The sequence below is a fragment of the Saccostrea cucullata genome, unplaced genomic scaffold (assembly GCF_032062105.1).
Source record: "Saccostrea cucullata isolate Sc308-1 unplaced genomic scaffold, CSIRO_AGI_Scuc_v1 ctg2595, whole genome shotgun sequence".
NCBI lineage: Eukaryota > Metazoa > Mollusca > Bivalvia > Ostreida > Ostreidae > Saccostrea > Saccostrea cuccullata.
In genome coordinates, this window is record NW_026940031.1 from 1 (window position 1) to 72089 (window position 72089).

The window sequence follows — 72089 nt, forward strand, 5'->3', positions numbered from 1 at the left end:
CTTACAGGCCAGGTTACCTCCGCCTGTTACTGCAATCTCTCCCGGGTTTATTCCATCAGGGTATTTATTTAGACACTCTTGTTGAATGGAGTCCCCTCCTGCTTTGGAAATAGAGGCTGAGACAGCTCCATAGTTCAGTCTTAAATCTTTTGAAGCCGTATTGACAATGACATCCATCTGCAATGATTAATCAATTAATTATATCTTAATTCTCCAACAAAATAACCCTACTTTTCCTTATTAGCTTGAATATATTTACCTAAGTAGACCTTTGAGCTTGAATGATATGCTGGCATACAGCCTATGAAAGAGAAGCTTGCATAGGCATTTGATGGTAGCAATGTATCTTAGATGGATATTTACCACTTTGCACGCAAAGTCATGCAAAATGAAAAATAATAATAAATAAATAATTAAAATATATAACTTTCTTTGAATCCAAGTCTGGTATTAAAAATCTTTCTTGTTTCTTAACTGAATGCAGCTTACTTTTAAAACAAAATTGATAAAATTAAAACTGTTTTTAAAAATCATTTTTATAAAGCATGTTATGAAGAGCAGACTCACCTTTGACTTGGCTATTTGGCCTTTCACCAATTTGACTGAAATATGTCCTGCTGTAAACTCTGTATTTTGTGCTGGTGTATGCCCTGACAAAATCAAACCATAAACACATAAACGTCTTAAAAAGTATATCCTTTTTTTTGTAAATATGAACAAGCTGATCTTGATATCAGAAATAGGTAGCAGGATAATTATGTCAAGTTAATTACCCTGTGCCTCTGTCTGTAAACTTCTAGGTGACCCACTTTCAGCTGTATTTTTGAAGACTGTCACTTTCCCTTTGTACTCTTGCTTCAAAGCCTCTGTGAAACATTTAACAGTCTCTGTCTTAACATCACACAAGATTACCTCCTTGATGCTGGTCTCTTTTTTATCTTTTAAATAGGATTTCACAGCTTTCACAATGACAGATGTGGCTTTATCCACAGGATATCCAAATATACCTGTACACAATGCAGGTATTGCAATAGACCTGTAACTTCCTGCCTCTGTTTCCTCTAGTGCAGACTCTACACAGTTTTTCAGGCGACCATTTTCTTGATTCATTCCACCTTTCCAAGTGGGTCCACAAGCATGAACAATCATTTTACATGGAAGCTTCCCTGCACCTGAACAGAATGTGTCTCCTTCAGAAAGCTTCCCATTTCTTCCTACATGATCTGAACATTCTCTCTGGATTTCATTTCCACCTAAAAATAATCAAAGAAAAATTCATTACTAAATGAATCCCTTTAGTTTTATAGACTTTATTTAGTGCATGTGTGAAACATCTCTACACTACAGCACATAAGGTACTGTACATTGATTTTCTTGCTTGAGCCTCAAAATATCCCAATATATTACATACATGAGGAAATAAAACTTTATGATACAATTCATTATAGCTGGATTTCCTAGATATAAATGAATCTCACCTTTTTTGGCAATGACCCCTGCTAGTCCCCCATGATGCTTTAGGTCAGGGTTAGCAGCATTCACAATGACATCTACAGGGAGAGTGGTCAGGTCACCAGAATGGACCTTTATAGAAACTCCTCCCTTAGTTCTGTGTTCAGCAATGTCACCATTCGAGGATTGTTTTCCTTTGAGACCTGAAGCTGTTGTCCAAGAACTAGAAAAATCTGTGGGTTCTTGGTCACCTATTTGTATGTAACATTTGTGAAACTTTTGGGCCTTAGAAATCTTGCTTTTGCCAATATCGCTTTGTAGGTGTTTGGCAATGCCTGGTCTTTTAAGTGTGTGTTTTTTGGAATGAATCTTTTTCAACATTTCCTCAATTCTTCCTTTGGCTTGTTCCAAACCCATCTTAGTGCCCTTGATTGTGATTCTGTTCTTATTTTTAGTTATCTGAACTTGCTGCTCTTTCAAACCTGTACAAATTTGATCAAATTTGTCTTTATGATGGAGGTCCAAAAATTTGAAATAACTTGGAGGAACCTCCATCGAATCACTCATGATTGTATTGTCTCTGAGAAAGTCCTCGACGAATTCTCTAGCCAGGCCAACATATTCATTCATCGTTACTATTATAACTTTCTTTTGATCAGCTAGGGTGATCAATTGAAGAAGTCCCTCAAAATTTTCCATGGATGCTATCTCTCTGACTTTCTTATCCCAGGCATCAGAGTTTAGGAGGAAAGCTGAGTCTGGCTGTACATCAATTGGGGACTCCACAATGCTGTCTTTTATCAGATGTGCTGCCTCAACAGCTTTGTCATCTGAGAAAGCATACAACATCACCTCTTCCCTCTGAAAATCAAAACAACTCATGTTTTCTTTGTCTTTCAGCAGCTTTGCAATACGAGATTTTACATCCTTTCTGTTCAAAAAATCTCGCCTGTTTTTGGAGAACTTTCCTGCAGAGGCTTGGTACATCTGCTGACATTTTTCAAACAGGGCTATTTTTGCTTGACTGACTTCTAAGTATTGACCTTCAAAGGTGAAACTTTTGTCCTTCATGCATGTTTTGACTTGCATATCTGGGAATTTTTTCTCTGTTTCTTCCTTGAAATGATCAAAAGTAAGGAGAAGAAATTGATGATGCTTTAGCTGAATGGTTTCTGTAACCTGTTGTTTCTTTCTCTGGATCTCATCAACCACTGTACTTATTATCTTCTCAACTTCCTGTTTGACTCCTTCCACCATATTTCCATACCCTACAATGACTATGGTGTAATTGCCTTTCTCTAGAATAATGCCTACTTTCTGGGGATCTGGTACATTCACTTGTTTTATTCCCTCCAAAAATTTCTCCCAGGCCTCTTGTAAAACACTAACAGGTTCAACATGCAAAACCCCAAGCAACTTCTTAATGCCGTCTGCCACTTGTTTCTCCCATTTTTGAGCCAATTTTCGACAGTCTTTTACATCCTTTGTCAGAGTGCACTCTACCGTTAGCTCTGTTGCTGCTTTCTTTGGCCATTTTATCCTTCCATGAGTTAGTTCTGCTTGCTTGTTGAAAGCTTGTTTGAACTCATCAGAAGTGTACACAAACTTCATTTTCCTTAGGTCAAGATCCCTGACAATAACTGGTTCCAGGGGTTTGAACTTTGGACCTTCATCAGGGTTAAATGGCTGTCCTAGACATTCATGGTAAGTGTGTACAGTCAGCTTTTTGTTGTCAACCCTATGGCTTTTTTGGCAAACCCTGTCACAGACTGATGAGAAAAAGAAGTGAAAAAATACAGTGAAATTTGTTTATGAAGAACTTGCTTATAGGGAAATCTTGGTTATAAGGAAACTTTTGTGAATCTGAGGTTTACTGAACCTTTGTTAATAGAGATAACCTTCCTTATGAAAAATGACCCATACAGTGTATTCCTTCTTAAAATTTCAATTTTATTCAAAGTTATAATGAACTCGTGTGCATTTTAATCGTTCAGAAAAAAATAGCAAGCAAAAGGATGAGCTAGGTGACATAACTGCTATATGGGACCCCTTTTTTCCACGATGAATTATATTTTATCTACCACGGTATGGTAGTTTTCAAAATGAGTGAATAAATACGATGCCTTTTGAATAGTTTCAATAGTTCAGATACATTTTAATTATAAAGAATACGGATTATCTTTGATTTTTTAAACCCTTTCACAGCTAAATTCGGCCAGGTTTGTGCGAATATTTTCTTTTATGTTCTATAAAGGTGCACATATCAGTAATTAGTTACATACAAAAATTTGAGTAAAATTTAGACATATAATTTTTTGTCAATATACGGGGGGCTGCAAGTCACCTCATCCTTTACACGAGTGAGCTGAAGAACGATGAATCTTTAGGAATACTTTCTCACCTGCAGGATCTTCAAAGTACACAAGACATGTTCCATCTTCAGAGTTGATCTTGGCCTCCTTGACACCACCCCCTCCACTCCGCTTCTCGTTGTCAAAGTAGAATTCTAGTGTGTCCACTGATGTGCTCTCTCCAAATCCAGACACAATAACACAGTTAGAGATAGGGACTCTTCTCACTGCTAGGTAGCATTTTTCTAAGGGTTTCTTTTGGCATGCTGCCTCAAGTTTTTCAAAATCTGTAAATGATCATGATGATTAAAAGCATTTTACTTTAAAATTAAGTGAATTTATTCATCAAGATTTAATTATAATTTTTTGGGGGGTTATGGCTCTAATATATTAACCAGCAAAGATGCCTATTTATATTTTTCAGCCTTGTAAAGGTATATATGTTTGAAAAAAGTTGAAAAACTTCTTATCCATCGATCCTTTAGTGTATTATGCTCTTAATAATGCACAAAAAAAGAGTGCAATTTCTAAAAACACTGGTATGCCCATGTGTATTATTTATAATTACTGTTATAGTTGAAAACCCGTAAAGAAGAAGTACTTTGGAAAAGGATTATGGAGAAGCAGGATTAGGTCTTTACCTTTCAATTCCTCAAAAATAACCATAGCTGTTCCCTCTTCTTGACCATAAACCACATCCTTGACATCTTCCCCAGATTTGGCCTCCAAGAAGTTGATAATCCCATCTTTTGAAGTTTCTGGATTGAAACCTTTAATCAGTACTCTGTCTTGGTACATCGGTACAGGTTTAGGTGGCTGGTAAAGTTTCACTTGTAAAGTGGCTCCATCTACCCTATGCTCTCGCTGGAGAACTCTGTCAACAGCTTTGAAATAAAAGTGGAAATATTAATTATTTTTGTAGCATAGCAAAATGTGTTCATGAAAGACGAAAGACCCCATATGTCAGCTTTTTTTCAAAAGTAGGTTAACATTATGGGTTCCAACTTTTGATAACCAAAGTAAGATCTTGTCACAAGGTAAAAACGTATGAAATGAGAAAGTCTTAGCATCAACCATTCAAAATTTACAACCAATAGTGTAAACTTTACAAGCAGGTAATAAAAAAAATTTGAAAGCAGACACCTCTGAGCATTGAAAATATGATTCAGAAGTTCCTTTTTATATGTTAACACTTACTTTCCTCATCTTCAAATGTGACATAAAGGACTCCATCTTCCACTTCACCTTTGACCTCATCCACACCTCCACCTCCTGACTTCCTCTTGTTGTCAAAGTACAGTTCTACACTATCTATGGATGTTGTTTCTTTCATACCTCTAACCTCGATGGTACACAAAGGGCCAGTGTTCTCCTCAGCTTCTTTTTCCACTTTCTTCCCATCCATTCTTACTTGTTCCACACCAATTTGTTTTTTATTGAAAAGAAGTGGAGCTTTTTGAAGAACACTTGAAACAACTAGGAACAAAAAAGATCAATGTACCACAACAAACCATGATTAAATAAATGAATGAAAAATTTTCAGTCAAATTTTGGAAACCGATACATACCATCAGCATCTTTGAACCACACAACAGCACAATTTGAATCTTCATCATACTCCACTTTTTCCACTTCTCCTCCTCCACTCTTCCTATGATTTTCAAAGAAGAGACTTATTTGTTCCTCTGAGGTCCCTGGAGGGAGCCTAGTGACCTTTATTGCCCCTCCCTCCTGGACCTCCTCCTCTGAGCTGATATCATTGTCATTCTGAGGGGGACGATATTCCTCCACCCCTATCTGCTGCTTGTTTATAATCAGTGGTGAGCTCTGATGTTTTTGTAGAACACTTGCTACAACTGCAAAAACAATAATTTTATCAATCAATCTAAATGTAAATTGGCTTTCAAAAGAAAAGGTGTGTGAATCTGGTTTGTATAGGTATGTGAAAGTATGACTCCTCATTACAGACACACAGATGACTAATAGTTGTCTACTTTACTGTTGCTCTTCAATGTGAAGATGATGAATCTCTAAACCTTATAAGATTTCTGGGACATGGCTGACATTCAAATAAGTTTTTGTTGACAAGGCACACCAAATGATGGCAAGATGTGCCAATACAAACATACATGTTTAAAGCTTTTCTTAAATATGTGTCCTTAAAAGTCTATAATAGATACATGATGTAGTTTTCATGATGTATTCAAATGTCCTCAGTCAAAATCTTTGGTCTGGGGATTATTTTAGCTCACCTGAGCCAAAGGCCAAATTCTCAGGAACAAAATTTTACTGTAGAGAATTTGCAAACCATGGTTAATACTGACAACCTTATGAAACCTACTCTCAGGATCTTTAAACCATACAACAGCACTGTTGGAATCCTTATCAAACTCCACTTTTTCCACCTCTCCACCTCCACTTTTCCTAGGATTCTCAAAGAACAATTCTATCTGTTCTTCAGTTGCTTTTGGGGGTAGATTCATGACCTTGACTGCAGTGACCTCTTCCTCCTCAAGGTCAGATTCAGCCTCACTTTCACTGTCTGCTGGTGGATGATATTCTTCAACTTCTATCTCTTGTTTGTTTATCAGTAGCGCTGAACTTTCCTGCTTTTGCAAGACACTTTTCACCACTAAAAAGAATTTGAAGGAATTTTTTATATAAAAACCTATTTCCTTTGTTTTTATAAAGAGTATATTGTAAAACATCTAACAGTAGCATAGAAACACAGATAAAAACGAAATATGGCTGAAATTTGACTTTCATTTCTTGAGAGTTTCTGCATGTTGCAGTGGTTAGAGAGTCTGCTCTAGAGTTGCAATGTAAGGAGTAAATGATCTTAAGTCGTGGGTTCAAATCTCTCTGTGGGACTTGGAGATCGGTTCTTCAAATGAGACCATAAAAACCGAAGTCCTGTGTCACAGTAGATGCTGGCACAAAAAAGATCCTTCACTGCTAAATGGCCTTGAGTGCCGAGTATATGACAAGATTTGCAGCTCTCCACCAGCAAGTGATGGCATCTCCATATGAGTGAAAAATTTTCAAGAGGGACTTGAAACAACATACAATCAATCAATCATTTCTTGAGAAGAATTTTGACATTTGAAAACTCATACAGGGAAATTTTAGCCTCTGCTTTATTTTTGCTCTTTTTGCCCTTGTCACAAGCTAATTAATTCAAATGAGGCAAAAATACATTAAAAGTCGAATCATTAACCTGCAAGTGATTATTTAAGCTGCAAGAACTTGTATCCAAGATGGTTATGGTTATATTCATTATACAGTGAAAAAGATTCAAAACAAAAATGTAGATGTGCTCTTAGAACATACATCGGGGAAAAAATTGCTTACTGCATTTCAAGGAAAAAACAAACAGAGGGTCTTCAAAGTGCTTGATATGTTTTACTATGGTTAATCACCACCGCTTTTAGCAATAACTAGAGTCACAATCTTTGTTTTGGTACTCAAGCATTAAATATTTATGCTATTTTTTCCTACCTAGCTGCTAAGCCAGAAGATCATGCATGTAGTTCTATTGCAGATTTAATTTTGCTGCCAAAAGTTGAACACATATCTGAGAGGAAGACAATGCCAGTCCCCCCTTTTTTTTTCTTAACTTACAATCAGCATCTTTAAACCATACAACAGCACTGTTGGAATCCTCATCAAACTCCACTTTTTCCACCTCTCCACCTCCACTTTTCCTGGAATTCTCGAAGAACAGTTCTATCTGATCCTCACTTGTTTTTGGTGGAAGATTTGTGACCTTGACTGCTCTGACCTCAAGGTCATCTGATTCACCTTTAACCTCACTGTCCGCTGGCAGATGATACTCTTCAATTTCTATTGGCTGTTTGTTCATTACTAGTGCTGAACTTTCCTGCCTTTTCAGGACACTTTTCACCACTGAATAGAAACAAAATTTAATGAACAGGTCAGCAATGTAAAAAAAAAATCAATTTAACTTTCATTTTTTATTGATATAGTAATCCAGAACTTCATAAATTCAGTGATACAAATCCCTTAATTTAGTTATACAGCATTTTTTTACTTGTTGCTTGATTTAGGAGTGGGTGCGGTGCCTGATTTGTGATTACTGTTTCAACAAATAATCTTGAATTATAATTTTGTTTTTAAAAAAAATAGCACAGCACCCTATATGTATATAGAATAGGCCTACTTTTTCTATAGTCTTCAGTTCTTTAATAAATATACAGGTACAATTCCTGGCATATTACCCCTGGTACTTACAGGAATTTATCATAAACATATAATTCTTTCTGAAAGAGGTTAATTTAAGACATTTTATAACATTACAGAAGAAATTTACCATTAGGATCCTCAAAGGTGATGATAGCTGTATTATTCTTTTTATCATAGTCAACTTTAGCCACATATCCTCCGCTACTTCTTTTCTCGTTTTCAAAGAAATCGGAAATGAATTCATCAGTTATATCCCTTGGTAGTTTTAATACTTTGATACTGTCACAGACAGGAGGTGTTGTTTCTGCAAAATTAATAAAAATGAATTTTAAAAATTATTTTGTAGGATAAATTACTTCAGAGCAGTATATATATCTTGCAACATCCATGTACATGTAGTTATACAAGTATATTGTAAATTTTATAGCAAATTCAACCTCTATTTACCGTAATTCTATTTTGATCCATATTATTAATTTCTCTTTTTATAGTATGTTACTCCTTATTTTCTTAGTCTACAATTTAGAGTGCTTTTCATAAGATAAAAGCTGAATATGATTCATAAAAGGAAGTTATTTTTGTCTGCCATATTTTTCTACTACTGCATGGTGGTACTCCTCCAACTTCAAATCATAGAGGGAAATTGTAGCCCCCATTTTATTTTTGCCCTTTTCCATCTACTCGAGTACCAAGGGGAAATGGCAAATTTAAATGCCATTGGGACATTAAAAAAAACAAAAAAAATTCTTAAAAGAGAATTGTGACTGTTTTAATTTTAAATGGGAAAAAAAATTTTGTTTGCAAGCTGTGAAGGGGTGAAAATAACATGGTGTGAAAATAACCCTGTACATAGTATTTACCGGTACAACACAAATACAGAAACCAACAAATTGTCATCTGAAAAAGGCCAAACATTGTACTATGCCAATTTGAATGTTTTGAAATGATTTATGATAAGTATGAAGTGTTAAAATAATTCATTGACATGTCGTTTTACTATATTGATCATACCTTGTACAGATGCCCTCTCAGGCTCTATATCTGATCCCCGGAGAATACTTGATTGTTCCTCTTTGCTGTACCCTCCTTGGATAGGATGAGAAGATTTCATGGTTGACGGCTTGGGTGGCAATTTAGGAGGGAAATTATGGCTCTCGTAAGAGGGTGGGGCCATAGCTCCTGGCTCAGGCATGGGCATGCTGGGGTAATTCTGATACACGGTAGGAACCATAGATGACTTAGAAGACTTGGGGTCAGAGGTTATAACCTGTGGCTCACTTCCGGGGGGAATTTTGTGTGGCAAGCCACCACCAGGGCTTGTTATCGTTGGACCCCCAGATGGATACTGAAATGGTGGACTGGATACAGGCATGTGCTGGTTGTACGGATTGGAATGCATCTGGTCGCTCTGTGGAATTGAAGGCATGGATACTGGCGGACCGTGACTGGGATATCCCTGGTAACCTGGATATCCAGGGAAACTTGAAGGATATCCTGGCATCTGGCCTGTAGCTGATCCATGTTGATCAGCCTACAAAAATCATTATAGCAATATTCTAAGATCGTGAAAGTCTTGGATTTGTATATAACAAGAGAGAAAGACTGCTTTTATACATGTACATGTAAAACTTAAACATAGCTGAAATGTTTGTTTTGTGATTGAGGACAATTACTCCTCTGACAAGATCAGGCCAACAATAAAAAATGCTTTGTTTGATGTACACCGACCGACCAATCAAAATTGCCTCTACCCAATCATTTTTTTCAGCACTTTTAATATTTACTTAATTTAATTTTTATTTAATTTTTTTTTTCAGTTTCCATAGTATAGAGATCATATACATGTAGTACATAGCCAGAGATTCTGGAGAAGAAGTTAAATTTTGTAAAAAATTTACAAGAACAATGATGACATTAATATCAATGGACAAATGGACAAATTTTGATCATAGAAACTCACTTGAGCCTTTTACTTTGGTGCTCCAAAACGAATATACGTACATTTTAATCTAAAAAATGCAAATTCTTTTGCAAAATATGTAGGGTATAAGCAAAATTTTGTTTGCGACTACGTGAACATAGACATGACAACCTTAAAAAAAAAAACTTGATACTGTTTAAAGTCAACAAAATATTCAGGCATTCTTTTTCACCTGTAATATTTCATACTAATGTTTGCATACCCAACAAAATTATCAGTTGATTTAAAAAAATCTTTCAAAGATATTATGAGGAAGTTTAAACACTATCTAAACACTATCTGATATTATATACATGTAGGTGAACAAAGAGTAGAATAGGTACAAGGTATACAATTATTTACCTCTTTTAAAGTATTAACAAGAAAAAGAAACTGAAACCAACAGTACCTGTACCTGATAAGCTTAAAGAGCAAGAATCTCTCTCTCTCTCTCTCTCTCTCTCTCTCTCTCTCTCTCTCTTCTTGTGTATATATACAGACAAGTCAGACATTGTATATTGAGGAAAAAAATCAATATGAGTAAGTTATCAAAACTACTTTAAAGTGCATGCATAATCTGCCTAAGTATATGTCCTTTTATTTGAAAAATACCACACTCTTTAATATATTTTAGTTTTATAAGGATCTGCACTACACTGGATAATAGCCAATAATAATCTAAATACCAGTATATTTCCATCTTTTTTAAGATTCTTTACAAATTGGAATGCCATTCATTTTAAGTTCTCATAATTATTTAGCTCTTCACAATGACATACGAGGGTCGTTAGAAAAGTTCGCGTACACATTGAATTACGGAAAATCTGTTGTGTACTGTGAAGTATGACCTATGTCTGAATAAATTCCTACATTTTGTTTATTGGTATGCAAAAAATCAAGTCCATATTATAAAATCTTGAAAATTTACAACGATTTTTACTATGAGGTCATGGGATTCACAGAGCAATCACTTGACGTAAGGCGACGTGACAACCAGATTTCAACCCTTTGAGTTTTGTCGCAGTTTAAATCTTTCATTTCTTCAGATATTTCTTATCTTTTTTCTACTTTAAAATTAAATGTCTATATCAAGACATGTTACTTTTCTTCTAGAATGTCTTTTGTACTGATTCGGATATTATTGAGATCTTAAAAAAAAGTCTATGCAGTTAATTGCTCAGGTATGGAAACTATGCAAAACCATATAGGCGCAACACAACGTCCATGCGATACGGGGGTATTGAAGTATCGATGGAGTTAATCATTCAAAATGTTAATCCTTCCATTCTTTTGAAGCTACAACCGTTTGAAAACTTGTCCTTTGTAGGTATAGGAAATTCCCGGCAGCATCTTGAACATTTTATTCTCTTTTTAGACATTTTCCAGTCTGCATACACAATTTTTACGTAGTGCAGTGCTCCATGACGCTCAATGAAGTTCCAATTTTTAACTGTGTTTTTACGCGTTGATCATTTATGAACGGCTATAAAACAGTCATATACCCTCCAATTAAGTTCAAAATTTCTCCCAGTGACTTTTCATGAATACTTTAGCGGCAGGTAAAATATCATAAATCTCTTTGCGCTACAATTGTGCAATTTTTAATTTTAATAAAGAGTCTTTGTGATGTAAACTTGCCAAAATGTAGCATGCTCCGTGAAGCAATTCTTACCAAAATAAAAAAGCTGTATATTTTTCAATAATCACCTGAGAGTACCAAATTCATGTATATTTATTGGAAAAATGGTAAATATTTTATCTGGAAAATTTGACCGGTTTCGTTGAAATAGCGCGCTCACAATAGAACTTGTCCGCGAACTTTTCTAACACCCCTCGTACACCATTACATCGAAAACATAATTAAAGCCGCTTCATCCGAAACAGGCACATATTATCTTAAACAATAAAAGTATGTCATTACATAGATAATATATAAAAATTAATTATAAGATTGATTTAAGAGTTTATTACAACAATCCTTACATGGAAAACATAGACCAAAAACCTTGTTGACAAGCAGCAGTTCCTGACGGGAAGTTAAGATTTGTTTTGAAGTAACCTTTGAAAAAAATACTTTTATCGGTTATATCTAATTATGAAGAGAATTCAAACCTGAGTATTTTTTTTCCATTAATAGAATCCTAAGTCATGATATATCTTTTAAAAATTAAGAAATTAACTGAATATAATCCATAGTAATTTTTATATTAATATGCATATTTACAGAATAAAGGAAAATCAGATATTTTTATAGATTTTTTAATAAGGGAGTTCGTGTACACTTTGTTGTGGAAAAAATGCTCGGGTTTGTTCTTCATGAGTTATACATGTAAGCGATAAATTTAATTTACGAAGGTGATTTCACGCAACGTAAACAAAGGATTATTTTTTGTGTGACCTAACAAAAATTATTTTTTTAACTTTTGAATTTTGATATCTTTAAAAAGAAAAAGACTTTGGGGATGTAATTTGACAAAAGTTGAAATAATTTATGGACAATTATTTTTCAAGAAGAAAAACGAATATATTTTTTTAGCGATTAGAATCGGACCAAACGGCTTTAACCCAGCTTTTACTTGAGATAAAAATAAATGTATTTTAGCTCAAAATTATACACGTATGACAGTTAAATACATTTATTGAATAAAGTAAATATTCAGTAAAGGGATTTAATAATTAGGTGTGTCTACCCCATTTTTTGACTAATCTTACCTGAAGCCAAGCATCAGGAATGTTAGAACCCGAGGAAGGAGTTATGTGTAAAGTCAGGTTTGCAACTCTATAATTGCTGCAATTTGTAACCCACTGGTTTGCGACTAAAATTAAAAAAAGAAATAAAACTTTTGAGACAAGAAAAGCACACACAGTATTTATATTAATTGTCCTTCAAAATCAATTCAATTAATTCACTTTCTGGTAAGATTACACTTAAATACATATCTATGTGAAGTAATATGGAAATTTTGAACTGTATACATCTATTAATTTTAAAAAATAGGAGAAAATGTATGGCTGGACTGTATGGCTTAACAAATATATCGATCTGCAACATCCTCCAACCTTTTTCTGAAAACGATTTTTATCTATTTTTCACATCTGAATGAAAAGCATAAGCAATTAGGTCACAAATACAATCTGTTTTAATGCCACAGACCACAGGTGCTTGAGGACAGGAAACCCCCCCCCTCCTTTGATATACATGTATACTGTAGAAGCACAAATTTTTGTGGGGATAAAATTTCGTTGTTTTATCATCTAGAATACTTTCATGGGGATTTAATTTCGTTGTTTTGAAAGTAACCCTATTCAATATATAGTCATATAAAATTTCGTGTGGGATTTAATTTCGTTGATAATTGTAAACAACGAAATTAACGAAATTTAAACCCCCACGAATATTTGTGCTTTTACAGTATATACCCCTGGACCTTGTCGACTTTTTTCTCATATATTATCTTTGAATGACATATTTGCAATAAAATCTATACCAACAATTAGAAAAAATTACCTAAAACAAAATTTATGTATTTTAAAATCTACCCTATATTCTATATATAATTTATATAAATGAGAGATAGAGAGAGAGAGGAGGGGGTAGAATTTTCATAAAATGTTTGTTTAACATATTTTCTGAATTGAATGACTAAATTATATAATATCTATGGCACGCCAAATTCACAAAAATGAGCAAAACATAGTTTCACAGTCGATAAACTAAGTTTATCAGTTGTAAACTACAGTTAACGTACTATAAACTGACAACGTTAATCTATATTTCACATCTGTAAACCATAGTTAACGCGATACCATCTATGTTTCACAACCGTAGAACTATACTTAACACTGAAAACAATCATTTGCGATTACAAAACATAGATTACCTGATAAATACAGTTTCACGATTTGTAAACTATAGTTTATAAACCGTTAACTATAGTTAACGATCTGATTAATATAGTTTCACGATTTGTGAAACAATGATTAACAACTCTTACCTATAGTTTACAAACGTGAATCTATGTTTAATATCAACAAAATCTATTGTTAACGCTTATTACAGACAGATAAACTTAGATTAGCATCCGTAAACTATAGTTAACAACCGTAAAATATAGTTTTACAGATGAACACTATACTTAACGAATCGTTAACTATAGTTTACAGTTTGTAAACTATAATTTACAGTCGATAAACCGAGTTTATCAATTGTGAAACTAGGTCTAGCTCATTTTTGTGAATTTGGCGTGCCATAGTTCACGGTTTGTAAACTATAATTTACAGTCGATAAACCTGGTTTATCAATTGTGAAACTAGGTTTAGCTCATTTTTGTGAATTTGGCGTGCCATAGTTCACGGTTTGTAAACTATAATTTACAGTCAATAAACCTAGTTTATCAATTGTAAAGCTCATTTTTGTGAATTTGGCGTGCCATAGATATCACATCAAAAATGTGTTTGCAAAAAGTCAAAAAGGCCCGGGGGAGGGGGATTCTGTCCTCAAGCACCCGTGGTTATACTGTTATAAGCATTTATAATTCATTACATACATGATACATTTTGAAGTAACAGGGAATGAAAGTCATTTTGTTGTAAGCGTCAATGTGTTTTGTTAGGCCAAAATAAAAAATATATACTCTTGTTTCCTGTCACCCGACCTACCCTACATTTTACCCTTTGACCCTAAAAGTTTTTATTACATTTTCATTTTTTGGGTAATTATTTTTCTAAAATACTGAAGTCGACCAACGATATTTACAGAATATTAATACATCACAAGTGTACAGGATACCGGCCTTTACTTTATAAATCTTGTGTGACAGATTAGGTTTATTTACGTTTTCATAATTATTACATTTCGATCCCGATGTAAATTGTCCACGTTTTATTTGGAAACGCCCACTTTTATCTTTCGGCCAATAAGGTTTTTGACAGTTTCTTTTGTTCCTTTTTCATATATAAAGCTATGCAACTATTAGATCGGGGAGGGAGACAGCTGGCTTCGCTAGCTAAACTCTTCATATACTGGAATCGTCCCTTGTTCGTCTGTCTTAATTTAATTTTATTACTACTTAGGTTAGACTATATTTGGGTTAAGTTAGGCCATATTTGGGTTTGGGAATTAAGGTCTTCATATTGTGTACTATTATAACGTACTGTAAGATTGGTAATAAATTGTAAAGTCTTGTTAATCTTATTTTCTTTTATAGTTCATTACAATTTACAAATATGTCCAAGGTATAATCTAATGTAGAGGTCTTATATTCAGAAAGTCGTCTCAAAACAAAAAATAAACACAACGCGAAGTACAGGCTATATATGAACACCAGACCTGCTACACTTGATTAACAAACTTGCTTTGTAAACTGTTAACATATCATTTTCTTGTTATTACATGCTATATGTTCTGCATTCATTGAGTTTTGAAAATAAAATTTTTTCTCAAAATAAATTTTTTTCCCTACCTACCGAACCTAATTTTTTTGGTCAGGGGACAGGAAACAAGAGTATGTATTTTCTTTTGGCCTTACTTTAAGTGTAAAGAAAAACGTAAGCCAGTATATTGGTAACTTACTTTGTGAATCCTGAAACAGTACAAGCCATGCTGGTCCCCCGCCTGCTTGCTCAGCCCGTAGACAATGAAATAAACCACAGACATTCTCGGGTAGTGTCGCTGGAGGGAAGCCCAACACAATCACACAGCGGGAGCTCAGCTCCTCCCGGAGCTGGTTCATGATGTACCCTCCACTCATAATAACGATAACCCACTTATATCTACTATCATTTTTATCAGGAAAAACCCGAATTCACACTATTAAATATTAGGATACTAAGATTCGTCGAAAAGGGCTGATTCTACTTTCGTTTTAGTTTTCCGAATTTCTATTTTAAGAAATCACGTGAATGAAGGTTGTCACATGATTCAAAGTAAGTAAAAAATATATTTATGATGAAAAAATGAAAGAAATTATTTTAAACCGGATGTTTTATAAGGCATGTGGAGATTATACAGATAAAGTCACGTTCGTTTAGACGCCCGGGTGTCAGGCTTTTGGTCACGACACTCTGGAAAACACCGAATCTAAAAATACCTGTAAATTTTAGCACGGTGTAAACACTTGAACTTGAGAACTCACGGGTACATTTCAAGAAAACACCTAAATGTATTGGTTGTTTATTTCTTCCATTTTGACATAAAAAAAATACTTATTCTAATTCAGCTTACATATTGCAGCTTCCAGTAGTTTCTAAACGGACTGACTTTCGGTTTCATACCTATGTGTAAAGGTAAGTTCCTGAAATCATAATTATTTGAAAGCTTTTTTGCCCCCCAAAAATGATGTCTCGATTCGATTACGGGGGTGTATAGTTTTTGACCTGTCCGTCTAACTGCCTGCACCTCTTGTCTCAGTGACGTAGCATCGTTTTTGAAAGTGAATGGGGGGGGGGCGGCAGAGATTTTACCTTTCAATGAACATTTTCAATAGTAATGTTGGGAAAAAGGGGGGCAGTAGGGCTGTGTATTGAGCCAAAATTTTCAATACGATACGATACAATATTTTTTAAAGCGATATGCGATATATTGGATTCTAAAAAAAGTCTATTAGAAAAGGCTTCTAAATCATTTTAATGCATACATTTCATAACAATTAACTGTTTTATTACCCAAAAATTGTTTCTTGCTCAGTGGCGGATCCAGAAGTTCATGTGGGGGGGTTTTGAGGCCCAAAGGGCCGAAGGGGGAGGGCATGGGAGGGGGTGTCCCCCTCCCATAGGTGGGGGAAAATTTTGTTTTGAATGGTTCTAAATGGTGCATTTTCCAGAATTTTTTGGTACGTTTTGTAGCATTTTTTAAGACCAATCATCACAAATTTTTAAGAATCCAGAAAAAAAATGTTTCAATTTGATTTAACTTTAACACAAGACTTTAGACCTTGTTTAAAAAAATGGATTGAGGGGGCTCCCCCCCCCCCGAAAAAAATTGTTTTAAATAGTTCTAAAATGGTGCATTTTCCAGCATTTCTTGTACTTTTTGTAGCTTTTTTAAGGACCAATCATCACAAATATTTAAGAATTTAGATAAATAAAATGTTTCAAATTACATGTAATTTAACTTTAACACAAGACTTTAGACTTTGCTTTAAAAAATTGTTACATCTGACAATTTTAGGAACACAAGCAGTTGACTTCAAGTTGCCTTTTAAATGCATTTTCAATTAATTTAGTCAAGCTGACTTCTAAGATACAACTGATGTGCAATTTTAAACACTTTCAAAAAATCAAACATTGGATTCTTTTCAGAATTCCTAATTAGTGCTTTTCAATTTACTTGAGTATACTGTCAATATGATGTAAAAAATGTATTCTTTTAATTTTTAAAATGGTAAATAAAAAACCCTATATAATAGTTTATTCAAATAGTTAATAAAAAAACATGCATTTTATCAGCAAAGGAATATTACTGAGCAGCACCGTAACTATGCAGTTTTCTGTTGTTGATACTTGACTACATTGTACTGCACGATGATCTTGTGACTTCACTAGATTCACGGATTACCCCTCTCTCTGTTGATTACCTGTGTATTGTGTGCGTTCAAGTGGAAAGTGATTTCCTGTTACGTGCCTGAAGTATATTTCACAGTTGTACAGAACAATGGATTCGTGTATATTAGAGTCTTATCAATGCAACAAAATGATAAAATGACACTTGTAAAAAAAAAAAAAAAATTCAATGAGCGGGGGGGTTTTCCCGAACCCCCCCAAACCCCCCTGAATCCGCCCTTGTTGCTTATGTCTGACGTCGAACTTGTGTGATGGGTCGGAGAACTCTTACCTTGCCCTATTAACTTTAACCTTACCTACACTGTATATTGACTTTTAACTGAGTGGTACTATGACTTTCATATTTCATAGGTACCGGTATATTCCTTGTGGCAAGAACTTTCTTTGGGTACCACCAAATTTGACCTTTTGACCTTGACCTTGTAGTTTGACACACTTTTCCAAATTTTAATTTACTTTAGCCATAACTTTTGAACGGTTGGTGCCAGGATTTTCATACTTCACATTATGTATACTTTGTGAAAAGACCTTCCACTTGATACCAGAAACTTTGACTTTGGCCTTAGAGATTGACCCACTTCAAAAAAAATTGAACCTTTGCCATAACTTTCAAACGGTAAGAGCTAAGGCTTTCATACTTTTACATATTTAATCCGTGACGGTGTGACAAGATCTTTCATGGGATGCCAACAACTTTGACCCTTTCACCTTGTAGTTTGACTTACTCTTTATAAATATAAAACTTCAATTGGCAATAACTTTGGAATGGTTTTGGGGACGTTTTTATTGAGGGGGCACACACTACTGAATTGATTATCCGCTCTTATTCCAAAAAATCCAATATGTTGTCCCCCTGTCAGTCCCTGACATTTTCCTGCCACTCCCTGACTTTCTCCTATTATTCCCTGCCGTTGTTCCTGACTACCCTGTCCACTCCCTGCATGTCGTCCCTTCTCGTTGTCCCTGTTTGCACTGATTTCCCCCTGCATGTCGTACCCTGACCTCCTCGTCGTTGTCCCTGTGTATCCTGTCTACTCCCTGTTGTCCCCTGACATTTTCTGACCTACCTGTCCAGTCCCTGTCGCCCTATGTCTATTCTGACTTTCCCCTGTCATTCCCTGACATTTCTTTTAACCAAGAAAGGGGATATATTCTTTAGCTTGTGAGAGAGAAAAGTCTATCGGCAAAGAAATGCATTGATTCGGAAGAAAAAATACACTCTACAGCTCTTTGAAATAACATTTTTCTAAGAATCGGCAAAATATTAGGGGACATGGCCCTCGTGCCCCCCCCCCCTCCCCCCGCCGGTTCCTACCGCCATGGGCAATATGCTGAAGTATCGATCATTCCTAAACATGACTTTCCATACATAACTTTTTGCTATTGAAAATGTTCATTGAAATGCTGTTCTGTCCCCCCCCCCCCCCACAATGATGCAATTTGATCCAGAGACGACAGTACACAATAATCATTTGCAAAATTGTAATTGCACCAGTCAGTTTCAAGTTACTAACTAAATACATTAACATTGGAATGATAGTAAGAATAGATGCATCGGGGAGGGCGGGGGTGGGGGGGGGGTCAAACACCTTTTTAAATGACCATTTTCAGTCCCACTCTCTCCGGATAGTATTTGCCTCGCCCTCTTTTGTTTAGTTCAGTTTTTTTTTCAGACATAAATTTCAATGTTTGAGATCTCCAAATTTCTTGTTAACTACATTTAAGAAAAACCAAACGTTAGAATATTTTTACAAGCGTATTTCTTAAGTTTACTTCAACTTTTTAAGCTACATGTATATCAATTTCAAACTTTTTCTTCCAGATGTCTGCTTCCAAAAATGCTCTTTACGTTGTGGCCATAGACTTTGGAACAACATACTCTGGATACGCCTTTTCCACGCGTTCAGAATTCTTCAAAGACAATGAAAAGGATATAGAAAAAATATATACTGTTCACTGGAATTCCGGATCATTGATGTCAGAGAAAACACCCACCACCCTGCTACTCGACAAAGACCAAAACTTTGTCAGCTTTGGATACGATGCTGAAACCTTGTATAGCAGATTGCCGGAAGAGGAAAAGAAAAAATATTTTTATTTTCGTCGATTTAAAATGATGTTGTATGACAAAGAAGGACAACTGGTAAATTTATGAATAGAGTCCCCAAGGCTATCTGCAATCCATAATTAGATCTTTTCCACATGTATTACATGATTATTCTTTTTTAAGTCAATGTATTTTATTATGGAAAGCCGTAGGATATATTCTCACAATTTTTATTTTTTTTCCAATATAATTTTTGATTATCTAAAAAATAATTAATTTTATCCAAAAAATATAAATGAGACTTTTTTTTTTTACAATATTACATCTTTTCTGCAAAATTAATGTTTCATGATGTGTACATGTATAATTGTTTTTAAAATTGGTTATTAATCCAATCAGAAAATTACCAGAAATACCAAACTAAAGGATATGACAGACAAGGAGATTTCGGCCATAGATGTTTTTACACACTCCATAAAGTATCTAAGAGGCCACTTTTTGGATAGTTTTGAAAAGCGGGATTTAAACAAGGCTATTTCTGAGGAGGGGGATATAATTTGGGTCATAACTGTCCCTGCCATTTGGGACGAACCTGCCAAACAGTTCATGGAAGAAGCAGCTGAAAAGGTAATTAAATTGGTTGTACTTCCTTTTACTGATTTCTATTTGAAATTTAAAGTAAATACATGACTAATATGTTGACAGTGCAACTATTAGTGAGAATTAAGATTGGTCTCGTCAAACCGCACGTCTAGACCCTGACGTCACATGACATCGTATGTCAATCTCACCAGAGGGTACGCTCTGCAAGCTCCACTTGCACTTAACCAATCGGCAATCCACGGCTGACTCCGCTACGCTCCATTTAAACCTCGGATATGATAGGTGGAGTAATACGCATCAAGTCAATACATTTCTCCGCCGGAAACTGCCTTGTCACTCATTTCATATTTCGCTCTGCCTAAAGTTCTTTGAAAAGGTTTCTTTATTTGTGTAATTCCTCATGTTAATTACAACCATATGTTACTAGTCTTTGAACGCAAGAACACAGCGTTGGGCGTGCAACAAAGTAACTCGGAATTCAAAAGTACACTGTATAACATTTGAATGAAATTCATATAATATCACATGACTGAATCAGCAAGATGGTAGATCACCGTTGACGTCCGAGGTTAGTGTGCGAGGTACGAGCCATCCGAGATCTTCCGCCGTAAATTGCACAATTTTTGTATACATCTATAAACCACCCCCTTTATTTAAAATTTATATAAATTTGTTCTGCACTTCATTATATTTTAGGCTGGTATTTCAAAAGCTTCCCTGATGATCTGCTTGGAACCAGAGGCTGCAGCCATGTATTGTAAATGTTTACCTATAGAAAAAGGCGAAGACTGTCTGAGCGCAATGCAGCCTGGTCGAAGGTTCATTGTTTTGGACGCTGGAGGTATGTACACATGTACATCTGTCTTTTAATCTGATAAATGAATACCGGGTACTTTTATTTTAAGTACACCTCGACAAAGACTTAGTTATGTAAAACTGTACCTTCGGTGATTTCGTCCCAGGTTAAAGTTTATGGTACAGAATTCTTTTTAGGTATTTTAATGACTTGAACCTAGCTGCCAAGCTGCATGCATGAATGTACGAGTAGTATGTTTTATTTTTAACATAATGATTTAGGTTTCAGATGCTACATTTTATTGTATTTTCAGCCTATTTTTCATAAGGTATTGACGGAGTTAATGTTTTGGTACAGGTTAAAGTTTTCGAAGCAGATCTCTCCCCAAGCGAGTAACTTGCATGGGTGATTATAGCTGCAGAACTGTAACTTTTCACAAAACAAACTAGACAGTCCGGAGATTTTTAGTACCACTCATTGAAAACCGTGTGCTCAAAATCTCAAAATATTACTAGCCATGTGTTAATAACATTTTATTGAACTATTTCACACAACAATAAAACATATGGAGATAACGAAGAGTATTCAAGATCAAAAGTCCAAAAACTATACAAAACAGGAGCAGAAACACAAGACCTCCAAAACATAAGAGGTGGGATCAGGTACCATGGAGGAGTGAGCATCCCCTGCCAACCGGTCACATCCGCCGTATGCTCCTTGCCTTGGTCGGGAAATGACGGGAAAATCCGTCGTGAATTCAGTGTATAAATAATGGACTTACAATTAGTATTAAAAACGTCAGTTAGCATTTGACTCAATGATAAATTGTATTTGCTGACAAGGTCATTGTATCGGCCCTAGAACCTACGAAATAATGACTTTAAACGAGACTGCTGTTGTTCTTGTTTCATCAATTTGTTTGTCAATAATTTACCTCGTTTTAGAAATTGTTCATACGTAGAGCATGCTCTTGCGTATCGAATTACCTGAGATGTATGATCTCCGTATGCAGCCAGTTGATGAAAGTATATTGCTGCATAAGTATTTAAGGGATGTTAATGGAAAAAAAGAAAGTCATCACGTTTATCATAGAGCTTGGTTGTTAACTTAACATTAACGTCTTTTTCAAGTAAAATATCCAAATATAAAACAGATGCTCTAGACTCTGTGGTGTCTTTTATCTCAAGCTCACCAGGATATATCGTATCGACATTGTTAATCAACAATACGTCGTCGATATATCTAAATGTCGAGTTGAAAGCCACAAGAGATGTTTTCTTCTTTCCATGCATAAGATTTTGCACAAATTCTGCATCATATGAATACAAAAATAGGTCTGCTAATACCGGGACGCATTTGGTACCCATGAGGATTTCAATAGTGTGTTTTAAGACCTGGTCTCCAAAAACAAAATAGATATTGTCAATCACAAACTCAAACTCAAGAGTACTTGTGTTTACAATCAGAATGTTATTTCACAAAATAATTTTGTAGATGACTAATGACAAGGTAAGTAAATTGACGAGTTCCATTTTTATTAAAAAAGCAGCCGTCAATGGCATTCCTTATCTAAACTATAAGTGTTGTTATTAGCCTTTCTGAGCCTTAAATTCAGACCATCAAACTTTAGGCATGATTTTGGGTGGCAAATAATTCCGACTAACGCGATTTAATAAGATTCTTGTAGATGTCAACTACAAGAGTAGTTAATAGAAGTCTAAAGTATTTTTTTAATCAAACTATTTTGCAGTTGAGGTAGGAGTTTGGGGAATTTAATCAAGAACCGCGAGCAACTTTTATGCGCAATAAATATAGTTTTTTTTTCTATAGATGGCACTGTAGCTCTCTGGTCATTTATCCCAACTTTTACAGACCAGCGTGCTTCAGACCTGTTTCTGGACGAGTGACTTGTTTTAAAACTTTTGAGTAAGTCCATTCCCATATTCTAGGTTATTAGTTAAGTATGAGATTGCATGCTTAAAGACGACATTCGTTGAGATGACCTTTGTATCATCGACTGGTTTTTAACATATAACGTACACAGGCCTTTTGGGGCTGGATACCCTTTATTTTTTTTTTCTTTTTAAATCTGTGTATATGTATCAGTCGAAAACGATATATTTAAAAGCGACTTGTAGAGACAAAAAGGTTAGTTTATCGATACCAAGTTGTGCGTATTAGACTACCAAATAGGACAAAGGTATGTCGATCCTAGATTAAAAAAAAATTAAAGGGATACAGCCCCCTGATGCCTGTGATAACGTACCATTTTCCATTTAAAAATCTTGGTATCTGCAGCAATGTTTATAATTAAATCATCGTTTGTGTAAAATAAAAAAATTCCAATTTTCTTTACTTTTGATCAAACGAGGTTATAGTTTATGAATTTTTAAAAATCAAAAGTTTATATTTGAAATTTAACACTATCAAACATTATCTATAAAAAGAAATCTTCAAAAACGATTCTAACAATTGTTTTTTATTACATTGTTCAGTTACAAAGCAGTGGGTAAAAATCTAGAATTCACAATGCTGTAAGCAGACTTTTCTGTCATGGTAAATCATTAGTCTTGCAAATTGTCAATCAAAGTTCATGTAGATTAAACATATTGTGGCTTTAACATTGCTCAATGAAAGTAAAGAGAAAAAAAAACATTTTTTCAGAATGTGAACAATTTTAAAAATACAAAGTCGAGGTGAGCTTTGATTACTTATGTGTAATTTTATTTGCTTATTCTTGTACTTGTAAGAAATTAAGAGTAGTGTCATAAATTTACATGTATCTTATACATTATTGTTAGAATACTTTGAATATTTCAGGTGGTACCATTGACATGGCAATACAAGAAGTGACAAAAGATGGAAAGCTACAAGAAATTGACCGCGCTCAGGGTGGTGATTGGGGTGGTATATATGTAGACGCCCAGTTCAAAGAAATGTTGGAGAAAATCGTTTCCAAATCAGTCTTTGAGGATTTCCGCATGCAGAATCCTGGAGACTATATAGAGTTGTTTAGAAATTTTGAAAGTAAGAAGAGAGAAAAAGCAAGTCGCAAAAAAGTTAATGTGAATATACCGCATTCTTTTCTGGATGTAGTGAATGGAGATCTTAATACGTTGACAAAGACTAAAGGCTTAGAGGAATATGTGACTTGGAGAAGAGATAAAATTTTCATCGAGCGTAAAAAATTTGAAGAATTCTTTAATCACGTTATCGACAAGATAGTCCTAAAAGTTGAGGAAATGTTGCTATCAGAGAAAGCCCAAGGAACCGACGTAATTCTTATGGTTGGTGGGTTTTCTGAGTGCGACCTCCTACAAAAGAGGATAAGAGAATCGTTCCCAGCCTGTAGAGTTGTGATTCCCCCAGACTGTGGTTTGGCCGTATTGAAAGGGGCCGTTATATTTGGTTTCGATCCGAACATGATTTCCGCCAGAGTAGTGAAGTACACCTATGGTGTTGGAACCAACACCTCCTTCATTGAAGGCACTCATCCTGAATCTAAGAGAACTATTCAGAATGGAAAAGTTTATTGCAAAGACAAGTTTGATATTCATGTAAGAAAAGGAGACACAATTCATGTTAACGAAACTACAGACAAAACGTACAACCCAGTCTATGAAGATCAAACTGCTGTCGAATTCAGAGTCTTCACGTGTACTCACAGGGATCCAATGTATATCGATGAAGAGGGGTGTAAGGAGATCGGTTCCTTGAGCGTTCCTATGCCAGATACTAGTGGGGGAACCAACAGGAAGGTCAAGGCCAAATTCCACTTTGGGGGAACTAAGATTACTGTTGAGGGCATTGACGAAACGTCAAACACTTCAGTAGATATTAAAATTGACTTTTTGGAAGGCTCGCCGTAATCGTAAACTTTTTGGAGAATGAATGAAATATGGTCAAGCTTTTAATCGTCTTCCTGAAAAACATTTTTAAATTATTTTATCATAATATTTAATCAGAGCAAGCATAATTATTATTAATCGAATTTTTAACGTTTTGCAATTAATCTATCATTTGTACTGTATGTAAATTATTTTTTTTTTGAACATTGCTTTTTGTAAAGGAATAATTATAAACGAATAGTACCCACTGTATTCATGGAGTAGCGTTGTATTATTGTTACTTGTGCATGTATTTCATATCTATAAAGCTGATTATTTATATAAACATTATTTATAAGAACATATACACGTGAAGCATCGGTTATTTTCTATGATTTTTATTCTTTTGTTCAGAATATCTTTTTGCATTTTTTTGCATTATAACAAACCTTTCCACGGACAGGTTAGATCCTTCTCGAAATACTAGTTATTGATTTATAGCAAAATTCCTCCTTGATTTCTCGATAAACATGTTTTACTCTAAAGCAAAGTATTCTAGCTCTATGCTTATAGTTATCAAAAGCAAGCATACATCGGACTCGGTCCAAATTGTGAATTTCATGATCCTTTGATTTTAAAAATGCACATTGAACATTCATGAAATATCTCTTGAAAATCTGTGGAGCAGAATTTATTAACATTGGTTTTCTTGGACTTACGAGGGTTGTTCAATAAATAATGTCCTCGCTTCTTAGAAAGAAGCAAAAGACGCTTTTCGATGATTTAGTCTTTATGATTTAACTAAATATTCTCTTTTAATTAAAATAAACTTCTGTAACATTTTTATCCAATTTCTGATTGTTTTAGAACTCATTTTTTTGAGAATGGCCCTTCGTATACTGGAATATGGCAGATCCTATCATATCGTGGACTTGCTTCCTCTTTCTGAAGGTGTTTTTTAATGCTTAGGAAATGAACCAAGTCAAAGTGTGACAGATCGGGCGAATATTGTTGGTGTGACAAAAAAATAACTTACTCTTTATCCCCAAAACACCTTTACTCTTCTGGGAGTGTGGGTTTGGACGCTGTCATGAAGAAATTTAATGTAATGGATTCCTGATTCTAGTTTCTTCCTCTCATAAACTTTCGATATTTTTTGAAAAAAAATTGCTTTATAGACTCCTCCAGAAATTGAAATGCCTCCACGAATAAAAAATTTCAACTAGATGCTGTCATGAGACAGTAATACCCGCACTAAGGTGTTTGCCTCTAAATGCACACTTCTTCATATTGGGCTTTACCAAGGGAAAAGTCAATATAATTCAATAATTTACATAATACATGTATTCATCAAATTGAGCATAATATGCTCAGGTGACCATGTAGCTGCAGATCTGCAGCGTTATGGTTTTATATATTTGACTTTGACCATAACGCTACAGATCCCCATATGCAAAAAAGGTGCAATTTACGGCGCAATATTTTTTGCGCACTCTTGGGCAGTTTTTCTCCACTTTCTAGCATTGGTCAATTAATTACCTAATTCACTCCCTAATTTTAGACACATTCTGTAGCCAATATGTATATTTTGTCCACCTCCCAGCTATTTAATGATTTATAGTCATCTCTACAGGCAAAAAACTCGCTTGATGTGAATTTTCAGCAATCTAACAAATAATTTTAATCAAGCGAGTTTATCACGTGTAGAGACGACTAGAAAAGGATTGGAGATGGATAAAATATACAGATTAGTTAAACAATGTGCCTAGAATTAGGGAGTGAAAGGTAGTAAATTAACCGATGCTGGAAAGTGGAAAAATTCTCCCCAGAAGTGCGCAAAACATATTGCGCCGTAAATTTCACCTTTTTTTTGCATTAAAGGGAACTGTAGCTTTATGGTCAAAGACTAATACATGTATATAAAACCATAACGCTACAGATCTGCAGCTAGTGACCATGTGACCCATGGGACTCCATCTTATTGGTATTTCATATTCATAATCGATTACCAGTCGGAAATTAAACAGCAGAATTAAATTAATGATGTAAATTAGGTTTGAGAAAGGGGGGGGGGTGTATAAATTTTTGGCACATACTGTATAAGTGGAAATTTTAGCGAAACGCAAATTTAGCGATTTCTACCTAAAATCTTGTATTTTATTTTTAGCGAGAAGTAATTTTAGCGATTTTAAGAGTCATTCTCTGTAAGGACCACAGATGCCGTTCAAACGAATATCACAGATTTTAATAAAACATATATGAAAAAATTATGAATGTGTATGAGATTAATTAGGTATAGTTAAAATTTTGGGATGTGACCTATCCTCCAGGTTATGGCCCCCTAACACATTTTGTGGCTACCCCCATGTTTGAAAAGGTCAGTTTTCTCCTAATTTGACATAAAAAAAATTCTAAATAAGAAATGCACTATGGTTGGATTAAGTGCATTAAATTGTGAAAACAAGGTGTGAAGTAAAGATAAAAAATTATTTTGCTTCATCACTAACTCCCCTTTTCATGTTAAAGAAATTTAATTTCCTCCTATTTTTAACCCATAACCAACACGCTAAATAACCATACTTTCAGTGCCATTTTATAAAAAATCCCAAGATAGGTTTATAAAATATTAACAATATTTTGAAAGCAAGCATACTTGATTATTTATTCATAATTATTCTGGATGTGTGTTTTTTGTTTTAAAAAAATAAAATGCATTTGAAAATTTTAAAAAAACTAGCATTTCACAAAAATATTATCTCCCTTTGTAGAACTCTCTAGTACCGACAGTGAAAGAAGGTAAAAACAAAAGTATTTGTAAGCATGACGTTTTGCCGGTTTGGAGTTCCTTTTCACAAACGATGTGTTTTACTGATATTTTTATACAAAACTGCTTAGATTATACAGTATAGCTTCCTTGGCAGATGTGATATTGTTTATTCTGAAGACATTCAACAACTCGTGAGTTTTAGCAATGGCCATGTATTATCTAAAGTAGGTCGTATGCCTTGTGTTACATTTGCAAAATTATTTAGTAAATACAGTGAATGACTATCGAATGTGGACGTTATTTTAACTTTTCTTCAAAATAAAATACAAAGAGGTGAAGAAGAAAGTTTTGTCAAATTCCAAATCTTCTAAGTTCACACCTGCATATTGAAAACACCAGAGGAGATGGACCATGAATTCCCCTCCAAACAGCAGGTCCAGTACAATCAGTACATTTAGCTTCGTAGGTAGAATTACCTACGTAGCTTTATTTACCTACCTCAGGTAGCTTTATTTAGCTATTTCAATGTAACTTTTCTTTTTATGGAAAAGAGACAAAAAATCGCAGTTAAATGACTATTGATATTTATACTAGGGAGACTTTAAAAAACATTCCAAAGCAGAGATACTTTAAACATCGCTGTGTTTGGTCAATTTAGAGCAAAACATGTAATTCCATTGTTTGGTTATCTTTCTGTGTGGTGAGGCATGACTGAGTATGATTAATTCACATTGTGTTGAATAATTACCAACCTATTATCATGTTAACCAGAACTGGACTTCTTTGTCATTTCATTCAAGGAATAACTAACTGTCATACATAGCCTTAAAACTTTCAGAACTTTGATTGCAATTGCGCAGAAAAAGACATTTCTTCAAGAGGGAATTTTTCATGAATTGTTTTCAGATGAGATCAAAGTTGAAAATGATCACTGCATCAAGATGATAGTTTTTGCACATCCTGAGAAAAATGCTTTTTTATAGAAATAAATTCATTTGGTAGCTAAATCAAGCTACCTGAGGTAGGTAAATAAAGCTACGTAGGTAATTCTATCTACGTAGCTAAATGTACTGATTGTACTGGACCTGAACAGAACATATGAAAATGTGAAAGCAGGTCATTTGATTGGTAAATCTGGTGCAACGCTACCAGTGTTATACACCATGCATTTACACGTAAGTAACTACAATTTCTGATACACAATATAATAATATTTGTTCGTAGAGTTATGAGTAGATGAAATTATTGAAAAAGAATTAAATCGAAATGAATGTAAAAAGGTACAGTCCAAAGACTATACTAAAGTATTTCTATCTACATGTGTAGGTCTTAGAAGTGGGTAATATAGCTACTTTGGGTAGCTTAACCTACATACATGTACATTGTAGCTATTAATAGCTATGTGGGTAGAATAAGAAATAATCTTTGGGTTTGACCTTGTAAATTTCATTTTCCTTGTTCATCTTGAACACTCTATAATGATGCATGCATTTATTAATAAAGATTAACAAGATATTAATTAAAAAGTTTCTCCAATTTGAATTATTGTACACAGTTATTTATTTTAGACCTGTCAACATACAAAACTAAATAAAAAGTACCGTTAAATATGTGGTGAATGGCAAAAAAAATTGACAACTCATTCTTAGATAATTATGCTTTAATTAGTACCTGTAAGGAATTGAATTATTTTTATGAAAATATACAATTTATTGTAGCATGCTGCTGTGTGACCAAGTGAGGGGCATCACAAGGAAGGGGAAGATATTTAGATCATTCATGGAGCCTTCAACATCATATTAAAACCAAATTATAAAGAGGTATAGTGTCCATGTACTATAATTTTGACCCATTAGCATTAGAAATAAGACATTGGTAATAAATTTTGAAGGATAGAGGATACGGCTTTCATGTTCCATATATACATTAACTACTATTATTGACCCACTTTTCAAGGCATGTAAACTTTCTGTGATGTTCCAATTTCTACCGATCTGAAATCATCCTAATTATTCTATAAAAATATTTTTTACTTCAAATTCATTTTTTGTGCAACTTTGAATAAGAAATTAAAAAAAAAACTACACTGTAAAACTTATTCATTTTATTCATTAAAACATGACCCAAGTTGTTATTTTCAAAAATTTTGACGAGAGTTTCTACCACTTTCCTTAAGAAACCTCTCTACACCGAACACTAAAGAGTTACGATTCTGTTCTATTTATCTGCCCTTAGATTTAAATGCCAATAAATATACATTTACACTATATTACTCTGTTTATAATCAAATCAAGTATTCTTAACATTTTAAAAGGGCAAGATAGTTTAAATTCTAAATCAATAAACATGTTGTTTACATGTATCTTCTCCATAGAAGTAAATATCAATTATTTCTACTGATACTGTGTTGTGTTTGAACATTTTTTTCCTGGGGTTAAATGCCATGTATCATGTATTGAAAATGAAATAGAGAAGCTTATTATTTACATCTTTATTCAATATAATTTTCGCAAAGTCCAAAAATCATTTTACACTGGTGTAGAGAGGATGTATGACCTATTACATGTACAAGTGTAACTGTTATCATGATCCGATTGGTTCCTTTAATCATTTTTAGCTCTACTGGTCAAAGACCAGAAGAGCTTATGCGATAGTAATCTGTCAATCGTCTGTTTGTCTGTCTGTATGTCTGTCCGTCTGTAAATAGTTTTTCAAAATGCTACTCCTCCTACAGTTTTGGTCTGATTTCAATATAACTTGGCACACAAGTAAATCATAATAAGATAAATAATTCTGTGTATCTGTTTTTGTCATTATTCTATTGATTGCTTTTGTAAATGTCCCAAATGCTAGTTTTCTCTTTCTTTATTATCAGTACAAACCAGTAGAGCTACAGTCTTGACAGAGATTTCTGGTTAACTTAAGTCTTGTATTATCTACCTGGTAAATCTAAATACTTGTATTGTCTATTACAGAACTCAAGAAGCCAGAGTTTTACATTTAGTCATGACCAGTCATGACATTCAGCAAATGAATGAGTATCTGATGAAAATTAGTGAGAGTTTTCAGAGAATGGGAGATACCGTCGGGACACCTTCACTAAGCCTGCTATATTATACTACAACAATATAATGACAAACATTGCTGTTATTCTACCAAAGAACATCAAAGAAATAGTGAAGTCTTACAGTACCTGAAGAAAATCCTAGTCTTGCCTATAGTATTATACCTGAAGGAAGTTTTGACCACTTATCCTAAAGTTATTCATGCATAATAACATGGGTCCACTATGCACTACCATGAATATGCTTCAAATAATTTTAAAAAAAGAAATTTAATAATGTACATTCTTAAATAAAAGATAAAAAGTGTATAAACAGTGGTCTCATTGCATGTAAAATGATAATTCCATCCTTTGTTACAATTATTGAATTTTTATTAAATTGACAAAAGAATTAAAGAAATCTATGTCAAAAATGTCTATTATTATTTTCAAGGCTTAAGGATAACGTTCTTGGGTATATCATAGAAAATATATAATTATTTTTCACAATATGACCAACATTTGCCCCCCCCCCCCCTAATATTTTGCCAATATATAGAATTCTATAATAAACATAGCTACTCTATACTTGTGCCCCCTCAGAAAATATGTCTAATGATCTTTTGTCCTTATTTTGCTTTCTAGAAATTTTTGGTAGTTTTCACTGAGAATGTATGGTTGTGCCCCCCCCCCCCTCCCTTCCAACTGAAATTGCCTCTTACGAGCCTGCAATCAAGTTGAAAATATGAATGACAGGAACTCTTACTACTTACATGTATGGCCTTATTTTACTTTTGTTGTCCTTATTCTGCTGGTATTATAATTTTATTAGCTCAATAATCAAATTACATGTGTATTTAGATATGTTGCTGTGAATGGTTTGTGTTCAACAGTATACATACATACATGTATTTTTGAAATTCTTCATTTTGTATCAATCAATTACAAGTATATGAAATAATGTTTGAGCTTTAATATAAATTGATAATTGAAAAAGTTATTTAAAAAAAAATAATAAGCACGAACTATCTCTGCACACCATAATCTTTTATATTTTTTTTGAAAAAATAATAATAAATAATAATCTTTTAATTTTCAGATTTATTTTCAGTTATCAATTGTTTATTTAGTCCATTTAAACCATTTTGGATTAAACATGTTGTACTTTATAGCATTCTGTTTCTGTAATCAGAAATCCTGACTTAAGGTCATTCAGTCAATTCCTGAAAATGTGGAGAAGCAATTATACTACATGTATATATTCTTCAGTTAACTTTGAACTCTTGACCTTAGCGCCTTACGTTGTGATAGAGTTAATAAATTAACTTTTCATCGACTCTTTTTTTCTGCTAAATTTGTAACAGATACGTTTAGTAGCTGAAGAAGATAAAGTTTGAGTCATAGAACAGGTGTCTTTAATCCCCAGCCTTTTCCTCATTAAAAAAAGGGGGGGGGGTAAAATGAAATATCTGTGTATTACTTTTATATCTTAAATATATCTACATTTCATTTAAAGAATTGATTACTAGCATGAATAATATACACGTCAGTATTGTTAAAATTTAGCCACAAAAGTGATTTTGAACCGATAAAAACATGAATTCAAATGAAAAAAAATCCCATGAGCCCTGTTAACCATTGCTATGTTGCTATCCGCCCCTAAAATGATACATTTTCATTCATTTTTTATCATTTAATTCTCTGTTAAGGTTGTTTTACATAAACAATGTCCTCAAAAGAGAAAAAAACAAACTCTACAAAATATACCATATACAATGTATAACGCAGTTTTCCAATCCATATCTGAGGAAATTCGGGATTATGGGTTATTTTCATTTTGATATTTCCCGAGTTATCTGAAAAACACATGTTTGGAATCTATATGAAATGAAAGACTATAGTATAGATATTTGGAATAAACAAGAAGTTTAAAAAACCTATCTTGGAATTTAAAGATAAATGTAATTGAAATAGAGGGTAAAATGGATTTTTCTGCATTTTGAAAAAATCATGAAATTTGATATTTTTAGCCTTCTATCAGCTTAAAACGCCTCAGGCAAAAGATTAAATTCTTAATTATTTTAATTACATAAGAATGCATAAAATAAATTATATAATTGAAAGTGGTCATGTTTTTTGTGTTTAAAGGAAATATTGGGGTTAAAAATGCTATATTTCATGAAATATAACCTGTCAAAATGGCCATATTTGTGTTAGTTACGGTTGCCATGGCAACGGACACCCCGAAACATGAACTAAGGTGGTTTTCTCAGTTAGACACCTAAGTACACTCTAAATACAAAAAATTACGTATTTCGGAGACATTCGTTTTTACGGCCTCCTTGGATTCTTTGGTTTTTACAGAGAATGACTCTTAAAATGCTAATTCAAGAAGCTTTAACAAATGATAAGCAATTAATTTTCAGTGGTATTCAATTTTAGCGATGTCAGCACCCTCGCTAATAATGCCAAAATTAAATCCTCGCTAAAAATTCTACTTGTACGGTAATTTGAACTTTTTAAATCTATTTTCTAATATAGATTAACAAAAAATAATATTATTCAAATTAGTGTAAAGCGTTTTTGATGAATTTTTCAAAATGTGCAAAGTTTATTTATATTTGATAGGTAGAAACTTCTTGAAAGCTGCCATATACACAATCAATTTAGTCAACCCCCACCCCTCTCCCATCAACACACACACACAAACACACCTTATTTGCCTGTTTTTGGAAATAGGCCTAGATGGCAAAGTTAAAATAAAACATCTTTTGTAAATGATAATTTTCAATTTGTTCTTGCACTATACATGTATCTGAACACCTGCATCACATTGGGCTTGCGTCACGTTCCCAACTTAAGTACTAGTTTTACCATTGGCATTATCATTTTAGGCACGTGCAGTAGGCTACTAGTGTGCATCATTGCACTAAGGCATATATGTCAGTAGGAATTATTTCATTTTGTGTTTTAACTGGATTATATTTCATGAAGATGACAAGGCCTAATTAATGACAATCGGTAAGTACAAGTTTTGGTATAGATTTGGGTAAAACAGTCTGAAATGCAAACGGTTAGGTTCAAGTTTAAAGGATCAAAGGTCATCCGATGCTACAATTAGACGAATTTCACATTCTGAAGAGTTATCCCCCGTTATCAACGTTACATTCAGTTACAAGATCCAGAATTTTTTTTTCTGGGAGGGAAAGGGGGGGGGGGGCAGACCAGAATTTCCTGAGAAGCAAAAAAAAAAAAAGAAGTTATGGTTGGGTCTGTTTTCTAGGGTGGAGGGACACTTAGGGCATTTAAAGACAAGTCATTTTTATTTCCTCCAGTATATATTATAGTCCTGCAAATTCCGGGGAGGGGAGGGGTGTTGAGGGGGGGCGATCTCCCAATCCACTTCCCTGTCCCTGTAATGACAAATGATCATGTGACTCCTAAATAGTAGGAAACTTTTTCCATCTGACTATACATAATTTTGTTACTTGTGTTATTATGTTATGTAAATTTAATGGTATAAATGTTATGAACCCCTAGAGGACATCCCCACTCTCCTAATGAGCTGGAAATGTTCACAATATGACTGCATTAAATTAAATAAAAGTGCATCAATGATAAGATTACTTGACATTTTATTCATGAATTTGTGTCAACCTATCTTCCTAGAATTAGGAATGAAAATCATTCAGAGATGGACCACATTAAACTATTTGTATAAACATTTTTTTTAATGTAAAAACAAGTAGTAGTTTGCATACATGAACAAACAGGGGTCTGGGAAGGGGTGAGGGGAAGGATCGAGTTAATATTTCTTTACGCCTTAATGGTTGAAAACTCCTAAAATGAATGTTGACCTCAAATCTAATTTGTCCTCATTATTTTTCCAAGTGGTGGTGTCTCCATATGAGTGAAAAATTCCTGAGAGGGATGTTTAACAACAAACAAAATGACATAAAAACACAATATTGATTTGCGTTAAGAAATATGCAGGGGATTTTTTCCATCATAAATCTTCTTCTCAAGAACAGCAAGGGCATTATTGTCCCCCATTTTGGGGAAAGGGAGGGGACATTAAATCTCATTTGTCTGTCAGTCTGTCCATCTTATTGACAGCCAGTATGTGCATCTGTCACAATAAATTTAACCTTGGTCATAACTTTTGAATAATAAGAGATAGTGCTTTCATATTTCACATGTGCATTACCACAAAACTTTCTAAATATACTATGATTTTTTAACCCAAGTGAAACCTTGACCTTAAAGTTTTACCTACTTTCCAAAAAATAACATTTTTAATTGATCATTTTGAAAGAGAAAAGAAAGGGCATTCAAATTATACATGTTTATTACATGTGAAAAGACTTTTCTAAATATATCATGACTTTTGACTCTGTGACCTTGACCTAGAAGTTTAACCTACTTCTCAAAAATATTATATTGTATATATAACTTTTGATTCAAAAGAGATAGGACTTTCATATTTGACATGTACAACAAAATGTTTCAGAGCATGCTATGATTTTTCCCCTTTGACCCAATTTTCAAAAATTGATATATGATAGGGGTGCATATTTGACACACAATCTGCCATAAATTATAGCATCCCATTCACTAAAACACAGAAAGCAGAGGACCACAATTCTTTGAATTTGCTTGTATAATCTTGATAGATGGAAACATCCTCATATAATGTAGATTCAAGTTTTTTATGCCACACCATGATTAGGAATGCATGTATAGTTTTGTCATGTCCATCCTCCACCCTTCCATCTGTCTTTCCATTGGGCTCAAAGAAACTTTCAAGATATTTTTATCAAAGTTCATATGTTGATGCATACTGATGTAAATATCCAACTGCAGCAATATTTTTTGACTTTGACCTTTCCTTTGACCTTCACTTAACTTTTCTTTAAATTAGTGTTTAGCTTTATTTTAAAGAAACCCTTCAAGTTGTGTAATGAAACTTCACATGATGATACATACTGATGTAAGCTTTACAATGCTTCACTCTTTTTTACCTTGACCTTTCCTGTGACCTTGACCTCATTTTTCTAAAATTAATGTCTAGATCAGTTTTGAATAAACAATTCAAGATATATTTATCAAACTCCATATGCTGTCATGCTGATACATACTGCTTGAGAGCTATTAATACATCAACTTATTTTGACCTTGAATTTTCCTTTGAGCTTGACCTCACTTTTTAAAATATGTGTTTATCTAAGTTTTAAATAAACCATTAATTATAGTTTTATCAAACTTCATATATGCTAATAGTAAATTCATACTGATGTAAGCTTTTCAACTGCAACAACATTTTGGCCCCAACCTTTCCTTTGACCTCTCTTTTTTTAGAAAAAGTGTTCAGCTCAGTTTCATGAAATCATTCAAGATATTTTTATCAAACATAATATGCTGATATGTATTCGTGAAGCTACTCAACTGCATCAAAAACTTCACCTTGCACATTCCTGTGACCTTGACCTCCATCCTTTTTAATTTTTATTTCGCTTAGTTTTAAAGAAATGATTTAAGACATTTTTAAAACATCATTTTTCGAACCCCATTTGACCCCCCGGGGCAAAATCAAAATTTTAAAACCTTACTGCACATCTACATGACACCACCAACCATCTCCCAAAAGATGATTAGGCTACTGTGTAAAATGTAAGAGGAGTTCAGGGAAGACGGGGCTTTTTGCATAAAAAACATCATTTTTCGACCCCCATTTGACCCCCCGGGGCAAAATCTAGATTCCGAAACCTTACTGTACATCTACATGACACCACCAACCATCTCCCAAAAGATGATTAGGCTACTCTGTAAAATGTAAGAGGAGTTCAGGGAAGATGGGGCTTTTTGCATAAAAAACGTCATTTTTAGACCCCCATTTGACCCCCCGGGGCAAAATCAAAATTCCAAAACCTTAATGCACAGATACATGACACCACCAACCATCTCCCAAAATATGATTAGGCTACTGTGTAAAATGTAAGAGGAGTTCAGGGAAGACGGGGCTTTTTGCATAAAAAACATCATTTTTCGACACCCATTTGAACCCCAGTCGCAAAATCAAAATTCATAAACATTACTTCACATCTACATGACACCACCAACCATCTCCCAAAAGATGATTAGGCTACTGTGTAAAATGTAAGAGGAGTTCAGGGAAGACGGGGCTTTTTGCATAAAAAACATCATTTTTCGACCCCCATTTGACCCCCCGGGGCAAAATCAAAATTCCGAAACCTTACTGCACATCTACATGACACCACCAACCATCTCCCAAAAGATGATTAGGCTACTGTGTAAAATGTAAGAGGAGTTCAGGGAAGACGGGACTTTTTGCATAAAAAACGTCAATTTTTGACCCCCATTTGACCCCCGGGGCAAAATCAAAATTCCAAAACCTTACTGCACATCTACATGACACCACCAATCATCTCCCAAAAGATGATTAGGCTACTGTGTAAAATGTAAGAGGAGTTCAGGGAAGACGGGGCTTTTTGCATAAAAAACATCATTTTTCGACCCCCATTTGACCCCCCGGGACAAAATCTAGATTCCGAAACATTACTGCACATCTACATGACACCACCAACCATCTCCCAAAAGATGATTAGGCTACTGTGTAAAATGTAAGAGGAGTTCAGGGAAGACGGGGCTTTTTGCATAAAAAACGTCATTTTTCGACCCCCATTTGACCCCCCGGGGCAAAATCAAAATTCCGAAACCTTACTGCACATCTACATGACACCACCAACCATCTCCCAAAAGATGATTAGGCTACTGTGTAAAATGTAAGAGGAGTTCAGGGAAGACGGGGCTTTTTGCATAAAAAACATCATTTTTCGACCCCCATTTGACCCCCCGGGGCAAAATCAAAATTCCGAAACCTTACTGCACATCTACATGACACCACCAACCATCTCCCAAAAGATGATTAGGCTACTGTGTAAAATGTAAGAGGAGTTCAGGGAAGAAAAGTGTGACAGACGGACGGACGGACGGACGGACGGACGGACATGAGTAACAACAATATACCCGAACTTTCTTTAGAAAGTGCGGGTATAACAACAAGGTCACTTATATTTTAGATATCAGCATATAAAACTGTCTTTGTCCTATTGCAATTCTTTGCTCTTTTTAAACCTTTGCTGTTTTTGTCAATTGCGTCTTATTATAAATTTGTTTGGAGGGTTTAAAGTAATGGATTCAAGTGTCATTATCTGTTTCAATTTCAGACAAATGTATACTAGCTAAAATAGTTAAGATATGCTTACATGCTGTTGTTTTCAATCATTTTTCAAATCATAGGGTGATCATTGAGTATTAAACTTTCTTTCTGTCAAATGTTTCTTTAAAATAGTGTGAACTACCTCCCAAATTGATGCCTATCAAATTTACTATATGTAATTGTCTTAAAGTCAATCAAATAGCATAAGTGATAATTTGTTGAATTTTGGCAAATAGAACTTTGGTTGTTGTACGTCCTTGTCGCCATAAACGGGGCATATTTTTGATGTCCATAATATCATGATTGTTTATTGAAATCCACCTGTTCATGTGTCTATAAAAAAGACTGGTTGCTGTAAATTTCACAAATTTCAGTGAGTATTTCTTTGGGATATTAAACAAGTTTTTACAGCAGTTTTAATTCAGAGTTTAATTTCACTCTAGTTTACTGATTCCTCATCATTCATTTTCAATGCAGTGTCTCGAATAGCTAGTCCTTGTTTTCCAGTTTCTCACAATAAAAATATGAGATGGAAAGTGGTCACATAAACTGATATCAATTCATTAAAGATTCAAGGACTTCCGGTGCGTGCGGGGTACAATGTAGACGTGTCGAGTGGCGCGAGAGAGTTTTTTTCTCTATTTAAAGGGCTTGAGTGCTATTACAGACAGTTGAAGTGGGCCGTGTTCAAACAAAAAATGCCAGGAAAAGGTAGGAATAGTCAGAAAGCTTAGGGAGGCTCCCTTGACCGATTCATAAAAGAACCGGAGAAAACTTCAGCAGAGGAAATTCGAGAGAGTGAGTCGAAAGACACAGGAAGAGCAGAGAAGGGGGATATTTCTAATAATGACCTAAAGGAATTGATGACACAGTTATTCAGAACGATGGAGAAAAACATTGACGAGCGGTTGACTACTATGAATAAATCCATCGACGACAAATTTTGTGCATTTAACCAAAAGCTGGTCGACCTTGAGAAAGCTGTTCAAAATCAGGACGACCGGGTTACAGACATGGAGTCTTCCCTCGCAAAACTGAAAGCTGTTGAGAAACTAGAGTCAGAAGTCGAGGAGCTGAAGAATTACATTATTTACCAAGAAACAAGGTCTAGGAAGTATAATGTTCTCATATATGGTGTAGAAAAAAGTGAAAAAGAAAACGTTGTAGAAGTTGTCAGAAAGTTTTTTACTGAGAAATTAGGCATTGATGAGGAGAGCATCCGACAATTGATTATCCAGAATACTCGGGCCATCCTTAAAAAATTGTTTTTTTGCGGTAACGCGACCGACTCACCAAAATCCACCCGACTGGATTTTTTTTATCGGTTCAAAAATCTCTTTTTTTTTACGTATCCATTTTCCGTTTTTATCCGATTGATATTTTTTTTACGTCTCGGTTACACCGACGCTTTATCTTTCCCCCAAGTACTATTAAAACGTCTTTGTGATCTACAAATTTAGAGATGGCGTCTGAGAAGGTTGCGGGAAATATTGACTCTATAGTTCTGTCAGTTACAGTAAATTTTAAAGGAAAAACATCTTAATTACTAGGCAAAAAAATATAGTACGTCAGTTCCACCTTACAGATACATGGTATGATGTTTACGAGATCGCCACAAAATTGGTGGCAGACAAAATTCCACGTGGGATGATTGCGGATTTACAGCTAATTAATAAACTATCAAAATCTTAAACCTCGTAAATATCACACCCCCGAAACACTAGATTAGTGTGGAGTCAGTTATTTGAGGTACGTGGCTGATGAGAGTCACTTTCTTAGAAAAAGTTTGCCTAAAAAGAACTGATGTGTTCTGATATTTGAGCAATAAAAGATTGAATTCATTTAGAATGCTTTAATTTTCCTGTTTGATAAGTAAGGTGAAAATTGAGACATAGTTAATACCTCTATATCATCGAAATTTATTTCTGACATTTTGTCTCAAAAAAAAAAAAGCCTACCTACCTACTCACACCTAAAATGATGAGGCGCGTTACCGCAAAAAATAATTTTTTTAAGGATGGCCTCACCGTATCCCGAGAAACCCGAACAACATGACCACCAATTCTTACAAGGAGTCGGCACCAGAAGCCATAATCGTGAAGTTCGCCAGGATGGAAGACCGCAATGCCATACTATCGAAGGCGAGGAACAGTAACTTACCAAAAGGGATAGCTGTGAGAACGGACTTACCCAGCCATCTTAAGAAAAAGCGCGGTATCCTGTCCCAAGAAGCATATAAACTTAGACAATCCGGTTTCAAAACGCGTATAATCGAGGTGAAAAATGACGTGGAGCTACAGTACCGTAAGCCCGCTGAGACGACCTGGATGAAGTGTACAGACTTGTAATTATTTCTCATAAGCAGCCCTTATACATAACATGTGTTTCTTTTTTTTTTTAAATTCTCTCTCTCCGCTATTTTTCAGGAATGTTTTCTTCTAAGCGTATGCAGGAAGCTTGTTTTTTTTTAGTTTTTCAGTCTATAATGACTGAACTTTGTGTATATATGTGTAATTACTGTATACAGGGAAATTTTCGCCCCCGTTTTATTTTCGCCCCTTTCGCCCTAATCTTATTTGGGCGAATTTAAAACGAGGCGAAATCATAGAATACAGTATAATTTCTTAAACAAAACTATGACTGGGCGAATTTAAAACGGGGCAAAATTGTTTCCAAGTGTGAAAGGGCGAAAATAAGACGGGGCGAAAATAACCCTGTATACAGTATGTGTATGTTGAATACTCATTGGAATCTGTATACTGAGTATGGCTAGTAAGCTTAAAATTATTTCCATGAATTGTAGAGGGCTACATGATCACAGTAAAAGGAAAGATGTTTTTAAATATTTAAGAGAACATAATGCAACATTTTACTGCTTACAAGACACACACTGTACTGAAAATGAGAGAGATATTGTTTATTCTCAATGGGGACTTGATTTTTTGATGTGTTCAGGGTCCAGTGACTCAAGAGGTATTTTAACACTTTTTAATGACAAAGTAGAAGCCAGAATTTCAAAAGTCAAACTTGATCCCCTTGGAAATTATATTGTTTCAAGTATCTTCATTGACAATAGATATTCTATTACACTGGTAAATTTATATGGCCCGAACAAAGATAATCCAGATTTTTATATTGATCTTGCAAATATCATTGATGATTTTGAAGATGATTTTGTTATAGTCTGTGGGGACTGGAATCTTGTACAAGATTATGATCTTGATTGTTACAACTATGTGCGTGAAAATAATACAAAAAGTAAATCTGAAGTAGAAAAATTAAAGGATAGATTCAATTTAGTTGACCCATGGCGCGTTTGCAATCCAGATCTAAAAATGTTCTCTTGGGCTAAAAAATCTCCTATCAAGCAGGCTAGATTAGATTTCTTTCTAATATCAGAAGAACTGATGTCAAGACTAGATACGGTAAATATCCTCCCAGGCTATAGAACAGATCATTCAATAATTGAACTTCAACTAAGATTTGACAATTTTTCTAAAGGAAAAGGCTTTTGGCGCTTTAATAATTCGCTGTTGAAAGATCTTGATTTTGTTACGAAGGTCAAACAAATTATTTCTGATACTCAGGTAGAATACTTGATAGGTGAAAACAGCTCACCAACAATTGACGATAATTTATTACTAGAAATTATTTTAATGAAAATTAGAGAGTTTGCAATCTACTTTTCCAGTAAAAAATCCAGAGAGAGGCAAAAAAAGAAAGAACTTCTTCAAATGCAAATAAAATTTATGCATGAAATGTTTAACATGCACCATCTACAAATTTATGGAAATTTACTGGATGAGCTACAGGTTGAACTTGAAAATATTAGAAAATATGAACTAGAAGGGCTTTTGATACGAACACATAGTAAATGGATTGAGGATGGTGAAAAACCAACAAAATATTTTTGTGCTCTAGAAAAAAGAAACTATGTAAATAAAAATATAACAAAAATTATTGATAGTAGAGGTAACTCAATTGTAAATCAAAAAGAAATATTAGACAATCTTAAACACTTCTATCAGTCTCTATATAAAAATGTAGATGATTCACTAACTGATGTTGATTTAAACACAGTTTTAGTAGATTGCAAAGTTCCCAAACTCAGCACAAATACACAATCACTAATAGATAACGATATCTCCCAGTCTGAAATTTTAAATGCTTTGAAAAACATGAAAAATAACAAGACCCCTGGAACAGATGGATTCACTACAGAGTTTTTGAAAATGTTTTGGTCTGATTTAAGCAAATTTTTGATAAGTTCATTTAATTGCAGTTATGATAAAGGATGTTTAGCAATGACTCAAACTCAAGGCATAATCTCGGTAATTCCAAAGGGAAATAAACCCAGAGAATACTTGAAAAATTGGAGACCTATCTCTCTTCTCAATGTTACTTATAAGTTGCTGTCCAGTGTTTTAGCCGAACGAATTAAAAGTGTTCTCCCCTCGCTTATTCATGAAAACCAAAAGGGATTTCTTAAAGATAGATATATTGGTGAAAATTCTAGACTACTCTATGACGTTATTCACTATTGTAATGAGGAAAAGATCCCAGGACTTATTCTTCTAATTGATTTTGAGAAAGCATTTGACTCAGTTTCATGGAGATTTATTTTTAAAGTTCTACAATTCTTTGGTTTTGGTGAAAAGTTCATAAAGTGGATTAAATTGTTGTTTTCAAATGCAAAGTTATGTGTAATCCAGCATGGCATATTTTCAGAATTTTTTGATATTGGAAGAGGTTGTAGACAGGGGGACCCCATTTCACCCTATTTATTTGTACTTTGCGCTGAAATCATGGGTATTATGATAAGAAACAATCCTGCTATCAAAGGAATTTTTATTAAAAGAAATGAATATAGACTATTGCAATATGCAGATGATACAGTCATCCTTTTGGATGGTACAAAAGCTTCTCTTACTTGTGCCCTATCACTGGTTGATCAGTTTTCTAAATATTCTGGTCTTAAACCAAATTATGAAAAAACTGGATGCATAAAAATTGGCTCCATGTCTCAAGAAAAGGTTGATATTTGCTCAGATTTTAATCTCCATTGGTCTCAGGAACCATTCACTGTATTAGGTATAACTTATTCTGTAGATTTGGACCCAAATTCTATGAATGAACTTAATTTCCAATCTAAACTTGTTGAAATGAAAAAAATAATTGGCTCTTGGTCCAAAAGACTGTTGACAACGGCCGGCAAAATTACAGTAGTAAAGTCAATCATTTTTCCTAAAATTACCCACCTGCTAATTTCCTTGCCGAATCCTCCCCTTAAATTTTTACAGGATCTTGAGAAAATGTTTTTTAATTTTATTTGGAGCAATAAACCTCCTAAGGTAGCAAAGAATTGTATAATACAGTGCCATGAAAAAGGTGGCTTAAGAATGATAAGTGTTAAAGATTTTTGTAAGGGTTTAAAAATTACATGGATTCGTAGATTGTTTAGCAATGTTAATGCTTCTGCATGGAAAACTTTGCTTTATAGTATAACACCAGAAGTAGAATTCCTTCCCTGTTATGGTAACAGTTTTACAAGATTAATTTCCAATAGAATTTCAAATCATTTTTGGAAAGATGTTTTTGATGCTTTTTACGAATTAAGAAATATAATCGAGTCTGACAGCTTAACAACCCCCCCCCCCCCCCCCAGAGAAAAGGATTTTCAACCCCCCCCCTTTTTTTGGTTATAGTCTATGCTAGATCCTCTTTGGTACAATGACAATATTAAGATATCTAACAACTGTATATACTTTAAACATTGGGCTGAAAAAGGTGTAAAGTACATAAAAGATTTGTTTCTTCCTGATGGCCAGCCTATGAGTTTTGAAGAATTTTGTGAGGTGTATAATCTGTCAACCCCTTTTACACTATTTCATGGTGTCATACAAAATGTCAGAAAATTGAATTTAACTTATAATGTTAAGGATGTTCTTTATAACTCTCCCTATTATCCCAGTTTCTTCAAAACAATTTTCCAGAGTCAAAAGGGATCAAGAGATTTTTAGCTCACCTCAACGAAGTTGGGGGGAGCTTATGTGATACCCTCGGCGTCGGCGTCGGTGTCGGCGTCGGCGTCCCAGGTTAAGGTTAAGTTTTTTGGAGCAGTTTTCTTTTTAAGTACTTCTATGTCCTATATTGATTAGACATGCATGGAAGATGTTGCTAGTGTGTTTCATTGTACCAGTCAAAGTTTCAGATGCTGCAATTTCAGCAAAGGAATGACCAGGTTAATGTTTTTGGTGCAGGTTAACATTTTTGGTGCAGTTTTTGGTGTAGGTCTCATTTCCGAGTAACTATAAGCCCTATGTTGACCAAACTTACATGGATGATACATCTTAGGATGCATACTACCAGCCTTGCTTCGGATGCTGAATCTGACCTACATTTTCCGGTTGAGTGAACAGGTTAAAGTTTTTGATGAAGGTTTCATTTTGAAGATACTTTGAGCCCTATAATGACCAAACTTGCATGGATGGTACATCTTAGGATGTATTCTACTAGACTTGCTTCGGATGCTGAATCTGACCTACATTTTCCGGTTGAGTGAACAGGTTAAAGTTTTTGGTGCAGGTTTCATTTCCAAGTTACTATGAGACATATAATGACCAAACTTACATGGATGATACATCTTAGGATGCATACTACCAGCCTTGCTTCGGATGCTGAATCTGACCTACATTTTCCGGTTGAGTGAACAGGTTAAAGTTTTTGGTGAAGGTTTCATTTCGAAGATATTTAGAGCCCTATAATGACCAAACTTGCATGGATGGTACATCTTAGGATGTATTCTACTAGACTTGCTTCGGATGCTGAATCTGACCTACATTTTCCGGTTGAGTGAACAGGTTAAAGTTTTTGGTGAAGGTTTCATTTCCAAGTTACTATGAGACATATAATGACCAAACTTACATGGATGATACATCTTAGGATGCATACTACCAGCCTTGCTTCAGATGCTGAATCTGACCTACATTTTCCGGTTGAGTGAACAGGTTAAGGTTTTTGGTGAAGGTTTCATTTTGAAGATACTTTGAGCCCTATAATGACCAAACTTGCATGGATGGTACATCTTAGGATGTATTCTACTAGACTTGCTTCGGATGCTGAATCTGACCTACATTTTCCGGTTGAGTGAACAGGTTAAAGTTTTTGGTGCAGGATTCATTTCCAAGTTACTATGAGACATATAATGGCCAAACTTACATGGATGATACATCTTAGGATGCATACTACCAGCCTTGTTTCGGATGCTGAATCTGACCTACATTTTCCGGTTGAGTGAACAGGTTAAGGTTTTTGGTGAAGGTTTCATTTTGAAGATACTTTGAGCCCTATAATGACCAAACTTGCATGGATGGTACATCTTAGGATGTATTCTACTAGACTTGCTTCGGATGCTGAATCTGACCTACATTTTCCGGTTGAGTGAACAGGTTAAAGTTTTTGGTGCAGGATTCATTTCCAAGTTACTATGAGACATATAATGACCAAACTTACATGGATGATACATCTTAGGATGCATACTACCAGCCTTGCTTCGGATGCTGAATCTGACCTACATTTTCCGGTTGAGTGAACAGGTTAAAGTTTTTGGTGAAGGTTTCATTTTCAAGGTACAGTGTACTATGAACCCTATAATGACTAAATTGCATGGATGGTACATCTTAGGATGCATGCTACCAGACTTGCTTCGGATGCTGAATCTGACCTACATTTTCTGGACGAGTAAACAGGTTAAAGTTTATGGTGCAGGATTCATTTCCAAGTAACTTTGAGCCCTATAATGACCAAACTTGCATGGATGGTATATCTAAGGGTGCATTCTACTAGGCTGGCTTCGGATGCTGAATCTGACCTACATTTTCTGGATTAGTGGAAAGGTTAATTTTTTTATACAGGTTTCATTTGCAAGTAACTTTAAGCCCTATGTTGACCAAACTTGCATGGATGATACATCTTAGGATGCACACTAATGGACTTGCTTCAGATGCTGAATTCGACATACATTTTCCAGATAATAGACCTCGTAAAAGTTATGGGTGCAAGTCTATCACCAAGAAACTATAAGGCTTATATAAACCAGTTGCACAAATGATGCATCAAGGGATGAAAACTCTCAATCTTTCTTCAGATGCTGGATTTTAATTACATTTTCATGATGAAGAACTGGTTTTTAGTTTTTATATAGGTCTATTCCAAAGTATCAAAATTGCATAAATTTTGCATTTTTGGATGTATACTTTTTGTTGGTTAATTGTGTGACTTAATTTGCCTTACTTAAAGACAACACACGTTGAGGTGAGCTCTGTAATCTCTGATTACCTATGTTTATGATATATTAATTTCTTCTAGATGGAATAAACCTAAATATGAAAGTAAATGGGAAAATGCTTTAGATTTGAATGTAAACCAAATGTGGTGGAAAACTCATAATAAGATTATTTTTAGTATCACTGAAGATGTGCAATTTAGATGGTTTCATTATCGAATTGTTCATAGAATTTTGAGCACTAATGTTTATTTAAAAAAAAATAGGGATTGTAAATTCTGATCTCTGTACTTTTTGTGGTATGCATCCTGAATCGATCACCCACTTGTTTTGGGAATGTTTATATGTTGATATACTATGGAAAAATCTAGTAGAATGGATAAATGACAAAACTGACCAGAACATTGAAATAAACCTTATAGATGTTATACTTGGTAGAGATGGTAAATACCATATTATACTGAACCTTTTAATATGTATAGTAAAAAGACATATTTATAAGAAAAGACTTTGTAAGACATTACCAACCATTGGAGCTAAAAAAGAAATTAGTTATTACTATAAAATTGAAAGATTTATGTATAAAAAAAATAATGATTTGCCTATATTTGAAAAGAGATGGGGTGTTTTTTCCTCATTGTTTTCTAATGGTTAAATTGTTCTTGCACATGCTTATAATAATTATGTACTTGTTTAAAATCACTATGCTATCCATTTTTTGTTTGTTTTTTTGGATAACTTATCTGTCGATACATACACATATTGTATGAATGTGGTGTGAAAGGATTTGCTAGTTGTCTTTTTTTTTTCTTTTTTTTTTTCATTGAAAAATTGTCCTGGTTGAATTTACAGTGTTCATATTGAAATTAGTTCATTAACAAATAATAGTGCCATGTAACATGTTCATATATACTTCCCGATAAAGTGAATAGTCATTTGATCAGCATTATCATATATCATAGAGATGTTAATGTCATTTCTTGGAAATATTTTTCATCTTAAAAGTATGACTACAATGTACATCATAAGATTTCATAATTTTTTTTCATACATATTACATTCTATGTATATGTACTATGCACTGTAATGTCTTTAAATTCCTCTGTTTGTCAGTTTGGTGAGTCCAGGGCTCCCCAACCTTGGCGCCATTCATGTAATCATATACTGCTGGGGCAATTAAAAAAAAAAAAAAAGATTCAATCATGAGAGAAAGTCAAGCTGAATGATATATGATATCTGTATTGTATTCATAGAGTTCAGGAAATTATTCATGGAACAGCCCTCGTATATCTACCAAAGGTGACTGTGCTAAATGTGGTCAACTTTGAGCTGTCCTCATCTAACTGAATATGCCAGAATCCGCAAGAAGGTACTGAATTCTGAAGCTCCAGCTACACTAGATGCAACTTCATAAGGTTTTTCCACTACAACCATTGAATTGACTTCTGTGGGCTGTTGAATTTTCTCAATAATTTTCTGTTTTTTCCGTTCGATCTAATTCGGTTTTGACTTTCCGTTTAATTGTAGACAGTTCTTTTCTAGCTGTATGTAGATGTACCATAGGACTTACTGATTTGTGGACTTCGATGACGCTTATTTTCTTTTTTCCCATTTCTTGAAAACATCTTTGAATTCATCCAGGACTGCTTCTTTATTGCTCACTGTGTTAAATCTTGCAATAAGATTTTTTATCGGCACAAAAATTCAATCCTAGTACTAAAGCATCATCATTTACTAGCTGGACGTCTAGAGAACTTTCCTTTGTATGCTCCAGTAAGCACAGTTTTTCCGCATGGTTTTAAGACGTTGTTACCAGAGTAGGACACAAAATATGCTCTAAATTTTGTCAAATTTATTTTTTCGCTTATTATAATGGAATCAAAACTTTTCTTTGACATGACATTTACTTGTGCTCCGGTGTTCTTTTTCATCCTTAATGTCTTGTTCCCTATTTTGAGATGTGCCGTCCATTCTCTTCTTCTCCTCTTGAATTTTACATGGCGACGGTGTCAACACTAAACTCATCATTCACATGGTTATTTACCATATCAACTGAATGTTTATCAATAAATTCTTAGGATTTTCGGGATGTTGTCTCCCTATACATTTTTTAAAAATCCCAAGTTTTCCTTTTGTCATTTGTTGCATTGTTTTCCGAATGCCGGACAGTTTCTCAGCTCGTGGTTTTTCTACATTTTTTCGCACTGAGGAGTCTTAATAACCGACTCCTAACACCGACTCTTCTTGTACGATTCTATCCAGATTTAAAGAATCCTCAGTCTGGCTGAATTTCCATTATTTTACCTTTTTTATATCAGTAAAGTAACTGCATGTCAATTGGCTGTGCCAGCTGTTCTTTGACTTACTGAGTTGAAAATGTATTTTTTCTTGGATCATAGTAGTTCTTGAATTAAGATCTAGTACGGGTTTCAGCTTCAGTTTGTCCCTTGCGTCCTCACATTCAAAGGTATATATCTGCACAGCATCTGGTTAGATCATATGAAGCAAAATAATTTCTGTTTTAATATATCCACCTTGTCGTCGATTCCACTCAGTTCCCTTATGTAGTGAGTGTATTGGTGTTGGGTTAAGTTTGTCCATTCTGACACCATGTAATGTTACCACATGAGACGAATATAAAGGCTTGGGAGGTGGATGAAATGGTTCTAGAATAAAGGAGTGAAAGATTGTTGGAAAGTGTGAAAATTATCCAAGAAAGTGTGCTGTAAATTGCACATATTGCATTACAAGATAGTGCTATGGTCAAAGACTAAAATATAAAACCATATAACACTACAGTTCTGCAGATCTACTTTGAGTTTGCTGTGATTCTTAAAACATTATCACAGATAAGAAAATATCCACAGGCTGACTCTCTAAGCCTTTTTTTAAAGCTAACCTTGTATGAAAATCTACCATGAAAACCCGAGGGTACAACATTCTCTGAAAATTTATATTATATTACATGTGCTTTCGTCTTGATTTCACGAATTTGTATTTAAAGAAATCACGTGGATAAAAATTGTCAAATGACTAACAGTGAATAAAAAAAAATATTTCTATAGCTAACTTGAATAATATATGTTATATATAAAATTCACTAATGTATATAAAAAAGTTAACCGTAATGTGTTTTAAAGAAAATAGATCCCTTCTCATATATCATTCTTGAAAACGCCGATTCTAAAAATACCTATACTTGACATGATTTATTAAACAGGAGATCTCAGGTATGTTGAAAAAATATAATTAAAAAATTGATATTTTTTTTTAAGAAAAATTTAATGTGTTTTTCAGTACATTAAAGATTCTATTTGAAATATATGTATATATTTATATGCATACATTATGTCTGGCAGTAGTAAACCAACTTTCGGTTTCGATATCATCATGGCAAAACAGATTCATTATATATAATACGTTTATTTCCACTTAGCCAAAATTCTGAATTTCCTATTCCAAACTAGCCAAAATTGGGATTTTCACAACCTGAGTGGTTACCTGTGTATATTCTGTTTTATTACATTTTATTTAAGGAATAACTGTCTTATTTTTCGAATTCATGAAGTGATCAATGGATTGGCTTGTGTGATAATTTGCATAAACGCCGAAGGCGTTTATGCATAAAATTATCACACAAGCCAATCCATTGATCATCTTCATGAATTTGAAAAATCTGACAGTTATTCCTTATATTTACATGCTTTGATTCCGCCAATCCACGGGCTCCAAGCCTGCTTCTCTCTAGGTGTTGTCCCGCCCTGCACGTGGTTTTTTTTGGAACCGCGCCAAAACATTCATGAGGAAATCAATTACATTTACAATTGGTAATGTTATCTCGGACAAAGACATTGGAAATGTAAATATTAAATTTTATCAAAAAGTTTGACACTTTGAAAAAGATTATCGAAAACTTGGACACTTTTGAAAAAAATTGGCGAAAACTTAGAGTTTGACAAAAAATGCTTTTAATTGCAAACTGTAACTCCTTCATATTTCGTTCTGCATAAAGTTCTGCAAAAAGTCTTTTTAATATGACAAATGTCTAATTCTTCCTTGTATATAACAGTGTTTTTTTTTTTACAACCTCAATATGTTAGAAGTATTTAAAGTAAAAACAAGTGTTGAGCGTCCTGCAAAGTTACTCAAGATTTAAAAGTAAAACATTTGGAGGAAATTCAAATAAAATCACATGAATGTACCAGTAAAATGGAAGAGCACGGGGTACATGTAAGTGGTCGAGGCACGAGCAATCCCAAGAGCTCCGAATGAATCTGAACATCACATTTTATTCATTGTATTTCCTGTCAAGGTGACTAAGGTTCAGGTTTGTATTCATTTGTTGTTCGGTGTGTTTGTCCGACACATATGGATTAAGAAATCCACAAATAAAAAATATAGATGTATCGTAGAAGTATTTATTGTTCAAGGTCATTCCTTAATGGTCAAAGTTGTAAGGTCATTAACTTGAAAGAAAAAAAGCAGATTTGTAGATCTGAAGCAGCTGTTCACCTTTGCTAGCAAAATGTCCGATTCGTATATATTTTTTTGTATCAAAGATATTAAAGGTATGCGAATAGGGCATTATGCTAGCAAAGACGGCAGCAGTTGCATGTTGGTATTGCCAAAGTAATTATGCCAAGTGATCTACACGTGTATGATTTATATAAATCATACATGTACGAGGGCTGTCCCAAAAAGTCGTAGACAGGGAAAACAGTTTATTTTCTCTTTACTGAATTAAATTTCTTTTCTTGTCATAACAAAAAGTAACATTTTATGACCATGCATTTCAAATTTCATGATGATATCACATTTAATAAGAAAATTATGAAAAAATAAAGAAAGCATGTAAGTGTACATCGGCGCACGAAAGCAAGCATAATTTACATCCCTTATAACGTACGTCATGATATCTTTTTCTGCTTCACACTCGCCTGTTAACATTCAAATTTTTTTTTTAAGTGAAAGACCACTCTTGACTAAGGGACTTATAAATTCACGACTTTAGTCGAAAGTCCGCCATACATTGTAGGTAGCAGAGAATACCTATTGTTTGACGTCGTTCGTGGCCAAGATTGTTCCCCATCGTCTGCGTACCTTTACAAACAGTACTCTAACTCTCATGCTGTAACTATTTTCGGTATAGAGAAAAAACTCTCATTGAATCTCATTACCATTCAAAAATAACTTTTCTATAAAAATCTAGTGTGTAATGTCTCTTCTGTACACTTTTTTCCTGTCTCTGATGTATACAAACTTTATTCAAAACTATTTATTATATATCCGTGCGCCGGTTACGCGTTTGACGATGTCATTTTCATCAAACTCAATTCCAACAACACTTTGAAAATCATGACACCAACTGTCTGTTTCAAATGCCATTTATATGAATTTTTGACATATTATTAAGATTTTGATTCTGATTTCATTGATTTAAATTTGAGTGCAATGTTTTACATAGTACTAGAGAAATAAAAGCAAATGTAATAGTTATATGCGTAAATTATTCCGAATTTTGTCCGTGCGCCGACAGACCTTATCGGCCATCATTTAAATCGTCTTAGTATTATTAATATGAAAGATGTACATTCAAAAATCTACAATTTTAAAGAACATTGATTGTATTAGGTCTATGCAAAATTTAGTTAGTATTGGTTGCATGTTTAAAAAGTTACAAACATTGTCTACGACTTTTTGGGACAATCCTCGTATTTCAATGCTTAACGCCATTGTAGTAAGGCTAATGCATTTATTTTATCTAACTTTTCCTTGAAGGACAATGAATTAAAGAAAATATGTCTACACAGATGTCAGCAGCTTCAGGGGGTAGACCTTATGTTGTGGCCATAGACTTTGGAACAACCTACTCTAGATATGCCTTTTCCAGAAGAACATCGATGAAATATATATGGTTCACTGGAATGTCGGGGAACTACTGTCAGACAAAACACCCACCAATCTACTGCTCGACAAAGACCAAACCTTTGACAGCTTTGGATATGATGCTGAAAATAAATACAGCAGATTACCAGAAGTAGAGAAGAGAAAATATTTTTACTTTCGTCGATTTAAAATGATGCTGTATGACAAAGATGGAAATCTGGTAATTCTAGTGTCTCCAATTTGTCATTAATATAATCGTACATTGTAATAAAAATGTAAGTATGCAATTGTAATTGTTTTATTATTTAGAAAATTACCAGACATACCAAACTTAAGGATATGACAGACAAAGAGATGTTGGCCATAGATATTTTTACCCACTCGATACGGTATCTGAAAGACCACTTCTTATCGAGTTTTGAAAAGCAGAATTTGGAGAAGACTCGTATGCCCTTTGATCAAGAAATAACCTGGGTCTTAATCGTGCCTGCTATATGGGACCAACCTGCAAAACAGTTCATGGAAGAAGCAGCTGAAAAGGTATTTATCCGCCATTTTGTTTAAAATTGACTTCTCTTTGTACTTAAGAATAGGATCAGCTACATGTAAGGTGTTCTTTGTTAGGCTGGTATTTCAAAGGTTTCTCTGATGATCTGCTTGGAGCCAGAGGCTGCAGCCATGTATTGTAAATGTTTACCTATAGAAAAAGGCGGAGATTGGCTGAGTGCGATGCAGCCTGGTAGCAGATTCTTTGTCTTGGACGGGGGAGGTATAAATGTACCAACATACTTTTATCTGTCAATTAAGTGGATGATTTCATTTCATGTCTTTATGCCTAGATGAAGTTTTAGCAAAAATTGTTAACTTATGAAAATATGTCCATTTAATTTTTGTATGATATATTCAAGGTCGTACTGTAGACATGGCGATACAAGAGGTGACAGGCGATGGAAAGCTCAAAGTAATCGACCGCTTTCGGGGTGGTGATTTAGGCGAGAAGTATGTAGATGACCAATTCAAAGAAATGTTGGAGGAGATTGTATCTAAACCAATCTTTGAGGCTTTCCGCATGAAATTTACTGGAGATTACATCGATTTGTTCCGATTTTTTGAAAGTAAAAAGAGAGAAAAGTCTACGGGTAAAAAAGTGCGCATGCAGGTTCCACAGTCTCTTCTGAATATATCGGATGAAGATATTGAAACTTTAACAAGGGATAAAGGTTTGGGCGATGACGTAACATGGAAAAGGGATAAAATTTTCATTGGGCGTAGGAAATATGAAGAATTCTTTAATCACGTTATCAACAAGATTGTCCTTAAAGTTGAGGAAATGTTGCTATCGGAGACAGCGCAAGGAACCGACGTAATTCTTATGGTTGGTGGGTTTTCTGAGTGTGACCTTCTACAAAGAAGGATAAGAGAATCGTTCCCAGCCTGTAAAGTGGTGACTCCTCCAGACTGTGGTTTGGCCGTATTGAAAGGGGCCGTTATATATGGCTTCGATCCGAACATGATTTCCGCCAGAGTAGTGAAGTACACCTATGGTAGTGGAACCAACAGAGGACATTCATCCTGAATCTAAGAGAACAATTAAGAATGGAAAATTTTTTGCAAAGTTTGATATTCATGTAAGAAAAGGAGACACAAGACACAAGACATGTCGACGAAACTACAGACAAAACGTACTTACCCAAATTATGACGACAAAACTTCTGTCAATTTCAGAGTCTTTACGTGTACCCACAGGGATCCAATATATTGATGAAGAGGGGTGTAAGGAAATCGGTTCTTTGGGCGTTCCTATGCCAGATACTAGTGGGGGACTCAACAGGAAGGTCAAGGTCAAATTCCACTTTGGAGGAACTAAGATTACTGTTTAAGACATTGATGAAACGTCTAAAACTTCAGTCGATTTTAAAATTGACTTTTTGGAGGGCTCGCCATAATCGTGGGGTTTGAGGAGAATGATATTGAAATATGATCAATCTTTTAATCGTCTTGCTGAATAACATTTTTTAAAAATATTTTATTGTAATATTGACAGCAGACATGATTATTATAAATCGAAATTTTTACAATTTGCAATTAATCTTCTATCATTTGTACTGTATCTAAATTATTTTTAATTGATCATTGCTTTTTTGTAAAAAAAAATTGTTATAAACGAATAATTCCCACTGCATTCCTGATGCAGATTTGTATTATTGTAACATGTACATGTATTTCATATCTATAAAGCTGAATATTTGTATAAATATTATTTATAAGAACATGTATACGTGAAGCATCGCTTACTGTCTTTGAATTTATCAATAATAAAGTACATGTATAATATGATTTTTATAAATGTCTATTGTTCAGAATATCTTTTGCCTTAAGCAAACCTTTTCACGGAACGCAGGGTTCGACATTAACGTTAGTCCGTTAGTCTCAGACTAACACATTTTCATTCGGACTAATAAAAATTGTAGCAAAGTTTTCTGGGGAAAAAAAAGAATTTACCGATGTTCAAATTTTCGACAACTTTCACTGGAAAACCCCGTAATTATTTTTAACTTTGTAGCTTCTTGTCGGGAAGTTTGGTAATTCTGAGTCAATTCGGCGCTTAATTTAAGGACTCGTTGGAATGAAATTAAACATTTTAGCGATCATGATTTACTATGACACATAAAGAAAGATGTCGGATGTTTAGATGATGTAACCATATCATAGTTCCTGATTGTGCGATTTTCAACGAATTCTTGGTATAAACATTTCATGTAAATGCTTTGTTTATTTGGAAAAATTATAAAAGTACATTGCAACATTAATTCTATTTAATTATTATTTTTATTTTTGACGGACTAATAAAATTGCCCGCGGACTAGTAAAAGTAAAGAAGTACTAGTCCGGCCGGACCAAAGCCTAAAAATGTTAGTGTCGAACCCTGGAACGTTTAGATCCTTTTCGAAATACTGTTAATTGCTCTTTATATAACAAACATTCCACTTTGATTTCTTTATAACCATGTTTTACTATAAAGCAAAGTATACTAGCTCTATGCTTACAGTTATCAAATTAAAGCAAGGATGTATCTAGCTCGGTTCAAATTGTGAATTTCGTGATCCTTGGATATTTAAATGCACAAATATCATTCATGACGGTTTGCTGGAAAATCTCTGTAGCAAAATTTATTTTCATCGGCATATCACCCGAAGGTGTGCTAAATGTGGACAACTTTGAAATTCATCCAACTGAATATGCCAGAATCTATGCAGAAGAAGCTTCCAGGGTACTGTAAACTGAAGGTCCAGCTACATTAGGTGCAACCTCTTCTAAAAACTTCATGGGAAAATGCTTTCACATTACAGCTTTATTGAGATCCCGGTGGTTTAGACAGATAAGGACTTCATAAGGTTTCTCTGCTACAACCAGTCAACCACTGAATTTACCCGTTCTGTGGGCTGTTGAATTTTCTCAATGATTTTCTGGTTTTCCACGTGATCTTATTAGGTTTTGACAATGTGAACAGTTTTTTTCTAGCTACATGTACATGCACCACAGTCCACAGGATTTTTTTATACTCATTCCTTCAAAAACATCTTTAAATCCACCCAAGACTGCTTCTTTATCGCTCACTGTGTTAATTCTTAATTTAATTTAGTATTGATTAGTTATTGATTAATCCTTTATCTTTTATTACATATAAATAAATATTTTTACAGACAAAACAATCTTTAATGTACTGATGGAAATACTTTTTGCTTGTTTGTAGTTGATACTGTAAACGTAGTAAGCTTTTTACGTCGAATCCTATTGTGACGTCAGCAAACCCGCGATCTACCTTAAATCTTGCAATAAGATTTTTCTCTGCACGTATACGTTCATTCTAATGCAATTGTTTTGTAAAACACTCTGTGATTGGCTAATGCACTGATGTTTGAAGCAGTAAAACGAGCATTAACGAGCGTGAAAGCTTTATCATTGTGACGTCATAATATGGCGACGCAAAAATACAATGCTCCGTGACGTATTTCATGTAACAAAATTCAACAAAATAAGACGTAAACAACAAACAAAATGCATGGATTGCATTAGAATGGGAATAACTATCTTCTAATTTGGTATTTGCGACCGTTAATGCTGATTTAACGGTCGCAAACATCCGTTTTACCGGCTCCGCTTACGCGTCGCCGGTAAAACTCAGTTTCCGACCGTTAAATCAGCATAAACGGTCGCAAATACCAAATTAGAAGATAGTTATTCCCTAATTTACTTGTGTTCCTGTGTCCATTTACATCCTTTATGTCTTGTTACCTATTTTGAGATAAGCCGTTCATTCTCTTCTTCTCCTCTTGAATTTTCCATGGCGACGGTGTCAACATTGTACTCATCGTTCACACGGTTTTTTGCCATATCAACTGAAGTTTTATCAATACTTTCATGTAATTTTCGGTGGGTTGTCTCCCTACAGATGCATTTTTTTTTTTAAAAAATCCCAAGTTTTTCTTTAGGTATTTGTTGCATTGTTTTCCGAATGCTGGAGAAGGCAGGTGGATAAAATACACAGATTGGTTCTAGAATTAAGGAGTGAAAGGTAGTTAATTGACAAATGCTGGAAAGTGCGAAAATTCCCAGCAGGCACACAACGTTGTTTAAACGTTGAATAATAGTTGAAGTTGGGTTTAGACGTTGATTAATCTAGATACAATATTGATTCAACGTTGACGTTTCAACGTTGAAAATTTAACGTTGAATCAACATTGAATTCAAATTGAGTTGAATTGCCAACATTGATTCAACGTCGGATCTTCGCTGAGCGGACCAAGCCTATTTTTCGCTGATAGATAATTTGGACTATGATAGTGTCGGACTATATCATTGTCGGACCATAACGAGGTCGGACTTGACAAAGTCGCACTACATCATTACTCATGGATGTTTCCTAAGTCAGAAAATCACAATGTTGTGTGTGGTTGTAAGAAAAAAAATATATCTGTGATGAGGTGTTATCTTTCTTCTAAATATTTCTTCATTCTAATTAAAATACTATATTAAGTACTTGAAATATTAAACCATTTTTAAAATGATACTTAAAAAGGTAGAACTTATTCAGTTTATAAGGCATTTGATGTTGGATTAAATGTTTTATTCTTAAATATAATAAAACAATTACAAAGAAATTTGCAAAAGAAATAGAAAGTAATGTTTCCATTATATGTCTGATCTCGTTAAATTGACTACTCAAAGGTCCCAGGAAACTGATTAAGAAAACTGTGAATAGTATTGCTATTTTGTACTTTGAATGTCATCTGTCTTATCAGATGGTCGCTATCTCTTCAACAATTATGAAAGCATGTTAGCAACTGCAATAAAACGGTTGAAATTTTAAGTAAGTATATTATTACTATATGACACCCCCCTTTCCAAAATAAATAATTGAATAAATGTTGAATCAACTGTTTTTCAACATATAATCAACGTTGATTATCAATGTTGATTCAATGATAAGACTTCAACGTTGATACAAATTTTCAAAATCTAACATAAAATCAATGTTGAATCAACATAGAAAAACAACGTTGATTCAAAGTTTATTCAATGTTGTGTGCCTGCTGGGATAATCCTCAAAAGTGCGCAAAAATCGTCCACCGAAAATTGCACATTTTTGCATTACGGGATCTGTAGTGTTATGGTCAAAGACTAAAATATAAAATCATATAACACTACAATTGATGTTCTGCAGCTTTACTTTGAGATTGCTGTGATTCTTTAAAACCTTTTATTATACCTCTGTTGATAACACTCGAATTTGATTGGCTGGTAAGAAAACTTTAAAACACAACAATGACTCCAAATGGTGCTGTTTCCAGCAAAACTGACCTAGGAATCATTGCACGTGGGATATAATGACCCGGTCATTATTTTTAATGACCGCTAAAAATGACCGCTTAATCAAAAATTCGTTTTTGAGTGAGTTAATGCATAAAATAATAATTATTCGAGAAAAAACAACATGTTTTTAAAATTGTGCAAGGTCTGTTTTGCATTACCATACAGAATACGGTAAAATTTTATCGTTACAATAGATCATTTCACTATATCGTTACAATTCAGTTCAATAGAATTATAGTGGGCTCTTTAAAGAGTTGAATTCTGTATTAGATTTTGACTGTGTAGAGGAAAAGTAATCGTTAGTTATAACAATATATGTTGCTATCAACTAAATATTGTTTTAATCAGTAAATCATGATGCAAAAACTTACACGATTTGCAGACGTCAATGTAAACAACTTTCATTATCCGGTCTGTAGCGAATCCCGATCCCGATCAAAGAAAGAATTTGATAACGGTTAGAGGTTCATACTTTTCAATATGCGGGTCATTCTACGAATAGAGGCCCAAATGGTGTCCCGTCATTTTAGTATGTGTTGAGCAATACCTGGTTTATGAAATTTTAAAAATAAATCTGGAATATTGTAGAAGGAGATAATAAATATGCATACACACCATAAGGACACCCCTGAAAGCAATATTACTTCTAAAAAAAATTTTAACGTCATGGACTTGCTTTGAAATGCCATGTCCCAAACTACAAAATCGAATTTGTAATATTGAATATGCGTGTGTGAAAACTGAATTTTCTGTCAAAATTTAACCTGTCGAGATTACTAAGGTATGATAAAATATTCATTGTTGATTTTAAAAAGATACGGGTTACTAAATTCTTTTTTTAAATAATTTATTGTTTGTAAAACGGTGTCCCTGATATTCTTGTCATTACCGAAACGGTGAGATAAAACTGCAAAATATAAGAGACAAGAAAGATAATCCAAAAGAAGAAGCCACGTGATTTAAAGTTTCAGAAACCGCCATCTTTGATAACAAGGCATAACGCTCTCCTGTGGGCAAGTAAGCAGATATTACATTGTAAATGGTCTTACTTTCAAGCGTATGTTTATTCAGCGTCATTACCGAATGCTTGCTACAATAAAAGTACGATCACCTAGGAAAAATGCAATTGTTTAGAAAGAAATATAGATTTGTTTTGAATTGTGTTGTACATTATTTAACCCCTTTTGGCAAGTAGCGCCCTCTATATTCTGTTTAACATTTCAAAATGTCATTACCGAAACTGTCATTACCGAAACAAATCCATTGAATCAAATCGTTTTGGTAATGACATCAGTGTTACGGTAATGACAAATCATCTTTAGATTGTCTTGTGCATGGATTTTAAAACACTATTATAGTGTTTTACGCATTTATAAGAGGTTGTTACAAATAACTCCTATATGTGGGTCCAGTCCTGGGAGGTAGGCGAGACTAACCTACTTCTAATACACGGTGTTTTGAACAATTGTTTTCAAATGCTGATGAATTACCTGTTTAAAAATTGATTTTGCTCAAGCTATGACTGTTTCTAAATAAATTTTGAAAATATAAGGCATGATAACTGGGGGAGGGGGTTGTATACCATTATAAAGCACGTGCTTCTTAACTCACTGTCACTACCGCAACGCATTGTCATTACCATAACGAGGAGAAAATAGGTCAATTAATTATCAATTAATCTAATAATAAATGTAATAAAGTGTTTAATCAACATGCATGAGTCCGTGAAATCTCACACCGTAGAAAAATGGAAGTAAAATAATCATATACACTCCTCAAGTGGTTATTGACCAATAGGTTTTTTTGCATTTTTTAAAAACGTAAATTTAACACCACAGTACGAAAAATAATGTGCAAATATTTCACTCAAATAATCATGAAGGTAAGATATTACTAAGATTTATTACTTCAAACTATGAAAAAAATTGGTTTAATACTGTAACAATATTTTATGACGATTTAGTCGTCTGTTGCGGTAATGACAATTTTTTTCCATGTATGTATGTGTAAGTCTCAAAATAAGCAATAAAATATTTTAAACATTGCTGCTGCATGTTGAAATGGTTTCCTCTAAGTTAGATTTAGTAAATAACGCAGAAAAATTGAATAAAATAGGGTATATGAATTCTGACTTTTGGAAAGTTCGTTTGGGCCTCTATCCGTAGAATGACCCATATATCGGTATAATAAAACAATTAATTACCCCTTGTGAGTTCAACATGGTGAAATAAGGACCCTTGACCTGGCCCACTCGATGACCTGCCCTGACCTCAGCCGCTACGCGGCCTCGGTCAGGTTACGTCACCTCGTGGGCCAAGTCTTGGGTCCTTATTTCACCATGTTGCCCTCACAAGGGGTAATTAATTGTATAATAACAGTTATAACAGAGAATAAAATATTCACAGGCTGACTCTCAAAGCTTTTTTAAAGCTTAACACGTAAGAAAATCTAGCACGAAAAAACGCAGGTAAGTTACATTCTCTGAAAAGTTAAATTTTACACGAATTTCTATTTAAAGAAATCACGTAAATAAAAATTGTCACATGAGTAATAATGAATAAAGATATTATTTTTTTACAGCTAACCTGAATAATACATTTTATATACAATTCCCTAAGTTATATAAAAAAAATTAAATCGGTTAAACCGTAATGACTTTTTACAGGTTGGGGGGGGGGGCGTAAACTATGTTATAATGTAGACTGACATTTCCTGTCTCATTCGTGCGAAACGTCCGTATATCGACGATCAGACAGGCAAACCAATCTAGCAATAATATTAATTATGTAATGGTGCCAACTAGTGTCCATTTTTATACCCATCATGAATTGCGCTTTAAAGAGCAAATATGTTATTTGATGATATCGAGGGTTTACTTAGTCTGGTCCCCTTCCCACAATTCCGTTCGCGCACTCTCTACATTGTAGAGAGTGCGCGAACGGAATTGTGGGAAGGGGACCAGACTAGGGTTTACTTCGATGATACTATTTGGTGATATCGACGGTTTTTACTAAATACGGCTAAAAATATAGCGAAATTTCACTATAATACTTCAAGACCACTATTATAGCGGAATCTATTTACGTATCCTCCAACCTGTTTAAAAAGAAAGTAGACCCCCAAGGGGTGTTGCTAAAACGCGGAACGGAAAACGGAACGGAAAGCGGAACGGAACGGAAAACGGAATATATTATTTTGGATTAAATCACTTAAAATACACAAATTTTATCATAAACGATATATCTTGTACACATTCAACCCCCACTGTTAAATACAAGTTGATTTTGTCATGCTCAGTCTCTTATATACAAAGGTCGCTAACATAGCAGTCACATAGAATAGAATTTGAAAAGGGGGGGGGGGGGACGAACTTGAAAAGTATTTGACAAGCAAAAAACACAAAAAGAAAATTGTTTGATTCGGGAGGGGGGATAAAACACAAAAAGAAACAATTGTTTGATTCGGGAGGGGGATAAGTTCCAACTCCCAACATCTTTCAGTACTATTTTTTACACTAACTTACTACATTTATTATATTCACAAAAAGGGTGAGAATGTGAACTTGAACGAACATTACCGTAGTAAAAAGTTTATGACTGGGGGGGGGGGGGGATTTAAGATTACGTTTAGGGCAAACCTTTACGGCAAGCTCGAATAAACATCTCTTATACACACTGGTTGTTAAAATTTATTCAAAAATAGAGTCCTTTTGTGGATTGACAAAGTTGTGGTAGATATAATGCAGACTGCAGAATCTTCGCATTCATTGATTGTTTGCAGCACATATGTGTGCAAGTTTGGGGGGGGGGCGTATATGAATGACCCCGTAAAAATGAGTTTGTTTTCCCGCTCATCGGAAATGTTTAGAAGTTGAAATAGGTCTGCCCCCCCTTTTTGTGTCCAAAATGTACATACAGTTTAATAAATCAATTTTTAATGTGGCTGTGGGCCCATACGCAGACCCGAAACTGCTACCCCCTTTCACGACACTGCGTGCATAATCTGAATAGCATAACTACAAATGTAGTTATTTTTGTCTTTTCAGACATTGACATTGGAAACAAATTGAAAGAGGGGGTGGGGGTCAGAAAATTTTTTCAACATACAACAAATTTGACAAGCAAAAAAAGGGGGATATGTCCTTTGCCCAAACACGAAAATCCTATTTCGTGTGTGTGTGGGGGGGATTTCTTTCAGTAGCATTTTTTCCACGGAGGGTGTGTATGACTCATGAATATATAATAGTTTACAATTAATTTTTATTAGAAATGACTTTTACAACAAGAATATTGCTCTTTTTATCTGATTTATATTGAATCTATGTTATTTGTTTGACAAAAAAATTTCCGTTTTCCGTTCCGTTCCGCTTTCCGTTCCGTTTTCCGTTCCGCGTTTTAGCAACACCCGACCCCCTAGACCCCCTTTAATATCATTCTCGAAAACACCGATTCTAAAAATATCTGTACTTGGCATGATTTACTAAACAGGAGAAGATCTCAGGTATGTTGAAAAAATGTATAATTAAAAAATCGATATTTTGAAAAAAAGAATTAATTTTTTTTTGTTACAATATATAGAATCGATTTGAAAATTTCTGTTTACATGAATATATATAATAACTGGCAGCATTTAACCAACTTTCGGTTTCGATATCATTGTGGCAAACATTTGGGATGAGCAAGGAGATTAGAAAATCATTTTGAAAGAATGATATGTTGTATTATAAATCACTGAAAGATGTTAAAATGCAGGTGAACACCTTTGTTCAATTAAGGTACGCATTTTATGGGTGAAAGGGGTACGTGATTCTTGCATAGTAGCCATTCGGATAATATTACTAGTAGTACCTATAGTATGGTATAGTATATATAGTATAGCTCCAGTATGAACTTTAAAAGACAATGAACAAATGAAATGGTATTTCAAACATCACTGTTTGTGACTTGTTGTCTTGTTGTCATAGTCATGACAATGTACATTGCTCCATTTAAACATCGGCTGTGACATCGATTGTTGGAGGAATACACGTATATACATGTACATGCATCACATGGGATACATAGTTCCGCTCAAACTGCTTTGCATGTAATTGTACACTGTAACTCCTTCATATTTCGTTCTGCATTATGTTCTGCAAAAAGTCTTGTTATTAACTTGACAATTGTAAATTCTTCCTTGTACATGTTGTATACTATAGTTTTTTTTGAGTAGATAAGTATTAGGTAAAATCAGGTAAGGCGTTCTATTGTTTACAACCTCAATATATGTTAGAAGTCTTTGAAAGCAAAAACAACTGTTGGGCGTGCGACAAAGTAACTCAGATTTCAAAAGTATTACATTCGGAGGAAATTCAAATAAGATCACATGATTGTACCGGTAAAATAGAAGAACACGGGGTAAGTGTGCGAGGTATGAGCCAGGCTATGAGCTCCGAATGAATCTACATCACATTTTATTCATTGTATTTCCTGTCAAGGTGACTAGGATTCAAGGTCGTATTCATTTGTTGTTCGGTTTGTTTGTCCGATGCATATCTATTTAGAAATCCAGAAATTAAAGAAATCTTGATGTATCGTACAAGTACTCAAGGTCATTCCCTAGTGGTCAAAGTTGTAAAGTCATTAACTTGAAAAAAAAAATAATTTAGAGTTGTAGATCTGAAGCAGCAGTTTATCTTTGCTAACAAAATGCCCGATCCATTTATATTTTATCTTCGTTTGCCAAAGATATTAAGGAAATTTGGATAGCAAAGATGACAGCAGTTGCATGTTGGTATTGCCAAAGTAATTATGTCAAGTGATCTACAATGTATAATTATAAAATAGATCGTACACGTATATTAATACTTAAAGCAACTGTAGTAAGGCTAATGCATTTATTTTACCTAACTTTTCCTTGAAGGACAATGAATTAAAAACAAATTGCTGCACAGATGTCAGCTACTGGGAGTAGACCTTATGTTGTGGCCATAGACTTTGGAACAACCTACTCTGGGTATGCCTTTTCCATCCGTGGAAACTTCTTCAAAAACAATGAGAAGAACATCAATGAAATATATACTGTTCACTGGAATGCTGGGGAACTACTGTCAGACAAAACACCCACCACTCTACTGCTCGACGAAGACCAGAACTTTGTCAACTTTGGGTACGATGCTGAAAACACGTATAGCAGATTACAAGAAGAAGAGAAAAGAAAATATTTCTATTTTCGTCGATTTAAAATGATGCTGTATGACAAAGACGGAAAACTGGTAATTCAGAGTCTCCAATTTGTCATTAATATATGTATAACCTTACACTGTGATTAAAATATAACTGTAGAATTCTTTCATTATTTTAATAATTAGAGAATAACCAGAAATACCAAACTCAAGGATATGACAGACAAAGAGATGTTGGCCATAGAAGTTTTTACCCACTCCATACGGTATCTGAAAGACCACTTTTTAAAGAATTTTGAAAAACAGAATTTGGAGAAGGCCCTTTTGCCCTTGGATAAAGAAATAACCTGGGTCTTAACCGTCCCGGCTATATGGGATGAACCTGCAAAACAGTTCATGGAAGAAGCAGCTGAAAAGGTAATATCTGCCATTTTGTTTCAAAATGTCTTCTCTTGAAGTTCGTACTTTAAAAAAAAGATCAGTTACATGTAAAGCGTTTTTGTTAGGCTGGTATTTCAAAAGCTTCCCTGATGATCTGCTTGGAACCAGAGGCTGCAGCCATGTATTGTAAATGTTTACCTATAGAAAAAGGCGGAGATTGTCTGAGTGCAATGCAGCCTGGCAGACGATTCATTGTCTTGGACGGTGGAGGTATAGATGTACCAATGCTTTTATCTAATAAGTGGATGTTTTCATTTAATGTCATTATGCCCAGATGAAATTTTAGCAACAATGGCGAACTTATGAAAAACAAGTTCATTTTATTTTTTTTTAATATTTCAGGTGGTACTATAGATATGGCGATACAAGAAGTAACAGACGATGGAAAACTGAAAGAAATTGACCGCGCTCAGGGTGGTGACTGGGGAGGTATTTATGTAGACGCCCAGTTCAAAGAAATGTTGGAGGAAATTGTATCTAAGCCGATCTTTGAGGCTTTCCGTATGAAATTTACAGGAGATTACATCGATTTGTTCCGATTTTTTGAAAGTAAAAAGAGAGAAAAGTCTACGGGTAAAAAAGTGCGCATGCAAGTTCCACAGTCTCTATTGAATATATCGGATGGAGATATCGAAACTTTAACAAAGGATAACGGTTTGGGCGATGACGTAACATGGAAAAGGGATAAAATTTTCATTGAACGTAGGAAATATGAAAAATTCTTTAATAACGTTATCAACAAGATTGTCCTTAAAGTTGAGGAAATGTTGCTATCGGAGACGGCGCAAGGAACCGACGTAATTCTTATGGTTGGCGGATTTTCTGAGTGTGATCTTCTACAAAGAAGGATAAGAGAATCGTTCCCATCCTGTAAAGTGGTGATTCCTCCAGATTGTGGTTTGGCCGTACTGAAAGGGGCCGTTATATTTGGTCACGACCCCAAGATGATTGCCGCCAGAGTGGTCAAGTATACTTATGGAGTTGACACCAACACAACCTTCATCGAAGGCACTCATCCAGAATCAAGGAGAAAGGTCATGAACGGAAAAGTTTATTGCAAAGACAAGTTCGATATTCACGTCAAAAAGGGAGAAACAATCCATTTTGGTCAGAGCACTGACAAAACGTACAATCCAATTTATGAAGACCAAACTTCTGTCAAGTTCAGAGTCTTCACGTGTAGCCACAGGGATCCAAAATATGTTGACGAAAAGGGGTGTACGGAAATCGGTTCTTTGACCGTTCCTATGCCTGATACTAGGGGAGGAACCAGCAGGAAGGTCAGGGCCAAATTCCACTTTGGGGGAACTAAGATTACTGTGGAGGGTATTGATGAAACGTCTAAGAAGCCAGTGGATATAAAATTCGACTTTCTGGAAGGCTCGTAATGACATTAGACTTTTTAATTGATTTGAAATATGACATACATGTAATTTTTTTTTATATAAAAAATGATATTGCTCAATAACTATATATTACCGGTAGTTACGTGTATATAAAATGTATGTTATTTGTCCTAATATTTATATATAAATCCAAATTTTTCTACGCAACATTTAATCTATAGAAATTTTATATATGACTTATTCACATTATTGTTTTAGTATTTAAGCTGTTTTTACATTCCAGTGCTTTATCTTATAAATGATTTTTATGACTTGGTTTTTTTTTGTGCTTTCGTGATGCAGCATAATATCGTCAAACTTGAAAGTCTATACAATAAGATTTTGACAATATTACATGTATCTGCCGAATATCCACAAAATTAACGGATATAATACCGTTATAATAGATTGGGCAACATGATAAATACTTACACATACCCTTCAATTATGGACTCTTTTGGTGTTGAATATGGTTTGTTATTCACCAAAAAAATATCAATATTGACGCAAAGGCAAATTCAAGGTCTTTGACATTCTAGTAACATGCTCCATTATATAAATATTGCATGTAGGTGAGTGTAACATTGAAAATTTTCACCCCAAGAAAACCATTGTCAACCGAGGCGCAGCCGAGGTTGACAATGGTTTTCTTGGGGTGAAAATTTTAAATGTTACACTCAACTACATGCAACATTTATTATATAAATATTGGATGTAGTTGAGTGTAACATTGAAAATTTTCACCCCAAGAAAACCATTGTCAACCGAGGCGCAGCCGAGGTTGACAATGGTTTTCTTGGGGTGGAAATCTTCAATGTTACACTCAACTACATGCGCCAAGGTTGACAATGGTTTTCTTGGGGTGAAAATTTTCAATGTTACACTCAACTACATGCAATATTTATTATATTATACTGAATGTTTTATGTGAATACATATTACAGTGAACCGTGCGCGCATAAATTCCGCGCAGTCGCTATTTTTTGTAATACCACCCGTCGTCAAGCAATGTTGACTGTTGCCACGCAGGAGGGCGTGGCTCCATTATTCAGCGGGTAGTAGTGTTTTTTATCAAATGTTTCTCGACGAATCAGATTCAAGTAATTTACATGAAAGTATAATATTAAAATATATGGTTCATCAAACATTTCGTTCTTGATGTGTGAATTTAAGGGAAACATGCAACATGCAAATCTCATTTGTCTGTCCGTCCGTCAGTGTGTCAGTCAGTTAGTCAGTCTGTCTGTTCGTCTGTCAAAAGAAATTAACCTTGCTCTTAACTTTTGATTTAGTGGAGCTATAACTTTCATATTTCACATGTGTATTCCTAGTGACAAGACCTTCCTTTTGGGTACCACCAAAAAACGGTAGAAACTAGGGATTTCATATTTCACATATGTATTCTTTGTGACTAGACCTTTCATTGTTTAGCAACAACTTTGACCTTTTGACCTTAAAACAATGTAATCCATGTGATAGAACCTTTTATTGGATACAAAAATTTTTGACTTTTTGACCTTGACCTAATGTACTTTGGCACCCTTTCATTTGAAAAAAACTTTAACCTTGGTCATAACTTTTGAAAAGTTCGGGCAAGGGCTTTCATACTTCACATATGTAGTTTTTGTTGCAAGACCTTTCACTGGATATAAAAAACCTTCTACCCTTTGACCTAGACCTTGGAGTTTGACCTACTTTTTAAAAATTTTAAACTTGGCGATAGCTTTGGAACAATTCGGGCAAGGGCTTTCATATTTCACCTATGTAATACTTGTGGCAAAACTTCAATTAGATTTGACCTTTTGACCTTGACCTTGGAGTTGACCCACTTTACACAAAAAAATTCCAAACTTTGACTTGGGCCATAATTCTTGAACGGTACTATAGGGGCTTTAATATTACACATATGAATTCTTTGTGACAAGACCTTTCATTGGATACCAACAATTTGACCTTTGAGATTTCCCTTCTATGAAAAAACGTTAACCTTGGCCATAACTTTTGAATGGTAAGTGCTAGGGCTTTCATACTTTACATATTTAATCCTAGTGAGACCTTGGAGTTTGACCTACTTTTTCAAAACTTTAACCTTGGCCAAAACTTTTGAACGGTTCGGGCAAGAGATTTCATACTTCACCTATGTAATACTTTTGGAAAGACCTTTCTTAAGAAACCAACAACTTGACCTTGGAGTTTCACCTACCTTTCAAACACTTATCCTTGACCATAACTTTTGAACAGGTGGTGCTAGGGCTTTCTTATTTATCAATCGTATTTCTTGTGAGATAGCCGTAATTTGGGTACCAATAAATTAATATGCATTTAAGAAAACTTTAATCTTCGCTATTTTGCCATACAGGATCATAGTATTTCACTTCCTTATAACTTTTGATTGAGAAGAGATAAGGCTATTTGACATGCGCATTACCTGTGAAAAGATTTGACTCATTATGTCATAAGAAAATGACATCCCACCCACAAAGACACCGAAAGCGGGGGACCACAATTCTTGGAATTTACTTGTTGCATTATGTCTTCTAATACAGGTCAGTGGAAGCAATTTGGTGGGTTTTTTTTATTGGGGGAGGGAGGATGGAGTACAGTCAGACCCTTTCATCTACCAAAATTACCTTGACAACCAAGAAACAAAAACAAAGGTCCTTAGACATTTTTATTGAGGGGGCACTAGCATGTTTAACTGTTTTCTAAAGTAAACTATAAATCAGCAAAATTATTGTGGAAGGGGAATAACACATGTAATTGCACGTCAAGGAAGAATAAGCGCTTGAAATCCAACACTAAGCATCTTCATTCAATCCGATGATTCTATGTTTTTGTGAATTTTCTTTACTAGCGGTCGCGTTATCAAATCACCACTGTTACTGTGGGTAGCATGTGACCTGGGCGTACACGTTGATTTTTATATGCATGGTTTTGTTCAATAAAATTATTTAGATTGTGCAGCAAGTAAATTCTTAGTCCTCGTCCTATAACTGGTGCTTAGGAAGAAGAAATCTTTGGATCCGACATCGTGACAAATCGTACGAAGGGTCTTTGTTGAGGACAAGTTCCGTCAGTACTTTACCAATAACAGGAGCCAGCTTAAATCCATGACCTGTTTAAAAAGAAACGGTTGAAACCTTTATTTACACCATTTTCCAGTTTTTAAAATATTTGAGATGTGAATTGCTTGCATGCCTTCCATTCCTAATCATTCTACAATATGTTTTATTTTTACATGTATATTTGTTATCTGTATATAGACTTTTTATTTTTTGCACTCCACATTTTACATTCTCAAGAGGTAAAGGATGCAGCGAAGGAATAAGTAATTATAATGCTTTTTTTCTTAAAATACACTGGTACGGACTAAGTGAACAGCTAAATATAATGGCCCTCGGATATAGCGAGTGAACTATTGAATATGGAAGACATCTTCCTTTTACGTTTAGATTTAATGCATATTGAAGGTGTGTTGCACTCTACTTAAAGGTCACTGTGTTTCGAAAATTCAATCAATCATTATTTTAAATAACTTTGTACACATACATCGCATTTAAAGTTTTGAAACAATTGAGAGATAATGTATATTACCAGAAAATCCAGCTCCTATGATTATGTTTTTCCACTTGGGATGGTTGTCTAATATAAACTGTCTGTCTGGAGTCATCTATAAAGTAGAGTGTTTGAAAACAGAAAAGGTAAAGAAATCCTAAACAATGCCCTTATTATCTAGAATGTAGAAAATATTTCCCTCTTTCCTAATCTTGATTGTCTCACTAAGTGTGACGAAAATAAGTATTATAACTGTAATGGGGGAAACCGTTACTTATTCAAAAGCTGGAATGTAGGATTACTCTAGCTACCTTCTCTGTGGACCCCTTAAACAGTACTAATGATAATCTTATTTGCGTTAGAGATGGTAATCAAAATTATTATATAATATTTTCATTTTGCATGGAAATGTTTTCTGTTACAGATTGATCAATATGTTTAGAAGGTAAAAAATAATGAGATCGCCCGTAGTTTGAAAATATGATAAATTTATTTGAATCAATGTTTCCTATTTATGCTATACGGATTGCCGTTATCCTTGGCATTCAGTGACAATGGTGAGGGTTAAATTGCCACATTAAGACAAGAAACAGGAGAAATTGGACCTGCAATTATCAATTTAGATTTACAACAGTAAATTTCGATATTGATATGTTTTCTCATTTCAATAGCATCTCATTAATTTATGTCGACTTTTGTCCCTACTTACCGTATATATGCATGTTTCGGTCACCGAAGGAGCCGTTTCCAGTCCCGGAAGGTGTTCAGACACGTACTTCCGGACTGTCTCGGTGACGTCATTTGTATTCACTGCGTCCGTGTCATCGGGGTCTATCTCCGGTCCATCGTGAAGACATGCCTGAAAGTAAATTACATGTAATTTGGAAAATGTTTCACATTTGATGAATGTATCTAATATAATTTGGTCCATATTTTAAAATTTTCCATAATCGCATTTTGATATTTCCCAAAGCTCATACCTTGACGTGTCCAGGATATTCAAAACATGGCATAGCGTATACTTTTCCATACATAAAGGTTGGGAACTTTTGCATTGAATATTGACCTCTCCATTTCTCTTTCCAGTAGTGCACAGATATCCGTATCACCTACCAAACATCACAAAAGTGTCACTATTTCAAGCTTAAGGTCTTCCGTCTCAGCGGAAGGGTTCCAATTTCATAAGGAATACCTATAACTATTTTAAGGTCTTCCGTTCCAGTGGAGGATCTTCTAGTTTCTTAATAGTAAGTCAGTTATTAATATTAAAAATATTAATTTATGAGCGAGAATATGATTTTGAATTTCTTGTTTATAAATTTAAAATACTACCTTCAGTGGAAGACGTAGACCCAGAGATGACAAAAACTTGTGTGCCCATGGGCCGACCGTAACTATCACGTGACGAGCCTGGTACGTCGATTTGGAGGTTTTTACGGTTATAATGTCTCCAGGAATTATTTGAAATACCTGTTCTCCGTCGTTTATTGTTCCCCCGAGGCGTTTAAACACATCCTGTGGTACGAAATGGAAAACAAGTTACACATTTTTTTAATAAAGTAATGGGGCATTGGATGATTAACAAATAGATATCCTTAAATTTTTTGAAAAATCTACATTAATGTACAAATTTACAAAGTACATGTACATTATGCCTTTCTAACAAAGAGGTTATGAAAATAGTTTGGCTTTTCTTTCTGATCAGAGTAGAAATCAAATGTTTTCTTACAATTATACTTTTCATTTTCCTTTTCAAATATTTTATGATAAAAAAAAGTGCATGTAATTTTATAACGTTGTACAGATCTACATGTACAATGTATTTATGTACAACTTTGGTAAAAAGTACAATTTGTAAGTTGACATCGCAAGCGTTGTTATACTTTAGAAAGAAAGAGAGAGAGAAAGAAGAAGAAAATTATGGATTGATCAGTTTCAAAGATTTTTTTCTCCAAACACACCTGGAATGCATACAGCGCCTTATTCGCCTTCAGTATCCCCCCGCTGTGGTCAAGAACTCCGATAGCCCCCGTAGGAACGTTGATCATTGGATACTTACGATGGAGCTCATTGTGACTGATGACGTCATGTTCAACCCCATGCGTTCTCAAAGACGTTACTGTATCTTTGATAAAAGGGTCGTCAGGGGTACCAGCAGACAGATATCCACAATTTCTGAGAATTAAGTGACCATAAATTGAAGTGAAGAAGTTATTCTCAAAGACAGATCTGTTGATCGATCACCAGTGAGCTACAGATCTGCAGCTACGACAAAAATTTGCGAAGATTGATGTTTACAAACAAGAAGATTGTAATAATGGATAAAAATTCAAAAATCAAAATCTTATTTGCTTTCAAGTCAGTGTCGGATTTATTGTCCCCCGCTTTCGCGAAAGCGAGGGGACATTAAATCTCATTCCTCTGTCCGTCTGTCAGTCTATCTGTTCGTCACAAAAAACTTTAACCTTGTCCATAACTTTTGATTTAGTGGAGTATGACTTTCATATTTCACATGTGTATTCCTTGTGACAAGACCTTGACCTTGGAGTTTGACCCACTTTTACACAAAAATTCCAAATTTTTACTTTGACCATAACTTTTGAACAAGTAGATACTAGGTCTTTCATATTTCACATATGTATTCTTTGTGAC

The 72089-nt window shown here is 34.4% G+C and overlaps 4 protein-coding genes, 1 long non-coding RNA gene and 1 pseudogene across 5 annotated transcripts in view; 4 read left to right on the forward strand and 2 right to left on the reverse strand.

The window, feature by feature from the left end:
* Positions 1-3: 3 nt before the first annotated feature.
* LOC134254631 (protein mono-ADP-ribosyltransferase PARP14-like) lies at positions 4-15823 on the reverse strand (the record flags this gene model as incomplete). The annotated part of the gene is made up of 14 exons (XM_062737169.1): positions 15539-15823; positions 12679-12782; positions 9018-9537; positions 8134-8310; positions 7425-7709; positions 6145-6435; positions 5372-5659; positions 5001-5279; positions 4445-4687; positions 3854-4090; positions 1479-3221; positions 774-1253; positions 568-650; positions 4-177 (listed from the first exon to the last, which is right to left on the reverse strand). Coding segments are annotated over exons 1-14 (5082 nt in total), but the record flags the coding sequence as incomplete, so codon positions are not given.
* Positions 15824-19348: 3525 nt separating this feature from the next.
* On the forward strand, positions 19349-24886 carry LOC134254629 (heat shock 70 kDa protein 12A-like). Its single transcript, XM_062737167.1, has 4 exons — positions 19349-19669; positions 19973-20200; positions 20873-21017; positions 23793-24886. Exons 1-4 carry the CDS (start codon positions 19349-19351, stop codon positions 24839-24841), a joined length of 1743 nt encoding a protein of 580 aa, XP_062593151.1. The 3' UTR covers positions 24842-24886.
* Positions 24887-28654: 3768 nt separating this feature from the next.
* LOC134254634 (uncharacterized) lies at positions 28655-31250 on the forward strand. The gene is made up of 3 exons (XR_009989343.1): positions 28655-28741; positions 29285-29386; positions 30542-31250. It is a non-coding gene; the product is annotated as an uncharacterized LOC134254634 (long non-coding RNA).
* An 18060-nt stretch (positions 31251-49310) lies between these two features.
* Positions 49311-54408, forward strand: LOC134254636 (heat shock 70 kDa protein 12B-like; annotated as a pseudogene).
* A 9348-nt stretch (positions 54409-63756) lies between these two features.
* Positions 63757-65938, forward strand: LOC134254635 (heat shock 70 kDa protein 12B-like). The gene is made up of 4 exons (XM_062737175.1): positions 63757-64146; positions 64243-64473; positions 64563-64707; positions 64840-65938. The coding sequence occupies exons 1-4, from the start codon at positions 63826-63828 to the stop codon at positions 65883-65885; spliced, it is 1743 nt and encodes a 580-aa protein (XP_062593159.1). The 5' UTR covers positions 63757-63825; the 3' UTR covers positions 65886-65938.
* Positions 65939-68566: 2628 nt separating this feature from the next.
* Positions 68567-72089, reverse strand: part of LOC134254630 (peroxisomal sarcosine oxidase-like) — an 8752-nt gene continuing 5229 nt past the window's right edge. The window contains exons 3-8 of the mRNA XM_062737168.1: positions 71399-71612; positions 70770-70952; positions 70418-70546; positions 70147-70296; positions 69477-69552; positions 68567-68997 (exon numbers count right to left, since the gene is read on the reverse strand). Coding sequence (XP_062593152.1) covers positions 68870-68997; positions 69477-69552; positions 70147-70296; positions 70418-70546; positions 70770-70952; positions 71399-71612 — 880 coding nt within the window. The 3' untranslated portion in view covers positions 68567-68869. The remainder of the gene's footprint in view (positions 68998-69476; positions 69553-70146; positions 70297-70417; positions 70547-70769; positions 70953-71398; positions 71613-72089) is intronic.

Bases quoted from the DNA above. Each gene is read 5' to 3' on its own strand.
- LOC134254629 (XM_062737167.1), top strand. From the start codon at position 19,349: ATGTCTGCTTCCAAAAATGCTCTTTACGTTGTGGCCATAGACTTTGGA. The intron at 19,670-19,972 runs GTAAATTTATGA...TAATCCAATCAG, and splicing joins ATGACAAAGAAGGACAACTG to AAAATTACCAGAAATACCAA. The intron at 21,018-23,792 runs GTATGTACACAT...TGAATATTTCAG, and splicing joins CATTGTTTTGGACGCTGGAG to GTGGTACCATTGACATGGCA.
- LOC134254635 (XM_062737175.1), top strand. From the start codon at position 63,826: ATGTCAGCTACTGGGAGTAGACCTTATGTTGTGGCCATAGACTTTGGA. The intron at 64,147-64,242 runs GTAATTCAGAGT...TTTAATAATTAG, and splicing joins ATGACAAAGACGGAAAACTG to AGAATAACCAGAAATACCAA. The intron at 64,708-64,839 runs GTATAGATGTAC...TTAATATTTCAG, and splicing joins CATTGTCTTGGACGGTGGAG to GTGGTACTATAGATATGGCG.